The sequence below is a fragment of the Parasteatoda tepidariorum genome, chromosome 1, assembly GCF_982258835.1.
Source record: "Parasteatoda tepidariorum strain Cologne lab strain chromosome 1, Ptep-v5.0, whole genome shotgun sequence".
Classification (NCBI taxonomy): domain Eukaryota; kingdom Metazoa; phylum Arthropoda; class Arachnida; order Araneae; family Theridiidae; genus Parasteatoda; species Parasteatoda tepidariorum.
In genome coordinates, this window is record NC_141755.1 from 70,445,051 (window position 1) to 70,517,139 (window position 72,089).

Consider the following 72,089-nt stretch of genomic DNA (forward strand, 5'->3'; position numbering starts at 1 on the left):
ATACTGTTTTAATCCATTAAGGAGTCAAAGGAATGTTTGGTAGAAATAGGTATATGGTAGATATAGGAACGTGCTCACAATTTTAACTTTTACTGGCCTCCTATAAAAAATAGACAAGAACGATACAATTTCAGGCACTTGATTTCGAAAAACTATAACTAATGTTGCTACTATGTTCATTAGTTACTATGTTCATTAGTTACTATTAGTATGTATTAGCATGTTCATTACTTACGCTCGCAACAATAAACTGAATTATTTAAGTCGACGCTCCAGAACTGCTATTATACAAGTAAATCTATGTTCACAAGTTTTCCTGGCTTTAGCTAATCATATGTACATTTTTATATCAAGGATTAGCTGTAGGAAAATGAAATACTGAATAAATTAAAACACAGTTTTAAATTAACTTTGAAAGACGTCTTTCTGACAGAGATGACGGAAATGATGTTAAATTTCAGTTAAACTTAAAAATATAACTTTTCAGTTATTTACATTCAAATATATAACTTTTGTCTCATTTCGTGCAAAACAATATAAGAATTTTAAAATGGGAGAATGGTTGATATATGTAATTTATAAATTCTTTTGATTGGAACAGTTTGTTTTTATTTTTTGATAGTGTTTAAGAATTAGTTAAAAATTTTAAATATTTATCATAATTTGAAGAAGTTCCTTTTTATATATTTTAAGAGTTTAAATCTATAAAAAAAACTCTTCATTCTAATTTTTTCAACATACAGCTTTAAAATTTTGTATGCTTTAAAAATTGTGTGAGTTAATCTTAATCATGTTTTTTAAAATTTCAATGCAACATTTCCTTGCCTTTTAAGCATTGGAGAAATTAGATTCGACTTATTCAAAGATTTCGATAGCCTAGTTAAAGAAAGCTCCAATTAAATTTAATGACAAAATTGAGATGCATAAATGTCTCATTATTTAGATTAGAGCATTGATCACTTATCGAAACAATTCCTTACCAATGATTAAGGTAATTGTAATTTTAACCATTCATTGAGAGCTGCTATTGATTGCAAAGAAAATTAGAAATTATATGACATTAAGTTTCTCATTATTCAAACTAACTTAATGAGTAAAATGTAATGAAAGAGAAAAGTGATGTACAGGAAATTTCGTATTCTTAAGCTTTGATCAAATGGGAAAGCATAGTATTTGTATTTCTGTTAAAGAAGCTTATTTTTGTATTCCATGGAAGTAAAAAATGTATTTTGTTTTGAAGAAAAAAGTTTTCAAAAAAAATTTCGGGAATATCTATTAAGGATTATGTAGAAAATTTGTAAGGTAAGTAAAGTTATAAAATTTTTTGTTCTATTGAAAGGAACGCAATCTTCACCTAATTGATTTTTTTTCACTAAAAATTAAATGAATATAAAAGTGCTGAAAAATTATAAACAATTATAATTTTAAAGTTTATATGCTTAACTATTTATTTTAAATTTAAACTTATTTCTGTATTACACTTATAATTTTTATAAACTGTATCATTTTTTAATTTTTTTGAGGCGAACGAAGTAATTAATTTATCTACAATATTTCCTTTGAAATTTTTTAAAATTTTTGAAGCATTATTAACCGATATTAATCGGTTAAATTTGCTGCAACCATAATATGATATCAAGTTAAATCATATTATCGTACTTCTTTACCTAAAAAAATATGTGGTTACAACTACCAGAATATCGTTAAATTTACCGTATTTCTGACTCTATGGGAACACCAAAAAACTGGGTAATTTTTACCGAAGAGCTTTGGTAAAGATTTTGGTTGAATAAAGCATAAAATATAGTCTTATAATCTGTGATAAAATTTAGTAAATAAGGCAAAATTTTGTAATTTTAGAATGATACTTTAAAGCATGGCATAAAAGCCAGTTATTCTGTTAAACTTACCCTTCTGTTTTGTGTTTTTACTAAATGTGTAGTAATACGAACGATAATTGTGAAAACTAGAATTTTCGGTAAACTGTTACCATATAAATAGAAAAAAGTACCAAAATGAATCAGTTTATAAACAACATATATTTTGATTTTATTACCAGAATTACGTTTTTTTTTAAACTCTAAATGTAATTACCATACAATACCGGAATTTTACCAGAATTTCTTTTCTCCGTGTTGATAGCGTGATAGATTCAACTGGACCGGAAACCGTTTAATTTAACACCTTGTTAAGATTGCAGCACAATTTTCATTCTATAGATACATAAGTCATTTATAATAACAATAACAACAACAATAATAATAATAATAATAATTATTATTATTATTATTATTACATAGTCATACATAAGTTCTTTAGATACATTTAGTTACATGAGTCAATATTTAGATACATTTAGATACATACTTTACCAAAATTTCTTTTCTCCGTGTTGATAGCGCGATAGATTCAACTGGACCGGAAACCGTTTAATTTAACACCTTGTTAAGATTGCAGCACAATTTTCATTCTATAGATACATAAATCATTTATAATAACAATAACAACAACAACAATAATAATAATAATAATTATTATTATTATTATTACATAGTCATACATAAGTTCTTTAGATACATTTAGATACATGAGTCAATATTTAGATACATTTAGATACATACTTTACCAAAATTTCTTTTCTCCGTGTTGATAGCGCGATAGATTCAACTTGTCCGGAAACCGTTTAAGTTAACAGCTTATTAAGATAGCAGCAAAATTTTCATTCTATAGATACATAAAGATACATAAGTCATTTATAATAATAACAACAACAATAATAATAATAATAATTATTATTATTATTAGATAGTCATACATAAGTTCTTTGGATGCATTTAGATACATAAGTCAAATATGTTTTATGACCGCCTAAAGCAAGCTAAAAGCTTTCGTTATCCTTATAAATTAAATTTTCAATGTGTCACCCATAACGTTTTATTTTAACTGGAATCATATATAATAATAATTAACTGTTCATGACTTCTTATAAATATGTGTACTAAAGTCATACAATTTGGTTTAATTTTTTCTAAAACAATTAATTGTTCTAAAATATTTATAACTGTTTTTACTAAAAACATATAGAATAAAACGTGAAATTGAATAAAGCTGCTCAAATAATGACTCAAAAATGGACATTAATATTCAATTTTATGCAACTATTTGAATTTCATTCACGTTATTCCACATAGTCCTGTCTTCAGTCAGATTAAATCATGTAGGTTGGATCAATTTATTCCTTTAATTAAAGTTAAAAGACTCTAAATGAGAAAATCGTTACATTTTCTTTAACCTGCTGCAGAATCATGAATCGATAAATTCTAGTGCATTCAGAAATCAATCGATAATTCTCGTGCAAGCTATATAGATCCTTGTCGGCAGATTAAGTAAGTTACAAATACATAAATTCTTTTTTTATGCATCAATGTCTTTTACTATCATAGATGTCAATAAGCAGATGAACAACTGATAATTGCTTAAATTGACTTAATTGAAATATCCTATAAACAGTGCGACGTAAGTGCGTCTTTTTTGCGAATAGTTTTAAGCGTTTACTGCATTAAAAACAAAAATGAATTCAGTTTTTTCTTTATTTTAGAAAATTTCAATATGAATGGTAAGATTTATTGTGCTTAACATCTAATCTCTCTTCCCCCTCTCTCTTTTTCTTTTCTTTCTTTTTAATAGAGGAGAGTGGGGTCAATTGTAACATTTCTTACTTAACTATTTTTAACTACCAAAAAATCCAATGGATTATTAGTATTAATTGACAGACGAGTAAAGTAGACTATCCTCTACTAGAAAAAAAAAACCTTATTTTAAATGTTATTATATTAGTTATTAACAATTTTTGACAGTCGTGCACTTGTTACAATTGTCCCCACTTACGGGATCAATTGTAACAGTTCATAAATTCAACTGAAACATAGTTAATTATACATATTATCATAGTTGTGATATATTATTTTATTGATCAAAATAGTAGTGATATTTTAGGAGTAAAAATAATAATGAGCAGAGACCTAAAGGGTTAAGCTTTTAACTTTAAGAGGTTAAAAATTTGAATTTATGCTGTGAAAGGTGACAAATAAAATAATGCACATGCAACATAATATAAATGATATAGGAAACTATTGGTGGTTCTTAAAGAGTTGAGTAATGGTTTGTAAACATAAGATTATTTATTTTCAGCTGTTACAATCGTCCCTTTACTTATTGTTACAATCGTCCCCAAGACACCATTTCAGCTTCATTTGTTAAGAACAATGCTAGTTAATTAACGAAACTAATCATTTTTTTTGAAATGTTAATTTAGGTGTCCACTTACATATTCGGTTGATAATTTTTATTTGTTTAAACAAAATTACTTTGTTACAATATAATATTCTAATACCAAAAAATGTACTTACGTAGCGTGAAAATATCTTTTGTGATGTAACTCTTACAAAAGTACATAAAAATGGTTGCCAGCAGGGGTGTACATGTAGATTTGTTAAATACACCTTGTGCGCCACCTAGGAACCAAATCTAGAACCCGACACTCGAAATTTTTGCCCTGTTACAATCGACCCCACTCTCCCCTACTTTAAGCATCAAGTCAAACGCGAGCTTATAAAATAAAGACCTCGAGAAAGAAGAATGAATCTTTTTGTAAGATTGAATTAATACTCAATTATAGTCAATGTTTAAATAAATATTAAAATTGTAATGACATTTGAACAATTGGAAGAAAAAAAAATTATATTGAGTTCATAAATAGCTCTTTTAGCATATCAAATTGCACTTCAGTAGTTGCTTATTAGCGGGCTGCAGAGCAGCCGGCATTGTAGTTTTTACTGCAATTTCAACAGTTAATATTTCTTGGAGTAATTATTTAATGCTAATTTTTTTTATTCCATTGTACTCCCTGTTAATGATTTTGCACACCATCCTAATTTCAAATTCCTAAGTCTTACCGTTTTTGCGCTGTAAAATAAAATGTAACGCAAAGCTGAGTATTCAAAATAGTGGTGGGGGCAACGTCGCTTATAAGTTCTATAAATTAATTATTATTGAATGCTAATTTTTTTTTATTCCATTGTACTCCCTGTTTATGATTTTACTCACCTTCCCAATTTCAAATTTCTAAGTCTTACCGTTTTTTGCACTGTAAAATAAAGTGTAACATAAAGCTGAGTATTCAAAAGAGTGGTGGGGGCAACGTCGCTTATAAGTTCTATAAATTAATTATTATTGAATGCTAATTTTTTTTTAATTCCATTGTACTCCCTGTTAATGATTTTGCACACCATCCTAATTTCAAATTCCTAAGTCTTACCGTTTTTGCGCTGTAAAATAAAATGTAACGCAAAGCTGAGTATTCAAAATAGTGGTGGGGGCAACGTCGCTTATAAGTTCTATAAATTAATTATTATTGAATGCTAATTTTTTTTTATTCCATTGTACTCCCTGTTTATGATTTTACACACCTTCCCAATTTCAAATTTTTAAGTCTTACCGTTTTTGCGATGTAAAATAAAATGTAACGTAAAGCTGAATATTCAATATAGCGGTGGGGGCAGCGTCGCTTATAAATTCCATAAATTAATTCTTTTAATTCTAAAATAAGAGAAGTAAATAAGAAAAAGTAGCAAAGAAAAGAAAATCAAGCTACTTCTATCCCCTTAAAAAAAATTTTCAACGAGAGATTTAAAGATTTCACCGCATATTTATTTATGCGTATAAAGAAACGTCATATCATTATGCCATCAGAAACTATTAATTCAGAATCGTTAAACATTAAACTTAAAAATTTTAGATTTTTCTAAATTTTGAAGCCTTTTTAAGTGAAGTTTGATTTTCATGTAAATCAGAAATTTATTTCATTCACTTTTTTCCAATGCCCACTAGATTGAAACTGAAATACTAGATTGACATGATCTTAAATAATTAAGTCTGAGACTGACGTCATTCAGACACCAGTAGGGCAGATTTGTAGGTCACTCTTTCAGAGGTACCATATGAGGTGGGCCAGCGTTGCTCCCACAGTAAGGACAGATAGCACAGAGAATGAAAGAACATCAATGCCTTCTCCGGGGTTCCTATCCGGGAACTTTCCGGTGTAAGCTCAGCTTCCTAACTACAACTTAATTCATTCAACGAAAATAAAATTTCAATAATGGAATTGTCGTTAAGGAGTAATTTTGACAGTGTTCAGAGTTATTTAAGATAAATCGCTGTGCAGCATAATATTAACCCCTTCCTTTTCGCTCCCGTGAAAATGACGGGGTGAGGTTTTGCCATCTATTTCTCGCTCCCGTCATATTTCCGAACTGGAATGTTCAGTAGTTACGCGCCAATAAGAATAAAACTAATTCATTTCTTTTGCCCGGAAAACATTTTATTTCTCATTTTTCACACCAGATGGCAGTACTAGGATATTTTTAAGGTAATTGTAGATAGTTAGTTTATTTTAAACTAGATGTCAGCACTAATCAACTACGCATATTTGTGATATGATAAAAAAAATTCACTTTTATGACCGTTTTATTGAAAATTAACCGATCGTTAAGGGGTTAACAGTGCTCAGAGTTACTGAAGATAGTTCACTGCGTAACTTTAATAGCGTTCAGAGTTATTTAAGATAGTTGACTGAGCAATTTCAACCGTGTTCAGAGAAATTTAAGATAATTTACTGCATAATTTTCTGGTACGGATTCCGAATTAAGTCTACTCAGCTTTTTCTTCCACAGCACAGCAGTTAGAGGAAAAAACATTAATTTTTTTTGTTGGTAGTCAAGATCCAAGGTTAAGATTTAAACTTTATTACCTCAAAATGTCATGTTTTCTGAACCACAGTGAAAATCTTATTGTCAACTGATTTAAATAAGAATAATCTTGACAACCTAAATCCGTTACTCCAACGTTCCTTGTACAAAATAGTGTTTTTTTTTTATCTCTTTTCAGAAGGTCAGTAAAGATAATTTATTTCGGTTGGAATAAAATACAAATTGTGTTATTTTCCAAAAATATACATATATATTTTAAAGTCTTCGCCCGTGTTTTACATGAATTTTATAATTTATTCTTTTCTTTTGAATCTAATTTGGTTAAGGAATGTGTTGTCTAAATTGTTTCGATAGCTTTTGATTGTGCATATATTGCTGGCTTAAATCTATTAATTTTTAAAAGCAAATGTTTTTAACCATTTGAAAAGGCTCTCGGTATAAAGAATACGGTGAGTTCATATTATTACGCATATATCTCGTTGTTAATTAAACTTTGGGTGGTAAGACTACTTATTCTTCAATAGAATTGAAAAAATAGTATGCAAAGTTTTTTAGCGTTTCTTAGCTTTTGATTTCCTTTTAAGAATATAGAGTAAGAAAACTATCTTGTAAGAAAAATAACATGTTAGACAAGCAATTAAATTTAATTTTAAAATGTTTCAACCATTTAAATAATTTAAATAAAATAGTTTAAATTTTATATTAATTATAGATTGTTAACAGGTTCTGAAATTATTTTTAAAAAGGGATGCCCTCTGATCAGTATTATTTATTTTTCTAGTTGATTTAAATTGAATTTTTTCTTAGATTTTTTCTTTAAATCATCTTTCTTTCATGCTTGAATTATAAACCATTAGCAAAAATAAATTATTGTACTAAATCAAATTATTTTAAAAAACGTCAAAGTAACGACTTTTAAAAAAAATTGATCATTCAGAAACTATTATACCAATTACGTTCAAATTTTGCATTGCGTCATTGAATATTACAATCCTCAAAATGCTGTAAAAGATTGTATACCTTACAATTCACTTTTTCCGAATATTTTTAAATAAAGTAATAAAAATTAATTAATAGTTATTAAAAATTTTTTGTCAGGAATTATAATTATTTAAACGAATTCTATAATTTTGGGTAAAAAGGTTTCAATTAGCTGAAAAAGTAAGTATCAGTCAAAAGGTAAAATTGACATTAAAGGGCTAAAACTATTGGAACCATATTTTCCATATTGCGGTTTTTTCACTGAAGATTTTAAGTATATTCTATTTTGAGTGACAAAAGTTTAAAACCATCAAGAAAAATACAGATGTATGTTTTTTCAGAGAAAATACGTATTTGAGTCTGATTTTGTCACTTTTAAAGTATCTTCCGCACTGATTAATTAGCATATTAAAAATGAGGCCATCAAACTACTCAGATTAAGTCCTATTACGTAAAAATTATTAGATTAAAAGTTATTAAAGATGTTCACTTTTCTTATTTTGCTCACTGTAGACCATGTAAAAAATAAAATTATGGAATAATTATTTTGTAATTCTTTTTTCTCAGCACAGAGCATTTATGTGTCTTTGTTAAACATTGGTTAAATAAAAAGAATGGTGAAAGACGAAAAGCCAGACAGTGCCAGGTCATGGGCCATTTGCCTGGCCGCTTGTGTCATCAATACCATGCTGTCCGGCATCAGTAGGACAACAGGATTGTTCTATGTAGCCCTCATTGAGACTTACGGCATATCTAGACTTCAAGCTAATCTTCCCTTCACAATGCGGAATGTAGTGCGGAATCTTGGCGGTAAAAAGCTCTAAATATGATCGTTAAATTCTTAATCATTGTTTATGATATTATAAATTAACTGCAATTTATAACAGTATATTAATGTAATTTACACCCAAGAAAATAATTGTAAAACGGTTAATAAGTTTAGCACCGATTTATATAATTTTATTTTAAAATATAGCAACTATATTCAACAACAAGGTAACTTTATAGAATTACGTTATATTAAAGAAACAACTCTTTTAGTTTTAAACTCCTAATTTAGAAAATAATCAAAATCAAAAACTTAAAAATGGCAGAGAAAAATAAGATAAATATATATTGCAAGTAAATAGCTTTAAATTAGGAATGCAAAAATATTACATGCTTGACAATATCTTGCTGGCTTTTATTAGTTTAAAGCCAATGATAGCCAAAAGAGGACATGGAAATTAAAGTGGGTAAACTGGATCCTACCATGTGATTTTCCCAGCCAATAAAAATGCACCAACAACAATAGAAAATTGTGTTACACAATCATGTTTTCATGTTATTTCAAGATAATAAAAACTTCAAAGGCTATATTCTAAACTTTAATTCATAATTTTAAAGGAAACTTCAAGAAACGGGAGGAGTTGGTAGAAATTAAAAATTCCATAGCAATCCGCTTAAAGCATACATGACGGAGCCTGAATTCATAGAAAAATAAAAAAAACAATGATATATATATATATATATATATATATATATATATATATATATATATATATATATATATATATATATATATATATATTAAAAGATGCATATAAAAATTGAAAACAAAATGCTATTTTTTTGACATATAAATTCAATTTTCACTTTATTTTTACTGTATCACCATATAAAAATATAAAATAACAATATACAAGATAGGGACTAATTCAAGTCACTGTATTTACTCCAAAAAGCTTTCCAGCAGTCAAATTACAAAAATTTGAGCATTCAAAATTTGCATTACTTCTAAATTCTGTACATCAGTTAAAATTGGCAGACAGTTATATATTTACATTATTTCCAAGCAGCTGATGAACATGACATTTTCATGATTTCAGGACCATTAGTGGGAGCGATTGGACAGCGTTATGGACCTCGGGAAGTGACGATAGTTGGAGGAGTCTCAGCCTCTCTAGGAATTCTTTTATGCGCTTTCGTCTCCGACATCACATGGATTACTGTGTTATGGGGTGGCATGCATGGTATGCAATTTTCTATCACATTTGTGATGGCAAAAAATTAAACCTTTGTCATTACACAGAAGAGTCTTGTTGTAAAACGTGTAATGTATGGGTGTTCCGTAATGGTAACCCTTCGTATATATTTTTGCAATTTTCGTCAGAAATGAAGTAAAAAATATGCACATTATCAAATTACATTTGATTGAGAGAAAGAATTTTTGGATTCTGACTAATCATTATTAATTTCAATGAAGGAAAATAAAGGATTAAAATAATTAAAAACGCGTTTATCTGAGAATGAAGCTCAAAGTTGATAGATACCAGAAGATGAGCGTCAAACTGATAGGTAGACAAACAGATCAACTATGTAAACAAACTGATTTTTGATTATTTTAATCCTTGCTATCCTATTCGCGACTTTAATAATGATTAATCATTGCTAGTAAAAGGTTTTGTTTTTTACTCGTGTGGGTATTGATTTATCATCCGTGATTTGTGTGCAATTTTGACTTCATTTTTTACAAGGATGACAAAAGTGTATTTTGTCGGTGGGGAGAACGAGAAACAGCTAATGACTGCTTCAGAAAAAAATGTTAATGAAAAAATTTTCCTAAATCTGGGGAGTATATAGTGAAATTAATCAAGTACATAATTAAAATAAACAAACCTAATTTATTTTCTAAGTGAAACTTAATGATATTCTTCGTCTATTGGGAAGCACCTTTTGATAATAAAGTTTATTAATACTAGATTGCCTAAAAAATTCATTTTGACTGCTTTTTCATTTGCAAAAAATGTACAAATAATAATGCATAAATTATTTTTTTCCAAGTAAAGTAATTTTTTTTATTGTTAATATTTACTGATAACTTGTCATATAACTGTAAATAATGTAAAAAATATTAAAAATTAATTAAGCAAATTTCTTTACGCATTAGTTATTCTTTCACAATGCAGTCACACATAGTGATTTTGACTGCTTTTGGGCAATATAGGTATATACTAAGTTTCAGTCTTTCTAGTGTTAAGTAAAGTTTATTAAAACTGTAATAGTTTTTTGCTATTTAAGCGTATCATTATATTTACTATTATTTGATTAACTATTTTTATTACTTATTGTTATTTTTATATCAAATATAATTTTTTATTTATTTGTGTGCTTTTAAAATAAAATAAGACAGTGAGAAATAGCTACGAATTACGAACTCTAAAGTACAACACGAAGTAAAATGCTTTAAAACCTAATTTTAGAATCGGTGCATTATTCATATTCAATATTTAATATGAACATTTTTATATTTTCAATAAACTAAGCTTCTTAAGGTATCAGAAATCCATAGAAGTATGACTTTGGAAATATGATATTTATTCAGAAATATGTTTCATTTTTCCTTAATTTGGTAAGGCCTGTTTTTTAAAATAAAGCAAAAAAGACAGTGAACTTTGATCAAATTTAATAAGCTTTCTTAATTTCATTGTGTTGTTAAAATGCCTTTTGTTTAGGAGTGTAGAGAAGCTTAAAAAGAAATTTTATAAGCATAGATATAATTGTTACAAAGGTGTATTGAATTAAGAATGTTATTGAATTTTTGATCACCATTTGAAAAATCATTTGGAGTCTGTATGTTTATAAATAATGCTGTTCTTAAATTGAACTAATTCAATTATTTTTAACCCAGGTCTTGGTGTTGCACTTGGAAACACTTTATTCCAAGTTATAGTTACCCAATACTTTCTCAAATATCGAGCTACAGCCTCTGGACTGGCTATTTCAGGTGCCTGCATCGGATCCTTTGTATTTCCATTGATTATAGAATATTCTTTGATGGAGTCAGGCTTGTCTGGAACATTCTTAATCACTGGAGCAATGATGATGCATGTCATACCAGCAGGCATCATGATGCAAGAACCACCTTGGATTAAAAGAGAAATAAAAACTTCTGAGAAGGCAGATAAAACCAAGCGCCAGGGCAACCCTCCTTCGAAATCTCAAAAGATTTCCACGAGTAAAACCATGGACAGTATTCAAGAGGAAGGCAATGCTTCAATACCCGTTGCCAAAACTGTAGCTGAAATTGGTGCGAAGGAAATGTTGCCAATGGCGATTTCATCAGGTGCAAATGCAGCTGGTAAAAGTACTACCTATATTGGAAACACACGCAATGACAGCGGCATCGATAATCCCAGTTTTGAAATGAGTGAAATGAAAGTGGAAAACCGAAACAGTAAAATCGATGAAGTGGAAAACTTTTCCTCTAAGATAGATTTAATTCCCACAGGTACTGAACAGGTACTTTGATATCTTCTTAATTCGTAATTTATATTTATTATATCTTAATTCGTAGTTTAATTCATTAGTAGACATACACTCGGTATCCACTTAGGTACAAATTGAACGGAAAATAAGTAATTAATTTTGTGCATCTTTTAAATGTAAGTATATGCTAAATATGTAAGGCTATGCAATAAACTATTTTAACAGTATTCTTACTTTGTTTAGCATTATTTAATCCACGAAAACTTACAATTTAAATCGAAAAAAAAAATCACTTTTTAGTGAGTTTATTTTTTACAATAAAGCACGTTTCTATAAAAAATTGTATTCCTAAGACGAATAGAATCTTGTGTCTATGGCTGCCAAAGATTATTGTGCTTTCTCTTAAATTTAATCATTATGATACAAATATTGAGTTGGATTTTTTTTTGTTCTGTATTGTTTTTTCAACGTAAATCATATAATGGGATACAAAATAAATTTCATAATTTGAGATCAAGAATACTGAACGTTTAAAAAAAAAATTCTTTAACCTTTCTTTACTACCTTTTTTTCTACTATTGTCAGGGTAAAATATTTTTGGGACATATTGTTTGATTTATGAAAAGAAATTTGTTTAGTTTATTATCTACAATTACTTTCATTTCTTGGACCATTTTTTTAGAGGGAAGGCTTGTAAAATTTTTCAAAAATTTTTTAAATTTTATTTTAAATAATTTTTTAAAAACGTCAATTTTTGTTTAAATAATAAGCAACCAAATAAATAGTGTTTAAGTGATTAAAAAAATAACGCGAATAGATAACTAATTTATAAATTCTGTGTTTATAATTTCAAATAACTCAAGAGAATGATCAAATGAAATAACCTATAACGTACGAAAGAAAATAGCACCCCCAGTGCTGGCCTCTCTTCTTGACCCTACGCTAATCTTAACTGTTTCCCACTTTTATAAAAATAAAGCCCTTCATTCTTATTTTTTGTATTTTCTGAAGTTATCAGAAGATGGCAGCACAAATCATAGGTGAGAAAACAGCTTCCTTTGGCCTTTTAATGTTAATGAAGTAGTGCGGATGTATTCTTCCCAGAGCCATAAAATGTGAAAACAAGTCTTACTTTCAATGATACTATGCAGTCAAATGGTGATAGATTTGTCTGTGCTTCTGTACTTATTAAAAGAGTTTGGACAGCAGTAATAAAAAAAAATTTCGCTAAAATTTTAAGTCATTTTGTTTTTTTCTAATAACCTCAAATTTTGTAGTTGAAACAATGTATGATTATAAATTCTACGAAGATCAAGCAAAATAATTGTAACTGAAATGATTCTCTTTTAAAGGTGCTTGATGCAGAAGCAAAAAGACCTGTGGTACGCACACGCACCATATCAATTGGAAGAGTAAGTATCACTATACCCGTTGAACCAGTTGGAGCTGTTCAGGAAACATCCATTTACAGAGGAATGATCAAACTCTGTCGTGATCCAATGTTCCATATGATCAGCTTATCTCTTGCCGCCTTTGCCATGTGTTTCGATCCTGCTATAACAGTAATTGTTGACTATTTAATGGACAAAGGCATGAAGGAGGATCTCGCCAAATACTTCATTAGTATGCTGGCTCTTGGCGATTTGTTCGGGAGATTATGTTTTGGTTGGGTGACAGATAAGAAATACATGTCGATTCCGAAATTCATGATGCTCCTTCAAGTGGTACAGGGTGTCTGCTTCCTACTTACTCCCATTTTTTATAGTTTTGATATCCTGATGACACTGATGATTGTGTACGGACTTACATCAGGAGCTGCATTAGTTATGTTTCCAATTTTAGTCGGAAAGTACTTGCAATCAGTTCAATCTCTTGCGATTGGATCAATTCAGTTCTTCAGTGGGATACTCTCCTTTGCTGTACCCCCAGTTATAGGTAAAGTATTCGATCCATAACTAAATATTATTAATATGAATATACGCTTTTTATCACTGGAAACCATCATAGCAATTGTTTTTCGCCTTTAAGTACATGCAGATATAAAACAATTTAATATCTATGAAAGGCTTAATTGATTATCTAATTGAAGGTTGACCAATAAGTTTCTAATTCTCGATAAATAAACTGAATTTTGAAATAAGAAGGGGTATTTCGAATCTTTAGAAATCAATCAAACATTAATTTTTTTTGAAACCAATATTTTTTTTTTATGTAATGGTATTGAATCCATATAAATTCTTCCTTCGTTAAAATAAAGTAAAACAAACCTATCGAAATGAAAACAATTGTTGCGTCCCGAATAAATAATCACCTTGAAAAGAAATGCAATGAGAACCAAACATAGATATTATGAAGCTTATAAACACATATTTACAAGGTGTGACTTGCTTCCGCTCCATCTGGAGAAAAAAAAACATCAAGTAAGTAAAAAAAAAATTTGTTGTTGTTGTGGCTTATCCTCCAAATGCCTGACGAAGCCACGCAAGGTTCACCAGACCGTTGACTCAGAAAATGTCCCAAACAGTTCAGTATATGTCCTCTGAGGAAAGTCCCAAACAGTTCAGGGTGTGTTCGGGAGAAGCCTGCTCAGTTTGACATTTGGAGCAGACCTCGAAGATTCTCCTGGCTTCGAAAAACGAGAGACAGTAATTGTTGTGACCGCTTGCTAATCTGGAAATTGTAGTTTTAGAAGCTCTGTCACAATTGAGGGTGAATGAAAAACCTGGCTCTTTGACCGCATACCAGTAATGGCAGGGAGAAATCTTTCATCCCTTCGAAATTTCAGAATAAACTATGGATTGGTGTTCTAAAAAGGTAAGTGTTGAAGAGGAAGGATTAGCGTGGTAACAGCCCTCCTTGGCCAGTCCATCCACCTGCTTATTGCCGTATATGTCAACAAGAAAAAAATATGCGTCAGATGGAAATCAAGCCACTTCTTATTATAGTCAAACTATCCACCACATTTTTACCTAACATAATATGTTGCATACAATTTATTAATCATGGGAGGACAAAAACCTCAATATTACGTCAAGTTTCAATGATTGCAGTCTCGAATTCTACCACAGACTGAAACTGCTACTCATACTGCCTTCACCTTTTCATCTTCGGTACAGAAATTACGAGAAAGGACAGGTCATTCACGACATGCACTCTATTGCTCATAAATCCTCACTATGACGATTTTGCAGCGTAAATTAAGGAATTCTCTTGTTTAAAAAATCCGACTTGGGTTGACGATTCTCGATTCAAATTCCGGTTGATGAGCTTATAGCGTTTTTTGGTAATCGGTAACCTTTATTCGGCTTGGGAGAAAGGCCAAAGGCTCCGTTAAGTTTGCCACCATGGTCGAAGCCTTCCCACAGCATTTAAGAGCCTCCACATTGTTGTCTAATTTTAGAATATTTTCTCGTTTTTTCTGCTCTACTGTTTCGTTTTATATGTCCCACAAAGTATTTTCCATGTAAAAAAAAATAGAAGTAGTCTTTGTTGGAAGTTATCTACAAGCAAAGGAAACTAGAAAAATGAATTCCGATAGTCCATTCAGTTTTGTGCGTTATTACAATAGTATGAGAAAAGAGAAGGATTTCTTCTCCATTTTCCAGCAAGGTGGAATCTTATTAACTGTGTTGGAAGGCTTCAGATATAGTGGTAAGCATAAAACAACCGCCGGCTGTATGAGGCTACCGATAATCAAAATATTCTAGAAATACATTTATTGCCCTTTTCAAGGTAAATTGGAGCCCCAAGGTAGATTTTCCAGCAGTATAATTACCTCCTTTACGTTTAAGGATCTTCAGAGTCTTGGTGTTTGGATAATAAGGTGAATTCCATGAACAGCTTGCCCTTTTATTTCCTTATATCTCTAAGAAAACGTAAGTTCTATCCTTAGTAGGGAAAAAAGAAACAGTTTCAGTTTGTGGCAGAATTGAAGGTTGCCATCATTGGAACCTGGCATGATATTGATGCTAATGTCCTTCAAGGTTCGGTAAATGATACACAACATCATGTATTTCAAGTCATAAACATGACTGATGCTTTTATATGTGACTTGACAGAAGTGACTTTATTTCGTTGGAACTCACTGTATGCCGAAGTAAGCAGTTCTTAATTCTCACAACGCATCGCAGTTGCCTAATACATTTACATACGAGATGAGAATCAAAGCGTTGTTGAGCAGTAGGCAATATGTGATGCGCAAAGAGCCTTAACTATTTCGTTTTCAACAACCACAGTCCAGTGTTCATCCCAATCTCTGTAAACAAAATTGTTTAACCAGTTGCAAATCTTAAGAAGTTCTGCTGGTTTCTTTCTGATGAGGAAAGTAGCAGTGTCTATATAAGTGTGGAAGGCGGTTTTTCTAAGTTGAAATAAATATTTAAAAAAAACATATTAACGTTTTGTATGAAGTTCGTAAATAGTTAACCGACTTCTGTTCAAGTTGAAATAGTCACGCCTTCTATGAAAGTCATATACCTGTAATTTGTTGTTGCTCTGTTTTTATTCTTAAAACTATTGTTTTGTTTCAGGTTATTTTCGAGATGAGGTGGGTTCGTACGATGGCATGTTTTACATAACCGGAGGATTGTCAGTAATTGTTGGTTTCTGTTGGCTATTTGAGCCTATGCTAATGAGGCTAAAGTCTAAAATGAATCCAGATGACATTGGATGATGAAATAGACATAATAGGATGATTAAATACTCTTCACAATTTATAGACTGCGATAAACACAAGGTGCCTTGTAATGACTGCTCTTAATACGTATTTTTTGGAATCAGAAAACATTGCTCATGTGTCAAAAATTAATATTTAAGTGATGAAAAATAAGAACGTCATTAAATTTTGAGCTCCATTTGAGTGTGGACTGCAAGGCGAAAGCATTCTGATTATACTAGATCATTAAACTGGCTTTTAATGATTTTTTTCCAGCATTTGCTTTTGATTGCCTTCGATACTGATTCTTCAGAGTTTTATAACATTTATTTTTTCATAATTTTAAGTATTTTTAACGTGATTTTTATAAATATTTTAAAATTGTACTTTAAAGGAAGTCGTTACAAAACACTCTGTATACTAAATAATGTTTTTAATAAATATCAGGAATTGTATATTTTTGTGTATACTTTTGTTTATATTTGTGCAGAACGAGTATCTATTATTTAATAAGGGATCTACAATCCGCTGTTAACTGTTCACAATCTTTGGAGTAATACACTCGTACAGTGAACATAACAGAAGTAATACACTCGTGTATAGACCAAGATAGTCAGGCATTTCGGCAGTGCTCGAACATCAAGCTTATAAGTCCTAAGTTATTGTGAAAGGTAATTTATAAGCACATGTTAGAGTTAAAACCTTAAATATATATTTATTTCTCGTTTATGAAATATACTGAGCTTATCAAATAGACACAGTGATTCAAATTTTTAAATGGAATTGAATTATGTCTACTCTTAATTAGAAACTATATCATACTGATGTTTGCCTGTTGTAGCTGACGTATTACCATACGTATTTAGCATAATATGTCAAAATAAGAACAATTATGCTTGCTTGTCAATAAATAAATATAAAGTAACAATTATAAACATGCAAGTGACATCAGCGTGCATACCGATTCTGACTAACCGTTGAAACGTGGCACTTGTTTATGTTACCAATAGCTGTTTTTGATATTCTGTTTTGAGTAAACTTAGCAAGTATCATATGAATTCTCTTCCATCTTATATGAATTCGTATTATATCAATTCTGACACATTCTACATTTTTTCATAAAAAGATTTTGTTTATCCCTTACTTAGAGCAAAGACAGACGCAAAACCACGTGGGCATAAACAAACTACCTATGCAACGATACATAAGCAAATAATAAATCCAGTTAAAATAAAAATTGTAGAAAAAAAAAGAATTATAATTTTTAGAAAATTCGACATGCGATACGGCGTTGTATTTAATAGACTTCTCACTAATTACCGTTTTAACTTGTATAGAGAAACTTATCTGGACCTTGGCCTGCAATATCCAGAATGTTAGCACGCCATCTTGTTTATAATCAACCAGCTAGCACTGAGGATATATGGGTCAGGTGTCTGTGTATCAGTGATCCTCTTCTTGAGTTGCAACCAATTAATACCCAATTTGAGGCGTGACACTTATTACTTGCGCTTATACACCTTCGCGCAAACGTTATACATTGAGCTAGCAGAAAATTTCCTATTTAAAGTTGGTAAAGGCAATAATTTTCTGTTATGTTTGTCGATATATTTTTTAAGCTCAGGTACCCGATATATAAATTTAACAATGAGTATTACAAGTGATACGAAATTTACTTTTATTTATTTCTTTAAATACGCATATTTATATCACCTGTATTTACTCGGTTTGTTGTTATGAAAGAAAAATATTGCTATTGGGTACTTGCACTTCAAGAAGAAGATCACGAATACCCACACATGTGATTTATGATGCTAACGGCAGTTGATGGCTTATAAACAGTTTTTAAACGTCATATATGGAGTAAATAAGTTGTTGTTGTTGTCGTGGGCGGTAATGAGTAAATAAGTATCATCTGAATATGCCAAAAATTTAGTCATCATTATTTAATGAATCACTTGCTAAAATTAGAAGTTCATTTTTTATATGTTAACATGATTTAATAATGATAAAAAATTTATATTAACATAAGTAAAGTAAGAATATTTATTTTACGTAGTTAATCAATTAAAATTCATCACATATATTTTTTTTATTTCCAATCTTAGATCATGAACAGTTACAGCAGAAAATAAGTAAAAAGAAAGAACACAGAGTACAATAAAAAGTGATCAAACAGAGTTCATTAATCTAACATCCTAGCCTCCCAATAACGCTCTGCGAGAAAAGTCTTACCCAGAGCAGGACAGTGGAGTAGATGTGCGGAGTTCATGATCTCTCCAGAGCTGCGCAGACTGCATATCGGGGAAGGAACAATTTTGAGTTTATAAAGATGGTTTCTTAGGCAGACATGCCTGGTAGCTAGGCGGAATTAAGTCACTGCTCTTCGCCGCACTGTGGGCCAGAAGACCATAATCCTTCAAAATTAAATTTTCAACTAAAATATGCGTAGGCAGTTCTAATATAGCCCAAATTAAGTATTCATAATTATTCCAATTATAATTTACTTTTTGGACCGACGAGAGTACAATGCAATGAAAAATAGGTTAATTTTTTTTTAAATGTAACTTTTAAATTTTTATATCAGAAATATATATAGAAATTTCACCTTACTGTTACATTTTTATCAGAGTAATTAGTCTAAAATTATAGTACAATTTTTCCATTTGTTGGATTAGTTAATACTCTCGACAAACTTATAGCTTATCATTTGACATTTTACAATGACTTTCGAAAAGTTCCACAAGGTAATTTGCTAAACTTTTTTCTTGTTGTCTTCTTTGATGTTTCTTCTGTCGAAAAAAAACCTGCCCCATTTTGCCCGTATTGAGAAGGTGGACTAAATATACCGAAAAACAAAAATTATGTTTTTTTTTTTCATGCTTTCGCGTTATTTTGTAATTAATTCGCGTTATTTTTTAATATTACTTCGGAAATATAATTTGCTTTTCATTTTTAATATAAAATTGCGAAAATTATCATATTTTCATTGCTGTATTTAATTATTTAAACGTACTATATATTTTTTATTTTTGCTCGCCATATTTCAGCCGCCATTTTGTTTTTTTGGGTATTTTAGTGTATTTCAAAATTTCAACTATGAATTCAATTTACCTGCACATAAAAACCCCCAAATTTTGCAACAAATTTTATCGAAATACTAATTTTGGCCACGAAATCTTGGATGCTGGCCCACTGTGAGCCGCCTTGGGTCATTACACAAATTTGGGATGGCATTCTTTCAGGACTTTTAGGTAACACGGTTATAAAGGTCTTCCTGAGCACGGGCTTTAATTTATTATATTTTATGATTACATTTTCATCTAGATTTATTTTTTATTGATTAATTGTTGAAAAAAATTCGATCACTAATAGTACGACACACGAGTGTGCATTAATATACAATACATTGATAAATGATTTGGTTTACAGTAATAAAAATGCCTTTTTTAAAAATTTCAACACACTATTACATTAATAAAAATTTCACGAAAATTATTTGATTAAAATTTCATGTTTCCCATAATTGTTACATTTTACACTTACGTTTTTACAAATATGCATTTTGTTTTTTTGTTTGTATTTTGTTAAATTGATAATTTATCGGGTTGAACTAACAAATTAGATAGCTTGCTTGCAAAAGTAAAAGACATCATTTAGGAAATATTTACTTCATAATGCATAGTAAAATTACACTTTTGTAAAATTCAACACAGCTATAAAAGAAATTGTCTCAACACTTAGTGAATAAAAAATAGTTATTTACATTTGTATTTTTCACCTAATAATTTTGCATTAAATAAAAATTTCCCTTATTGGAAAATCAGTAACTGATAAACAATAACAAAAAGCTAAAAAAAATACTCATTCATTATTTTTTCTTCCTATAGATTATAAAAGAATTTGCATTTAGTTACAATGTTATTGAAATTTTCGAAACATTACTTATTTATTTATTCTTATTTACTGATCAATTGCTGGGAAATGTTCAATAATTCGTTTGCCGCTTCAGCTTATCATTGAGATCGCAGAGTTGTTGGAGAAAGCCTTTATTTGGAATGATAGCTCGCTTTTTTCGAATTATCTTCACCGCATCTTCCACACACATTTTATGCTTTATCATCAGGAATGCGCAAATCAATGTGGCTGATCTACTGATTCCAGCTTGGCAATGAACCAACACTTTACCTAAAACAATAAAAAAAACAATGATCAGGAGATTTACCAGAACGGAAATAAATTGTTTCGATAATTATTATGTTACTTTAAAAATGGGAGATCGAAATGTTGCATATACAGGGCGAATCCAAATGAATACCCCGATTTCATAGGTACACAACGCAAAATATAATAAATGTTGTCAGGGAACTGGGAGAGTGATTTCTTCATAGAGCGTTCGCCTTCCAATGAGGCGGACCGGGTTCGAATCCCAGTCGATACGAATTCCGCATTCGGCTTGCACCGCCCACAGTGTTAACATTAAATATCCTCAGTGGTAGACGGATCATGAGTTAGAGTCCCCTTGCCGTCAGGCTAACCGTGGGAGGTTCTCGTCGTCTTCCTCTCCATGTAAAGCAAATGCGGGTTAGCTCCATCAAAAAGTTCTCCACGAAGGCGAATTTCTTCCAATACTCGATCCAGGAGTTCCCTTATCTTCTGAATTGGGTTCAAAATTGCAAGGCTACGAAGTTGAACATTAGTAGCCGTAAACCCATAAGATTGGGTCGGCTGCTCAACGACGGTTATAATGTAAAATAAAATAAAATGTACTTCTCACAAATGTTTGATATTCGCGGCTGAAAAGTAATTTTTGCTATACCTTTTGCAGTATTTCTGTGTCTATGCTGGTGATAACAGCTGTGATAAAGGGTTTCAAATTAGTCAGGGTTTTTAGACCTACAATCACATGCACTCAATTTCTTACGAACCCCTACAGAAAAAAAAATAACATGGGATGAGATCTGGGGATCGTGGTGACCTGCAAGGCAAGAGTGCACGCTGCCAATTTATAGTTAGGGTAACGGTTTATTGAAAGCGTTGTTTTTCTGCCAGTTTTGTTTTCACTGAAACGCTGATGACCATTGGAACTCCAGCGCCATCCATTGACGACTATTCAAAACTTACTTATAAAACCTCTGCTTGTATGTGCATTTTTAATTAATATATTTATTGCATGTTGCGTAGTACACCCATTAATTTGGAACTTTATTTTGACTTAGAATAATGAGAGGATATTAGAATAATGAGCTAGTTTTTGATGATTTTAATCCCTTTTTTTGCTCAAAATGGTTTTGAAAATGTTTGGTCCAAGCTTGTTGCGTTTTGTTTACTTTCCTCTGTTAAATATTAGATTCCGGTCTCTATTGTGATTTTTTTTTTATTTATTACAAAAATATTTACAGTATACTATAGGGGAATCCCTTCGTAAAAACCTACACAAATCCTATTTCTTAATTGTCCATGCATGACGCATTGTACCATTTTTCATGGTCGGTAAGCCCTTACTATTCTCCCAAAAAATATATTACATGTCTGGGATGATAAAACAAACATATTATATGTCCGTGCTGTAATATAAATCCGTCGAACTAAATCTCCTATATGGCGAAAACACTTCTTGATTAGGTTCCTATTATATGAGTCTCACACCTTTCGAGCTGCTGTTGACAGTAAATTATTGTTCAAAGGTATTTAAAAGGTTCGATTAAGTTGTGGATGGCTCTGCCAAAGATCTGGTAATTTTTTATTGAATTTAATTGAATGTTCATCGGAAACTTTTGTGTTACAGGGACTTAACTTAATTTTCCATCAGGTTAATTCTGGTATCTTAAACGTTGGCGAAAATGACTGAAACAAAATTTCAAATGAAGTGTTTGATGGATATGCCTGAAAAAACAAATACTTTGTATATTGGCAAAGAAACAAATAAAATTTAACTTAAAATTCAGTTCCCATGAATAATTGTTTTTATTAAACAGGAGCTCCTGCAAAAATCTTTCAATGCGTACTAAAAAAAAGGCCAAAAGCGTTCTATTTGCATTTATTGTTCACGCAAATATCATATCTACCAAATACATTACCTAAAACACACCTGCACAGAAGTTTTAAATGGCAATTTATTTCCGACCAGAAAACCCCTTTCGCTAGCACAGTGTCATGATCATCATACCTAACCGTGTCAAAAAGCAACCTATCATGGGATTAAGGCTTTCGGTCCGATTCTCTATCCTACTCTATCTTCCTTAGTCTATGCATTAAATTGCAGCTCTATATTTGCCCCAACCAGAGAAGGCACATATTGCAATTTTGATCAAGGTTAGATGAGATGATCGACTTCTGATCTGCTCTGCCCATCTGACTTCAACATCAAACCATACTATAGTGCGGTCAGGGAGAACTCCTCCAGACATCCGTCTCGCGTCGTGACGGTTACTATGGTAACGAGGAAAAGTCAATTCGAATAGGGGTGTGGGGTGAATAGCTTTGTCTTAATCTTGACATAGGTCGGCGTGAGTAAACCAATTGTTACATTCTTTCGTTCATTTCATCCCCATTAGAGCTGTGCTCTCGCTTGTTACCATAGCAGAAGACAACCCCAGACTTTTAGTCTGGAGGAGTTCTCCTCAAAGCCGCACTATACGTACTTTCTATACAATCCGGATCTGTTGTTTATTTTCAGGATTGAAAACAAATATCCATTTCTCCAACCAGAAGTGTTGGCACTTTAACAGAGCGCATGTTGACATCGAACCAGTAAAAACATACAATATTTACACTTAAGACTCAAAATTTTCATATGAATCAGATGTTTGTCTGCTGTGATAAATTAAATATAAGGTCTATCACTTATACATGAAATTATTGCTGAAAAATATCACTGACAAAACAGAAATACTAACCTCCGTGTTTAAGAGCGTCACTTATAAAATCAGTCGCGTCCTCGAAGTGATGGTGTATTCTGTATGTTGTATTATCAACAGCTGGTACTCCAAGATACTGTATTCCCTGGGGTACATAGAAATCTTCAGAAGTGTTGACAGAGCCGCTACTCCGGCCATTCCCTTGGGCAGCATTCAAGATATGCGTTATTCTCAGTCGCTTCAACAAGGCTATGGACATGGCAGTCAAGCTAAAGAAATGAAGTAATCAATCTTCAAGAAAAACTTCATTTGAATTTAAATACACTGCAATTTCAAAAAATTATAATTTAGTATGCTTGTTGACTCGTTGTTTGCCTTAAGAAGGAAATAAAAGGACCCAACAACGCTGACTATGCAATCCGTATTACAGGTAAAAAGTTGATTTTGATATAATTTTTCGTTTTATAAAGTAGAATGTAAAATAAAATTCATTGTAATTTAAATACACCGGAATTGCAGAAAATAATTCAATATGCATGCAATAATAAGAAAGCGAAATTTAAATTACAAATATAAAGAACTTCATTTCACATGCAAGTAAACTAAAATATCTTGAATTTTGGACATTCATACCAAAAACAACTTTACTCTCAGATATTGTCGTAGGTATGGACTACCATAAATTTTTGAGCAAATGCTTTTCTTATGAACATAATAATACCAAATCATCGTTCTACACTGATACATACCTAAAGCATCTAATTTTGTAAGCATCTATAAGAATTTATCCTATTATAGACAACTTGATATCCAATTCCCCATTAAGTACTGTTTAATAATTATTTAAAATTAAGCGTTTTTAGCTATTCATGCTTATTTTATTCATAATCCAATTATTTGAATCCTTGAAATGTATATCAACAATAATACTAATAAAACTGAGATGTGCGTTATTGTTTTACTTATACAAATTTTAAATCTCCCTTATTCATATTTTATTCATAATCATATTGTTTTACTTATACAAATTTTTAAATCTCCGTTACTCAATCTTACATTGAAAAAAATGCTTCTTGGGGAAAATCTCATAATCAGCATTTGATTGACATTTTCCACATTTTAATGCTTTTTGAAAGTTTAAAATAGCATGAAATAATAGCGTGATTTTCATGTTTTCCTTTAGAAAATATCACGCTAACCAAAACGGTTAGCTACTTCTTCTTTATACTTTGGTCTTTCAAAACATTACCTTAATAGATTCGAAACATAAAAGTTTCCTATGACGGGAGCAAAAGTGCTGTTCTCATAGCTGATGCATGCAAACTTTTGTGACTCTTTTGTATGAGCATATCATTATGAATATGAGAAATTATTTTCGTTCATTCGTCTGTAACAATTGATGAGTTGAACACTGATGAATAAGCAATGATAAGTGGGTTAAGAGAAAATCTATTCACAGACACGTAACATATCTTATAAGTTCGTTGCTTAACAAGTCGGAGGAAAAAAAATTGGTATTAATGAGTAAAATCAAATAATTTTATTATCAATTAAACATCTTCCTCATTTAGCTATGGAGAGTAAGCGGATAAAATTTCTCTTGAAGAGTAAATTATTTAACCAAACTTTTTCCTATCATCGAAGATTATGGTCTTATGGTCACTTGGCTCCGACAACGCATCTATACCCTGTCCTCAAAAAACTAATGTCCAATCCAGCCTTATTCATTCTCTAAGTTTTTATCGATGTTAAAAAATTTTAATATAAAAAATTTGATAAATTTAGTACTCACGCATCTCCTAAATAAATGTTAGGGAAAACTTCGTTATACGCTTCGGTGGGCAACTGGAAATGTCCTTCTGGTTTTCGAATGATTTTTAGCAAATCGTCTGGGGTGCAAAGGGGTCTTCTGTATGTGTTTACGAACTTCGGCAAGTAAGAGTCTTCATCGTCAACAGAAAAAGTCCTTTTAGCCTCCGCAGCTTCCACTAGGCAAGGACACATGTAGAATGGTCTGGGTTTTTGATCATCCCGTAAAACTCCAATCGTTTGTGGAACAGGTCTCCTTCGTTCCTTTTAAGAAGAAAAAAGAATTGACAATACTCAAGATATTTGTTTTAAGACTAACACATATTTTGATGTAAACTACACCGGTCGTCCAATAGCAGAATCTATGCGCAATTTAGATTTTATGCATTATTTGAATGTCATCACACTTTTCAATTGTATTCAAGAATAATAGTAAACTGTGCGCATGCGTCGTCATTGCATGCGTTGCTATGGCGACCGAATATTAAAATGAGCAATAATCATACATATTCAATTAAATAGGTCCAAACTCTTAAATACCTGGGTATTTTACTTGACCAAGGTTTGACCTGGATACCTCATCTTAACCAGGTCAAGGAGAGAGTAGGAAACTTTAACAATCTTATTAAAAGGGTGGCCAGGGCGACCTGGGGACTTAAGCCAAAAATACTTAAAACCATCTACCTGCGGGCCGCAGAACGCATTATGTTATATGCCGCCAGTGTCTGGTAACGTAATACTAATAGGATCAATGAAAAATTAAATTCCATCCAAAGGTCCTCGCTAATACTCATAACTAAAGCTTATGCAACTACCAGCACAGAGGCCCTCCAGATACTGGCGGGGGTGGAGCCTATTCACCTTAAAGTAATTAATGATATTTGTGTCAAACGACTTAGGTGGCAGTGGCGACTGGAAGACTTTGACTAGGATATTAGGGCTGTTTTACAGGCTGCACGTCCTGACTGTCCTCCATCTAGGCTTCACCCATCCACTTTTCGTTCTGTGCCCTACGGTAAGTCTCTGCCAACCAATACGGGACTTGAAATTTTTACTGATGGTTCGAGGATGGAAGTCGCTAACCCCAATACTAACAATAAGGAATATAGAACAGGCTCTGGCATGATTGCGAAACTGGATGGTGAGACTATTGAGGAGGCCTCCATCAGACTCAGCAATAACTCTAGCATTTATGTTGCAGAGCTCGTGGCAATTAAAAAGGCAATTTCATGGCTTTCTGACATGGATTATCCCAGGGCAACCATCTACTCCGATTCGCTGTCCTCGTTGCAAGCACTGAACAATCTAAAGCCTATTTCAAAACTTGTGGAAGAGATAAAACTTCGTTGGCATGACAACATTGATTGCAATTGGGTCAAAGCCCATGTGGGTATTCAAGGCAACGAGGAGGCGGATCGGGCAGCAAAAGAAGCCACGAGTGACTGCAACATCTCAATTGAAGTCCCCAGTTCCAATGCCCAAATTAAAACCGTGGTCAAATCACACAATATGAGTCGCTGGAAGCGGGAGTGGCAGAGTTCTGGGAAGGGCAGGCAAACTTTTAAATTCTTCAAGGATCCAAAACTAAACAGACTGCAGGCAAATGTTTATTTTAACCAATTTTTAACGGGTCATGGAGTGTTCGGAGAACATCAAAATAGACTTTTTAATAAAAACATTCAATGCAATTACTGTGGGGAACAACAGACAATCGATCATTTAATTTTTAGTTGTTCCCAATTCCGGACACTTCGTGACAATAACTTTACCAATTTTAATCAACACCAATGTTTTGCCAATTTGGCCTGCAGAAAAATTATCATCTCCATTATTAAACAGACACTGGAAGATGTACTCGGAGACAGGCAATAAGACCCGGGCAGTCCATCGGCTTTTAACTTAATGTTTACTTTATTCCATTTTTAATGTTTTTTCTTTAATGATTTTATGTTACACATTATTTGTCATTCGTCTTTTCTACTGGGGCTTGATTTTACGCTTTCATGGGGGGTTTTTATCACTGTCAACTGTTTACAATTTCTTTATATCGGTTTTACCTGCATTTTTCCATTACGATGGTGTTTAACTTCTCAGTAATTTTAACTTTTTTGTGTTCGACTTTATTACATTGTGATTTTATTGTGTTTGATTTTATTACTATGGTCTTTTGACTGTCTGTTTGCCCCTTTGGGTACTTCTGTAACTTATATTTCTATTTATTGTACATTTTCTGCTTGACGTAAACCCTACACAAATAGGGTGGGTCGTGTCACTATTCAAATTCAAATATGGCGACCGCTGCTGTTCGATAATGTTTTCACAACTCTTTTTTTTTTTCACTTTCAATTTTTTTATGCATTAAGATGGTTAATTTATTTTTGAGATATGGGACCAGAGAGATCCCATAAATGCTTCTTGAGTTGTGAATAAACGAGAATTTCATCACTTGAACGATATTTTTGTTTTTATTAAAAAATTAGACAACCACCATTTTGCCAATGAGTAACCTGTGATCTCCTTTCAGCGATCACATTTTCTTCATTTAAAATTATTTATTTTTCTTTGCTATTTTAAAGTATACAAATCTCTCTAATACATAATATTGCCTATTTTCTTTTATTTTTTCATTTTTTAAGTAAAAATAAAGTTTGTAGAAAAACACAAAACAGAGCTTTATGTATTACTTGTATGTAACAGAGCCTAATATGACTGAGAATTAAACCTGTAACAGAAGTTATCTTCACCATTAATAACAGGACAAAAATTATTTATATATAAATGTAGCTAATGAATACCACACACTTCTTAAAAAAACTCTCACTTATGAATAAGCAGCAAATCCGTCATCTATATTTCCTCTTTTTTGATAATCATTTTGTCACGTGAATTCTCAAATGTATGACAAAAATGTTGAACCTCATCGTAGTGTATTGTGATAGATTGTTAATTAGATTGACGGAACTAGAATGAGGACTAGATGATCGAAACTAGAATGACAATATATTTCTTTACTTGTGACTAAATTCGTTTCCTCAAAGAAGTGAAGATAAGTAATTCGTCCTTTTAACGAAATTTTTGCTCGAAACCTATACCAGGATACTGTTTCATCAAAAACGAAGAAAGTTACAGATTTTTTGCAGTATAATTTACAGATGTTCCGCAATGATAACTTTAATATGCATTTTTTGGCTCGTTTTCAAAAACAAAGTTTAAAAAAAATATGCATGTTAATATATAGGAAAGAAATAAAATAAAAAATGCCATCAAAATTTAATAAATCACTACTGAAGACAGCGCGACTGAAAACAAAAATGGTGTTTGATTGCTGGAGGATACATATATAACGTTTTTGTCTCACTCTCGAATAAATATTAATTTGAGACTTCCAATGCAAATACTTAATTTAAATAGTTGACGATCCTAAAGATATATATTAAAAGTGATCAATATGAAACTCCCTGAATATCATATAATATTTAATGCAATATTGCATAACATTTTATTCATAAACCCATGAGCAATAAATACTAATTTAAAAAAAGATTAATTAAACAAGTGGAAGAAAAAATAAATATTTAAAAAAAAATTAAAATCACTAGAAAAAAATTATGTTAAGAAAAAGCTCAATATCAAATTTCAACTATTGTGTTGTTGTTGTTGACGTGTGCCTGTTTAGGCAGAGAGGGTGCGATTGTTCTTGTTTTCCAGTGGTGCCATCTATGGCCAAGAATTCGACTTCTGCCACACCATACGTCGCACCCGTTTATAGGGCGGACCCATTCATACATCCATTCATTCATCCACAGATCGTAATTTTAACCTGAATCAGAGAACGATCGATCTCCAATTCAGTACCCCCAGAGGTATTGATTTGTTATGGGAACATGGAGGACTTTTGCAACTCGACAGATTTAACGTGCATCAGTCACTTTACTACACGGGGAGTCTTCGACCGGCGGGTCTCGAACACACGAACTCACGAACATGGGCTCAGTGTCCTACCAACCAGGCTACCCCGGCCTTAATTTCAACTAATTAAAACCACTATAAAATTACAGCTCGTTGGTAGTGGAAAAGCCAGGAAATAAATACACATGGTCCTATGCAATGTCCACAATTAATATTTATTTTTAGAATCTCAACCAAAAAAATCACCGGGAGTCACAAATTAACATTTGAAGCGACGGACAGAATAGAAACGCTATCAAATTCTGACAAGTTACTGTAGAGTAAGGCAGATGTAATAAACATTAAAACTGGTTTAATTGGATGTTAAAATTTGAAGGTGTTTCTAATAATCGTCTTTCTACATTATTCTGTTTCCTCTTACAATCAAACCTGTCTTACTGTTTTTTACCTACGCCTTCCTGTTCTGAGATTTGTCAAATTTCAAAAGCGTTTCCGTTTTTTTCCTCAGTTAAATAGTATTTTGAGACCTCCCATGTACATACTTTTTGAGTTTCATTTTTGATTAGGATTCTAAAAATCACGTATCCTTCACGCATTGATGAATTTGGCTTTTCTGTTGCCTTCCACCAATAAAGTCATTTTTCTTCTATCAAAGACAATCGTCTTATAGTTTCATGCGTCCTCATTGGGTAAAAATAATTCATTTTATGATCATTAATAAGCAAAGAAGATTCTGCTATCTTTGGTTGTCATCAAGTTTGCCATAAAAGTTGTAACGGTATTTACCCTCATTTAGTGAAATTTATTAGTAATATTTATTTATCATCCCTTTTTAAATTCCGTGTAGTAAAGTGCACTTTAAATTTGTCAGGTCACAAAGTCTTCCATATGAGGCCATAATAAATTAGACCTCTGGGGGTACTGAATTGGAGATTGATAGTTCTCTTGTTCAGATCAAAATTACAATCTGTGGATGAATGAATGGATGTATGAATGGGTTCGCCCTATAAACGGGTATGACGTATGGGTGTTGGAAAAGTCGAATTCTTGGCCATAGATGGCGCCACTGGAAAACAGAAACAATCGCACCCCCTTGCCTTAATGGCCTACGACAACAACAAGAGCAAAAAATCCCTTTTTAATTTTTTCTCAATTATTATTACGTTTTCGATTTTCATAATTGAAAATATTATTTTATTTCGATTTTCATTACTTAAAATATTATTTTATTTCGATTTTCATTATTTAATTGTTGTTGTTGTTGTTGTTCATTTACGTCGCACTAGAGCTGCACAATGGGCTATTGGCGATGGTCTGGGAAACATACCTGAGGATGATCCGAAGACATGCCATCGCAATTTTGATCCTCTGCAGAGGGGATGGCACCCCCGCTTCGGTATCCCGACGACATGCACGCAAAATCGAGCACTTTACGGTAGAACAGTTTAACGAGGACCCATACCGCACACCCTCGGTCCCTACGCAGGCTGATCCAAGTGGTCACCCACCCGCACACTGACCGCAGCCAGCGATGCTTGACTTCGGTGATCTGCTGAGAACCGTGTCTTAACGATCAGTCCACTGCGGGACTCATTATTTAAAATTAAAGGCTTAAAGCTAAAAGTGTTTTCTCTTTATTGTATTTTTAAAAAATCGTGGGAAATTATGCAACATTTTATGCTAAACACATTAAATTAGCATATTGCATTTATTAAACAATAAATTTTTTATAACAAATTTTATCTAGATCAATATTTAGGCAATGTATGCAATTAAAATAATTAATACAAACCAATCATTGAAACTTCTAAATAATTAACTTTTCGCTCTGTTGCTAAATACTATTTTTGATGGAAAAATAATTAAAGCGCTTTTATAGTAACCAAAAATTAAATAGCAATTAAAAAACAAATTTGTAAATGATGAAGCTGCAAGGGAAACTGAGCAAAATAATTAGGTTAAAATTTTCGTAATAAGTAAGACTTGAATCGGTGGAATCAAACAGAGGATTATTCAATAAGACATTTTGGAATCTTTCAATCGATTACTTTTTAATTTAAATTTTACAATCTGTTTATCGTCGCGAAACGCTAGGAGCGTAGATCCCTTATTATTTTTTTAAGGAACACATGTCCTTTACATATGAATGATTTTTCATTATTTCATTAACCTGATGAAAAACAAACCAGTTTTGTCTCTTCTTTCGGCATACGGCGAAAATTGAAGTCAGTTTAAAAAGAAAATAAGAACAGAGCGTAATTGATAATAAGGCAATGGAAAATTATTGATATGTTTTACCCTTGTTTTAACAATATATTGTTCATTTCAGATGAAGAATAAATTTACACCAATAAAATGTTTTTATATTACCTATGAATTATAAAGTACCTATAAATTATATAGGTAATTACATATATCTTATTTTTGTTCCTATTAAAAGGATTCTGCAACTTTTTTCCACAATTCTGTTAACATCAAAGTTGTCCTGGTCAAATATTAAGTGATATTTTCTTAACTATTTGACATATTTTTTTCTGATATTCCAATTGCAGATAAAAATTAGTTTTGGTATTTTTAAATTGTAAAAAACAGTCTAAAAACTACTAAAAATATCTGTTAGATTATCAAAGAGATTTTGTACTAAAATATAAAATCCAAAAAAGTAGTTTGATTTTTTTTTCTCATTTTAAAAATTTATTAAAAATTATTTTGTAAATTAAATAAATTTCAATGATAAATAACCGTTTCTTTTTTATTTAAATAACTGCAAATGAGAGTAAATTAAAAACAATATTACCTGGAAATGAACCATTTTAGAAACTGTCTCATGTTTTTACATCATCTAATATATATAATTCTCTTACGTGGCTCCCAAGTTTTGGCTGTATTTCTTTTCCGCCGGTGGCAACGTTTGCTTTGCTTTGTTTACGTTACTATTTCTCTTACACGGCGAATCAACCAATGATTGTCGCTAAAAATGTCACATACCAAATCTAGCTGAGGTGGCTCAACATATAGTGCTTTTAAAAACGGAAACTGAAATAACCAGAGAGCATCAGCTGCGTCAATCTCATACTATTAAGCTAGGCAGAAGTGAGTAGTCTTTGTCGATAGATCTCTATTTTAGTATTTTGTCGAAAACGCTTTTTTTTCACGAATTTATGTATTACGAATTTATTTGACGATTTTTGATTTATATCACGAATTATACTATAGCACATTTCTAATAGGTTTAACGAATTACATGTCATTTATTTGAATTCAAATTTATTTTAATGACTTAGTATTTACTAAAAAGATGTAACTTTAAAAAAAAAAAAAGTTTTTATATGGATTTGAATGATTGCTTGAATTCTTAGAATTTTGTGCATTTGCAATGTACCTAAGTTAGTAGTGAGAGAAGCGAGCGAGAGCGAAGCTGCGCAATCTTATATGGTTTGCGAAGCAAACCATATAAGATTGCGCAGCAATTTTCGGGGGTTGGCGAGCGTTAGCGAGCAGGGGGCGCAGCCCACTAGTTACCATTAATTATTAAAATTCTAAATATATTTTTCACTTATTTTGACCCAAATGAATAAAAAATAATCCATAAATTATGAAAAATATATTTCATAAAAATTCTGCATCAAAAGGTTAAATTAAGTAAATATCTATTTTTATTTACATAATTTGGTTCTTTACAGTTTTCATAAGAATATTGTCTACTAAATTATATTTTCAGCAGTCATATATTTTCATGTAAACCGTTAAATGCAGTTAATGCTTTAGACTACCTTTTTATCTGTAAAGTTTTACGTGCAAAATGTAAACAGATACTCTTTAAAATGTCATAATACATATCAATATGCACTTGTAAATTTCGGAATTAATTACTAAAACAAATTTAAGGTACTGGAGATGGAAATCGAGTGCTTACTGAATGTCATTTAACACTTTATATCACTTGATTCTTGACTTATTCAACCAGGTAATTAGTTTAAGAATTTCTGGTAATATTGATGTTGATAAAGAAGAATTAAATTTTAGTTCAAGGCGAAAACCCGCTGATAGAAATGTGCTAAAATTTAAAAAAAAAGAATAAATAAATAAAAAACTTACTATGCTTGAGTCATCAAATATTCCATAAGTAAGATAATCTCGAGTTGGGCCCAAATAATGGTTATACCTATTTCGGTAACTACTCATAACGCTCAGTTGTTAGTTACCAGGAAAACTACAATAGTTTCAGTTCTACTGATAATTAAAAAACATGTGTTCTGATAAAGTATTAGACGCGAGAGAAAACAGCTGAGTCAAGGTTGGTTTCTGCTTGAAATAAACTATTTTTGTCATTTTCCCCAGTTGTGAGAATCACGTCAATTGCTTGGCTGGCATAACGCCCCCATTCTAAGAATACATTTATGAGTTAGAAAGTGGGTTTTCGGAAAGAAGAAAAAAGAACTGTTAAATCTAGAACTGTGTTTATGTGTCTTTCTTAATACAGCGCTTATGATTTGCGCGCCCTAGAATTTGCTTGACATCTAAAAAAAAATTCTTTCCTTCTTTTTAAGTATAAATAAACTATTTATATTGCGGAATGCAAGCAAGTTCAAGATCTTTTACACCCATAAAGAAGACCAATGTTTCCCAAATCTTTAATATGTTAAGTGATTTTTCAATAAAGATTCCAGTTTCTGTTGGGGTATTTCGTAAATTGAACAATATGGGTCAGCCACGCAAAGTTCTTATCCTCATGTTGAGATGTTACATACATATCTATATGATTAGTTTCTGTGATATGAATTAAAAAGTAACGGAGTTCAGTCAAAAAGGAAAATTTTTAGTTTAGACCAATGATCGCTAAACCATCGATCAGTAGCTAACGGGGAAATATTCGGTAGATGACTTTAACGTTTCGATTAACTAACCTTGATTCCTCTACTGTAATATATATTTCAATTTACAGAAATGGTAGAAGGATTTAGGTTAGTCACTTTTATCCTGCGATTAAAACTAATTTTACAAGATACAATAAACTACGCAATGAGTACTCATTCCTAATATTGAGATTTATATATTTAATGAATAATTCATACCGCACAAACGCGTAACTGTAGCAAGAGGGGAGATATAGATGCTGAAACTCCTATCTGCAATAAAGAGGATCACACATGCGTAATCCAAATTAAACCATATAACATCAAATGTTATATATAAATAGTATACGACTGTTTAATTATAGTAAGACATTAAAACACTGCTGTGTAATTTTTTTTTTTACATTTCAAACGAAAACTTTTATGGTGATCGCTTTCTTACCTGCATATTTGTAAGAGCTGGAGATCTGAGGAAACTACGGCGTACAATTCTACGGCCCTCTACACCACTACTAAGGTGGTGGTGCTGCAGGAACTAAGCCCCTCGTCAACTTGGACAATTGTGTGCCTAGCACTGTGTAGTGTACGAATGTGTTTGTCTTCCAGCATAGAGGGGCGTGGTATCCCATGGTTGCAGAATCGGAATCCAGTTCGGAGGGGCAGGAGTTCAATCCTCGATTTCACTACAACCCACTAAGAACATGCAAAATACTTGCTAGTATAATCTGTAAACTCAGAAGTCCTGTGGTGGGTTATTGAGCCGTAACATGGATACAGGAATCTTGAGAAAAGTTCTTTCCCCTTCGGATCTATGTCTAAATTAAGGAAGTGGCCCGATAAAATTGTGGTGGCATGTCTTTTTATTACCCGCAGGAATGTTTTCATGATTGTCGCCAATAGCCCTATGCGCAACTCATGCGCGACGAAATTAAAATACCTACCTACCTTTTAGTGTAGAAAAATACATCTAGAACAATGGTTCATTTGCCTGTTCTATATATATATATATATATATATATATATATATATATATATATATATATATATATATATATATATATATATATATATATATATATATATATATATATATATATATATATATATATATATATATATATATATATATACATATATATATATATATATATGTGTGTATATATTGTTAAGGTGGTGTAAGCATGATGGTGTGGGGTTGTTTCTCGTCGTTTGGCCTGGCTCCGTTAGTTCTTGTGGTTGAGAACATGAACTCTGAGATGTATGTGGATATTCTGGACATTGCTCCACTCCTAACTTTATGGCAATATTTTTTGGGAAGGGCCATTTCTCTTCCAGCAGGATAACTGTTCGATTCACGCCTCGAGGCTTGCACAGACGTGGTTTGATGAAATGGGTGTTCAAAAACTAGACTGGCCTTTTCAGAGCCCTGATCTAAATCCCATAGAACACCTTTGGGTTGAATTAGAGCGCAGATCGACCCTCCTCATTGCAAGAAATCACCTAATTTGTTGTTGTTGTAGTTGAAGTTCATTTACATCACACTAGAGCTGCACAATGGGCTATTGGCGAAGGTTTAGGAAGAGAATGATCCGAAGTCAGGCCATCACAATTTCGATCCTCTGCAGAGGGGATGCCCCCCTTCGGTAGCCCGACGACTTGCACGCGAAGTCGAGCACTTTACGGTAGAACAGTTTAACGAGGACTAATACCGCACACCCTCGGTTTCTACGCAGACTGATCCAAGTGGTAACCCACCCGCACACTGACCGCAGCCGGTGATGCTTGACTTCGATGATCTGCTGGGAACCGTGTCTCAACGATCAGTTAACTGCGGGACTCATTTGTGATGGAAGCCCAGAAGAGAGGATGAAGCCACCTATCAAAAACTGGCGAAGAGTCTTCCCTGACGTATGCAGGCTGTCATCGATGCAAAAGGGGGACCAGCATCATATTAATATGCGCCTCCGGACGCTCAAGGCTCATACCACTGGGTGTTCTCATACTTTTGACCAGATAGTGTGTGTGTCTGTGTTTGTTTGTTCAGGGAATGTAAGTCTTTGTATCTGATTTCGTAACTCAATTGATAGTTAGCAATAATTAATTAGCATATTTTAGGTAGCCCCTGAAATCATTAAGATCATCCCAGACAAAAAAAAATAGATAAGTATGAAAACGAAAACTATTTATTTTTATTACATAAAACCTGTGATAAATAATGTTTTAAAATTATTAAATATAAGCTTGAGATCAAACAAACAAATTGGTTACTGTACCAACTTATTAAGAAAAAAAGATAAAAACAAACGAACAATAAATAAACATTTAAAAAGTTCTACTGTTATCACTTTTTGTTCAATAAATTTCCATCTGCATTCGTACAATATAAAAATTCATATAATATCAAAAATGTAACAAACGTAATGAACACATGGTGGAGATCAATAGTTGAAAGTAAAAATTTTCAGTTTTTGTGAACTCAGAACATTACACAGTACAAAAGACACATGTATTAAGAAATTAAAGGCAATTGTATAAAAATTTTACAAGAGCAATATATAAAACATAATTTTTTTTTACTGTAATATGATCAAATAAGTGTTTATAATTTTGATACATGATTGATATTAAAAGAAATTGTGATAAATTGCAATAATTTTAAACCCTAACACTGATGTTTTACCATAGCGAAATCTAAACTAACTATATTTTTATATAATAGTTTTCTTTCACTTTAGAATATCTTAAGCACCTTAATTACTTTTGAATGTATTTTTATAGTGTAGAAAAAAACTTACATTTATTTGTTCATTACTCTGACTTGTTATTCAAAAATTAAAAATATTTCTAGTTCATTTTTCAACTGTAAAAATTTATGTTAAATTTTAACATTTGTTTTTATTGCTTAATTTAAGGAAATTTGAAATTGCTTAAGTTAGACTCTTCTATGTTAAAAAACAAAACTAGTTTTTTTTTTACTTTTAAAATGTTTTAATCTGATACAAATTTTAAAAAATTGTATGTCTAAAATTTTGTGATATTTATTATTTCAAATCTATGGGCTCTTTTGGGTCTCCTGAAACAAAATTACACCTTAAAGGTGCCCTTCAAACAAAACAAAAAAAGGATTCTATTTCCTCCATGTTAACCTACAAATGAATTCTGATATCCGAATTTTGATGTCCGAAATTTTTGAATAATTTTTGTTTCATTTCATTCATTGAATTGCGTTCTATTGAACTTAGTTACCGAATTTTAAATTCAAAAATTGTAAATATTTTTTAAAATTTCCTCAAACCTTAAAGCTTCTTAAAATCCAAGTTTTAAAAATATATATACAATCTTACAATTTAAAAAGCAGTAACTAAGTTCAATAGATAAATAAATAAAGTGAGAAAGAAATACTTCAAAAATATTAATTATTTACTTAATAAAAAAAGAAAGCTTCGGACATTTAGGAAGTAAAATTCTTTTTCTCTCAAAAGAACGTTTAAAAAGGCAAATGCATGCTTTCATAAAAACTAGACAGGTTCAAAATCCTCAAAATTACATTTTTTTAAAACAAAAGGCCTGATGATTGGATTTGTTTTGAAACCAAAGTGCTGGTTCAGATATTGGTAACTTACTTGCGTAGATATGAAGGGAATTTTATAATAACAGTTCTTAATATAAATTTTTAGAATCCTTATCAAATATAAAGTTAAAAAAGTATGCTAATTGTTATTTAAACGAAGAAAAGAAAACATTATGAAAATCTATCTTACATATTCCTTTCTCTCTTAAATAAAAAAAAGGAAATCTTTCTCATTAGTGATGCCACGAATTTTAATAGCGTTTATATTCCTTCCTCTCTTAAATAAAAAATACGTCTTTCTCATTAGTGAGATCACGAATTTCAACAGCGTTTATATTCCTTCCTCTCTAAAAAAGACGTCTTTCTCACTAGTGATACCACGACTTTTCATTTTTATATTTCTGCCTCTTTTAAATAAAAAAAGACGTCTTTCTCACTAGTGATATCACGAATTTCAATAGCGTTTATATTCCTTCCTCTCTAAAAAAGACGTCTTTCTCACTAGCGATACCACGACTTTTCACTTTTATATTTCTGCCTCTTTTAAATAAAAAAAGACGTCTTTCTCATTAGTGATACCACGACTTTTCACTTTTATATTTCTGCCTCTTTTAAATAAAAAAAGACGTCTTTCTCACTAGTGATACCACGACTTTTCACTTTTATATTTCTGCCTCTTTTAAATAAAAAAAGACGTCTTTCTCATTAGTGATACCACGAATTTCAATAGAGTTTATATTCCTTCGTTTCTTAAATATTAGTTTTCGATTCCTAATGAGCTTATTTCAGTTTTGAGAAGGATTCTTAAAAAATACATATTAAGGATGGTCCTTACGAAACACCCAGTATCTGCTATCGATAAAAGGAGAATATCCCCCCAAATGATATTTAATTTACAAAATGTCACACTGTTCATTTATAATTAATCCATTGGATTATATTTTCGATTGAGTTTATCATTGAGATCACAGAGTTGTTGTAAAAATCCATCATTGGGAATGATTGCTCGATTTTTGCGAACCGACTTTACAGCTTCTTGCACTGTCAGTCCACGTTTCAGCATCAAGAAAGAACAGATGAGTGTAGCAGATCTGCTGATACCAGCTTGGCAATGCACCAAAACTTTGCCTATAAGACATGATATGCATTGTTATTATACTATGCTTGTTGAACACTCCTTTTAAGAACGGTGTGGCGAAAAAACGTGAAAAATCAATAAATCAGTACTGAATAACACTACAAAATCATGCACAAGTCAAACACCGAAATAACTAACATAAGAAAAATAATTCAAATTTTTTATATTTTTTATTATTATTTGTCCTTCTCGGTAGCTTTGCGTTATAAGATTTAGCGAAACTCGGTTAGCAGTTTGTTTTCAGTAGTTATCATTTCGTATGATGATATTGCTCCAAGCCAACTCATTGTTGTCAAAAATTTACAGCAATTCAGAGATTTTTTCTGGTACTTCTTTCAAAGCCCTTAATCTTAAGATACGTCTTAGCCATTTCAAACGCTCGTAAAAACTATCTTTCCACAGTATTATAAAGTTTTAAAAATATCTGGCTAACACAAGCATGAATTTAAAAAAACGTATAACGAGATCGAGAAAAAAATAAAAGAACGAGACAATTTTGGAATTTGTTGATTAATTTGAAAAGTTTTTTTTTCTCTTTGTGGTGTGCTGATGTTGTGTGAAATAAATACGTTTTTTTTATAAAATAAACTTTTCTTCAATATAGCTTGATTCGTTACAGTATCAATATCATAACTGCATAGTATGGATGCAGTTTTAATAGACACTAAAAATACTTAATATATATTTGGTACCAATTAAAACTGCATAAATTACCGTAATACCAGTAGTGAGTGCTACCAAAATTAATTAAACATCATTAGCGTCAAAAATAGCATGGCGAGGTTTTACTTTTCTCCTAAACAAAAAAAAATGGATACCATTTGTCCATCAATTTTGCTTTATAGTAACAAGCTTATTTTTTAGCTTCAATTAGGAAGTATTACCAAAATTAATTAAGCAACAGTGGTATTATTCATTATTTGGCAATTTTCAGCATTTCTCCTTCATGAATTAGTATCATTTTTCCATTACACTTACTTTTTAGAGCGTAGTTTATTTTTTTATTTCAATCAGTACCTATTACCATAACAATCAAACATAATTGGTGACAATAATAGTTTGGGTGATTTTTATGCTTCTCCTAAATGAATTAGTATCATTGCTTCATTAATTTTGCTTTTTAGGTACATAGCTTATTTTGTGGCTCAGTGGATAGAGCGGTCGCCTTTCAATGAGGTGAACCGGGTTCAAACCCCAGCGATGGCTGGTCGAATCAAATTCCACACCTGGCTCACCGATCACAGTGCTGGCGTAAAATATCCTCAGTGGTAGATGGAGCATGGGTAAGAGTCCTCTTGTCATCAAGCTTACCGTGGGTGGTTTTTGCGGTTTTTCTCCCCATGTAACACAAAGTTATTTCCATCAAAAAGTCCACCACGAAGGCAAATTTCTCTTAATAATTGATCCAAGAATTCCCTTGTCTTCTGGATTGGTTCAAAATTACAAAGCTGCGGATTTAAACATTAGTGGACGTAAATCCAAAAAAAAAAAATGAGTCGGCTGTTCAACTACGGTTATAACATAATAATAAATGCATTTAAACCACCTCTTTAATTGAATAAGGAAACTGAAATGTGATTGTTAGAATCATTTTCAAATTTCAGGAAGCAAACAAACTGGTTTCGGTGTTTTTTCACTTCTTTCTTGTTATTAATTCGTCAGATTTTAATAACCTTTTTTTTACTGAAATATTAGTTTTCAAGGTCGTGGTGTAGATAGCATACAAACCTACTCATAGAATAAATATACGTTAAATTGCACACAATTATACCTTATCAATAATATCCAACAAGAAAGAGGGACTTATTAAAAATATTCATCGACCACTGTTATGAATTTTAAGAAAAATCTGGAATGGCCCTATATCCAAAATAAAACTTTCATGTATGTAGTACACACATTCTAAGTTGTATGCTTCCATTATATTAAAAGCACAAATATTGCAGCTATCTGCCGGTATTAATTCAAATTGATGAATAGTAAGATTATCTTGCAAGTAAGTAAAAAAAACCTCTAATCTATGATAGTTGTGCTTTAAAAGTAAATACCTCCTGATTGTAAGGCTTCATCAATGAAGTTGGCAGCATCTTCAAAGTATGGATGAATTTTGAAAACTATGTTGTCAAAAGCCGGTACTCCCAGAAACTGGATTCCTGAATGCGTGTAGAAACCAGGCCACGTGTTGACGAGTCCACAATGTTTCTCTTTTCCTTGAGCTGCATTCAGAACATGTGTAATTCCCATACGTCTCAGCAATGAAGTGCAGAGAGCAGTTGGTCTGGATAATGAATAAATATTGGCATTTTTCAGAAAATTTTGATTCACATTCAACATAATTATTAATTGTTGAACATTTTAAATTCAATGATTAAAATATGATTTTTCGTGTTCACATAACGTTTTTTGAAACTCCAAAAATTACCAACTGTTGCTATCCACCGAATTCCCGATTAGAAGATAAAAATATGAAATCTCTCTTGAAGAGGAATTAAATTTGTGAAACTCACGGCAGTTGTTAGATTTGAAAAAAAGTATAAAAAAATCATGATATTGGGATAGAACTATTTATTGCAGAATGGTTCGGTGTAGAATGATGCATTGAAAAATAGTGCGTGGAGTCCCTCCGCGCGTAAGAAGTGAAACTTCGTAATGTGGAAATGAAAATAGGAAGGGGTAGAAATTGATTTTTAGAGAAATCATATTGTTTAAGACAAACTTTATTAACAATGCTTACAATTCACAATTGATAGCATCTTCTAATTATCATTTTCGAGTGGAGAAATATCCAAATCTATAATATTTACAATGGGATTATGATAACTAAAGTAAGATACGAAATGTTTGAGTTCTATTTTTTCAATATTTCTTGCAAAAACTGCATCAATGGTAGTTACCCCTTTGGTTGTTGGATCATTCCTACCATTTATCATTTCCAATCCAAATTTGTCTTTAAGGAAGGTTAATAATGTTTCAGCTTCAGGTAACGAGAAATTCACATTAAAATATCCTGCAAGGATCACAGGCCTCTCACAATAATCAATTTCTTCACCAGTAACGCCTGCCAGAGCTTGTGAACCTGCAGTGGATAGTGGCAATAAAGATTTTGCAATAAATAATTTAATATCCCTCATGGCTGCATTTGGTGAAATATAAATGGCAATTAGAAAAGAGAAAACCTAACAATCAACTGATATTCACAAGAGACGTTCCTTGACATAACCTTAAATCCGTCGCATTGTCTGTGGGATTGTTTTCACTCATTTTTTACAATTGTTATCCACTAAGTTTGAAAATAAAAAATACTGCCCTATTAAATTATATGTGTATCAAATCAAACTAAAATATTTATAGAAAAACAATACTTTTATTATTTTTATGCTAGTGAGAACCAAAACAATGTGAATGAGGGAAAACTGGATCCTACCACGTGATTTCCCGGCCAATAAAAATGTAGCGTTAAACGTTTAACGCAGCCTTGTTGGAAGTCGCATCAGAAGTATCACTTCAATAAAAGAGGCACATTTAATAAGAATCCAATTTAATAATTGTAAACCGAGAAAAAAATTATATTTACTGGTGTGATATCTGTTAGGTTTTCCAATATACCTTCCATTTCAATTCGTTGCCTGCCACACAACTGATACAGAATCAGAATTACTGTGAATGATTACAGTACCATCTGTAAATTCGCATAATGTTTTTTACTAAATTTTCGTTATCTAAAACCTCAAATTATTTCAACCAATCAGTGAACACATTAGTAGATAGAATCAATCACTTTAAAAACTGTGATACAAAGAATCAAGCAGTTTATATATGTATATTATTACAATTAATTATTAACAGAAAATATTGTAACAATTTGTGAAATTAATATATTGTCATTTCTTTTATTTTGTTTTTCAATATCTGAAGAATCAAGTCAAACAATCAAACTTTAACGATACGGAAACTATTAATCGTACATAACCTAGGTAAATCTCAGAAAACTCTCGAATTCGCATTTTAACGGATTATACTATTACCCTAGTTGATCTGCATATTATCAAGATATTGTACAATATTTAACGGCTTTTGATCGTTAGCATGTATACAGTTAAGTTGGAGATTGTGGAAAGCAGCATAACTCAACCATTAGAGGGGTGTAAGCAGAAAAGGTAAATATGCATCTTTATTTTTATAATCACCATTTTTATAATTACCTTTATTATATTTTCACGAATATACTGATTTGCCAAAACCATGGTAACGAAATTGGAAAAATCGCAAAATCTTCATTCGCTTAATATGTTGACAAAGAGTTTAATTCAATCTTTCCTCTTCCCGATAACTGCTACCAGAGTACAGAAATATTTTCGTTTTTTCTCACGTAAACATTTATTTGTTTCTCGTGTAAACTGGTCCTAATGTACATAAATTTTTGACTTAATATTTTACAAAATTTTGAAAAACGTATATTACGAGGCTGTCGTTTCTGCTAGGATTGCAAATATGCCATTGCTTCAGTCATCACCGTAATTGATATTTTCAAAATCCATGACCAAAAAGAAGTGATAAAAATTTTCCCATTAGGTGGTGAAAATTAATATTTAAGGAAAGAAAAAAAAGTGCTGTCAATATCTGATGAATAATTATCGAGGGAGGCGGAATTAAAATTGCTAAAAATCGGTATGACTTCGGGAGAAAACTTGAAAGAGTTTCTAATAATCAACTTTCCTCTGTATAATTTTTCAGGTTCAATCAAATCACGTTCGTTTTGATCACATCTTTCTCTTTATAACTCACTAGGCTACACAACATATTTCTTTTTATTTTAAATATTAATTTGCGACCCTAAATACAAATATTTCTCTGCTTTCAAATTTGAGAAATATTTCAAACATATTGAGAAATATTAGGCTTATTATGGAAGGTGCATATTATAAAACATCCAATGAATAAAAGGGTTGTCCAAATAAAAAGTAAACACGCGTAATAGCGTCAGAAATACAGTAACGTTTTAAGTGCCTACTATACACGGATATTTCTTAAGTTTAGCATAATAAAACACTGACTGTGTATATTATGCTAACTGTATATTATGCTTATGTACTGTAACTGATTAACCACTTTGTCTGCCAGCAAAGTGAATAAAAATTCATGGACAAAATAAAGCTGTATAAATTAAGAGTTTAAAATTAAGCATAATATGAAGATTTATCCCAGATGATAAAATGGTTTTAATGACTTCAGACAACTATGCAGAAATTATTCTGATTAAAGGCACAGAGAAATCACCTAACACTAAAAATCATTCTACTTAATATTTATCGATTCTGGACACATCATTCTTAGCACAACTTTACATTCCCTTTAAATGCTCTCATGAGAACTGGTTGACAAACTACACACAGTCTACGAAGCATCTGCCTCAATAATGGTGCCGAAATCACTACCATATTTCAGGAGCTGTCACAAGTGTCCACTCAGAATTTGCACAACACTTTTAAATAAAAATCATAAACGAGTGTACAGGGTGATTTTTTTAAGTTGTGAAATAACAATTTTGTAACAAAAAAAACTGATCTAAAAAAACTAATTTTCAACAGCAATGGGAAATTTTTTGGCATAGTAAAGAAAAACTTAAAATCTCACCGATAGATGGCGATGTAAGCTAACAGAAACTAAGGATATCCTCAATGCATGATCCGTCAATAGTACAGTTATTGCAAGTATATCCTCCGAATAATTGAACACGAGGTGCGTAAGCTTCATGTTTTTATGACTACTGTGTGTATATCCTGCGCAAGCTCGTCTCCTGACTTTACTGCACATACAGTGCCATCTATCAGTGTGATTTTAAGTTTTATTAATTACTCTTAAAAAACTTATTGTTTTGAAAGCATACTGTCTAAATTTCTGTTCTTTTAGATCAGTGGTTCTTGGTTACAAGGTTTTAATTTGGCAACTTAAAATGAACACCCTGTACATAAGAGATATCAATGTAAGTGTATCCAACTTACGCATCACTCAAATATATATTGGGATAGACTTCGTTCCAGGGGTCGGTGGGCAGTTCATAGTAACCTGCAGGTTCTCGGATGATATCCAGAAGATCATTAATAGTGCAGAGAGGAATTTCTTTTCTGGTCAGATGAGAGTGGGCGTATGTGACAGGAAAATAATCTTCTCGGTCGATCGGCTTAGAACTCAAGAAAGACAAGGAGAGGGGTCGAGGTTGTCGTTCTTTTCGAAGAGTACTGAATCGTGGAAGAGGAGATCGTCTTCGGAGCAGCTGATGACAAAAATTTTTAAAATGTACAGTATATGTCACTGCGAAAGACCGAATTTGGTGATTGTCAACTTTCACAACAATCACATCGTCAATTCAGTACCTTAGCAACAAAATAACTTGGGCCCTCATTGGACCAATATTCACGAATATTGGACCAATAAGGGTTCAAAAGGCCGTTATTTTTTCGATATTGGTCCTATAAAGAATTGTCCGATTCATTAGATATTTTACAGCCACTTTACAACCAATATAGGCTCTATATTGGCCACATAAAGGCTGATATTGGCCCTATATAGGAACAATATTAAAAGTCTAGGCATCCCAATATTGGTCCCACGGTGCGTGTTCATACAGGACCCATATTGAGCCAAACTGGAGTCAAGATAAAATTGTTGCTAGGGTAGATATCCGAAATATATGCTAGATCAGACTTTATATTAATTTATTCATTAATATTTTAATATTTATTCGATGCTTTAATGTATGATTAAGATAGATTACGAAAAATCAGTCTTGGGAATACCGTGCAAGTCTGGGGATAATAACCGGTATTCTCTACCTTAATGTTTTTATATAAAGTTTAAAAATCTTTGTACTGTATACACCTGTCCTGTATGCCTTACACTGATTTTCTTAAGGTTAAGTGCCACTTCCCTGTATATATTTGCATTGTATTTCTAACAATGATGCTTTTCCTTATCTATTTTATTCGGGGAGTAAAGTATTAAATAAATATAAAAATATCAATGAATATATTAGTATCAAATCGGCTGTAATAAATATTTCGGATATTCACCAATCGACTATGTGATTGTTGACAATCACAGGTAAAAGTATACATTCACCAGATTTTGGTCATTTACACTGTAACATATAAAAATTTAATAACAAGACTTACAAGAGAACAGAATTCAAGCAAAATTGTATTTACAATTACAATTTAAATTAAATTGTATATGTTAGTTACCCTCTCTATATGAAATACAACATAGAATGCCAGTTATTTTATAACCGTCGTTGAACAGCCGACCCAATTTTATGGGTTTACGACTACTAATGTTCAACTCCGTAGCCTTGTAATTTTGAACCCAATTTAGAAGACAAGGGAACTCCTGGATCGAGCATTGGGAGAAATTTGCCTTCGTGGAGGACTTTTTGAGGGAGCTAACCTGCATTTGCGTTACATGGAGAGGAAGACCACGAGAACCTCCCACGGTTAGCCTGGCGGCAAGGGGACTCTAAGCCATGATCCGTCTACCACTGAGGACATTTCACGTCAGCACTGTGATCTGTGCAAGCCAGATACGGAATTCGTATCGACCAGCCATCGCCGGGATCGAACCCCGGTTCACCTCATTGGAAGGTGAACACTCTATCCCCTGAGCCATAGCGGCTGTAAAGCCAGTTAGTGTAAAAAATGCTGTTCTTTTCAAAATCAAAGCATGAGACATGGAAGCATAAGTTATACAAGAAGTCAAGAGTTATATAGAATGCCAAGGCATTGTATAGAATGAGGAAATGTTAAGAAAGAGAGAGACAATGTATTAAATATAACAATTATTCTATACTTTTTCCTAGTCATTGCATAGAATAGCTTTATGTTCAATTAGTCATTTTATTGAATGCCTTGGCAATGTGCGAAACATTAATTGTTTCATACTTTGCTAGTTTGTTATTAATCATTCTACAGAATGCAAATACATAATGTGAAATATTTATCATTTCATAAATTGATGGTTGATTTAAGGCATTCTATAAAATGCCAGATTTCATACATAAACTGTAACATATATGAGGTCAGCCTCTATGAATGCGTTAATGTGTATATTTTAGAGGAAAAGAAGTAAACATTTCGGATTAAATAATATTTACAAATACATTAAAATTAAAAATACTTATGAATTTTTTTAAATAAAAATCAAAAGCACCATCATCGTTGTTTCGGATGTTCAACTTTATGTTACAATTTGTTTCGGCGTGAGAACTTTAAAAATTTAAAAATACGGAGATGTGTAAAAAAATGTACGAAGTTTATGGTGGAATAAAAAAAATTAACTTTTGATAATTATTTTGAGAATAATTAACCGTTAAATTTGTGTTAAAAAGTACCATGAAAGCTACTCTGCAGACCACAATAATGCAAGTACGTAATTGAAATATGATGTGCTTAAAGGGTCATTTTTGTTTATGAACTTGTTCGAAATTTGTTTAAAAGCTGTTCAATTTGTTCAAAAACCATTTCAGTTTTAATATTTTTGTACGAATTTTCTCTCATTTATTTTGCTTAAAGCTACATTTTGTTTTGCTATACAGGAACTTTAAAATCCAGAAACGTGAAAATTTAAAAAATAAGAAGAGTAGAAAACTGTCCAAGGAGCATGTTTAGCTTAGGAGCAAGGATTCGATGTTTAGCTCAAGAATTATCATTTGTTAAACTTGTTATAAAAAAAAATAGGCAGAATGATTTACAGCTAGATGAAATGCAACAAACAGATTTGAAGTTTGACGTACTGAAAATAAAATAAGTGTCCTTCCTTTTTTTTTTCCTCCAAATTCCTATTTGTTCGAAAGTTGTTGCTATGTAAGGTTATTTTTCCGCCATTTTTTTTCTTTAACAATGCTTATTTATCAATTGTTTTTGAAAAATGTATTAGCCACTCTCGAGATCTTCATTTATAAGCTCGAGATAAAAAGCAACGAAAAATAATACATATACGTACCACTGGTGAACTACCACATCGCGATGATAAATAATCACTTTTTGGTACATATCTGTCTAAATACGCAGTCATTTTCACTAAAGAATTGTATCAAACCTTCGACTCAAATGCGATTGTGCGAGCAGCACTGAAGCTGCCGAGGTGGTTATGTCAAACGGCGACGGAAAACAGCAGTTGACATAAGGTGGTTTGGAATGATTCACCAATCCGATGTTCTTTCCATTTAAACCCTAAGAAAAAAGATTCAGTGCACTTTTCTATCTGGCATTTAGCCCCATTCTAAGAATATATATTACGGCGAGAAGTGTTACATAAAAACGCGGCATTAAAAAGAAGAAAAAGAAAGAAAAGAAAACGAATCATCGAGGTGTTTACTTGTTTCTCTTTTCTGTCTCCCTCGTGTTCCAAAGTTTTCCGACACGAATATTTTCTTTCTTGCTTAATCAAAACGAGTATGAGAGAGCCATCGTATTTTTAGAGAGAGTGGTTGAGCAATGTCGCCATTTATGCCAACAATTTCATCACTTAGAATCCGTAAAATGCTGAGCTTGGAAGTTAATCGCTTAAATGTAGTAATTAGAATTGTTGCATAATCTTAATAAAGCTCAAGTAATTGTTGGTGCATTCTGCAGCCCATTCGCTATCTGCTCTGTTATTCATTTTATTTATTTATTTATTAATTTATTTATTTTATGTATTTATTTTATTTATTTATTTTATTTATTTATTTTATTTATTTATTTTATTTATTTATTTTATTTATTTATTTTATTTATTTATTTTATTTATTTATTTTTTTTATTTATTTTATTTATTTATTTTACTTATTTATTTTATTTATACCATTTTATTTGTCATAAATTAAAATATGAAAATTTGATAGCAAGTTTCAAATCCATTACTCACCACTTAATTTTTTAGGGAGCAGCACATGCCTGAGTTAAAAACTTTAAATCAGATAAAGGTGCGCAATTTCGTAATACTTTATATATAATTACTTAACTTTAATTTAACATTAAATTACATTACTTTAAAATAACATCTACTTTAAAGTTACATTAACATTTCATTAACGTTTATATCAACATTATATTGACGCTAACATTACATCATTAACGTTGCAATAATATTACATAAATATGACATAAACATTGCGCTAACATTACATTAACATAATATTATCAGCAAAATCTTGTACGTATAAATTTTATAAAAGCCTGCGCTGCTTGCTTGCTTTTGTTCAAGGTATTCCAATAAGCTAACTCAACAAGAACTCAACAAGAAGGTAACTATGAATTGAATGGTTTTAAGAATAGACTAATCATTCATAGTTTTCCCAAATAGTCAACTCATCAAAGGGTTTATGTTAGCTTTTTATGCTATTTCCCCAATTTTAGTACACAACAGATTACACTGTTTCCTCAATTTAGTATAAAGAACATATAACAAATTGACCTTAAATAAGTTTATTCAAATAATTGTTTTTTCGTAAATATTTAAATAATAATAAATCATGGTTTCTTAGATTTCAATTTCTTTTTATTTAGCAGTGTGGCTGAGCTAAGCAAATAAAATTAAAAATATTTAATAAGAGTAAAGGTACTTATATCTTCCATTTATGGGAATTCGATAAATTCACATAAACAAAAAGCAATACACAGTTAAGTAAAAAAAAAAAAAGTAAAATACCAGTTTCCTTGCTTTTTTTTGAAAAAAATAATTGCCAAAATTTAAAGTATTGAATCATAATCAAGGATATTTAGAAAACGTATAATCGAGACAAATTACACTGCTCCAAACAGTTAAAGGATATTGTAAATCTTGTATAAAATAATAGTATAAGCAATTTTTTTTCATTTTTTTTCTGCATAAAATGGAAGAAGAGAGTCACAAATGCAAATTTTTCTTATTTTCAACTTTCGCAGTACGAAAATTTTGAGTTTGACGTCAAAGACGGCGCTTTGGAAGCAACGAATTTGATTTGGCTTTCAACTTAATGTAAGACAAAGCGGAAAAGAATGATCGACATTCAGTGATTGCGTTGTTTCGATGAGTGCGTTATCTCAGCAAAGTCATTATCAACCAAATCAGAAGCTTGGAGAGTTGTTCGCCGGTTAGGGGGAGGGGGCAAACATAAGCCGACGTAGCAGACGCCATTGGAGTTTCACAAAGTGTGATTTAGAGCAGTGGTGCGCAAACTTTTTTCGACTGCGACCCCTTTAGTAGAGAGAAAATTTTTGGCGACCCCTAGAGATAAATGTTCACAAATAAGATGTATATTTCGCGCATTTCTTTCGTTTCATCGAATAAAAACATCATATTTGACTCATATTAATTTTATTATAATTTTAAGAAAATACTTTTTGTATAACACAAAAATCAGTAAATTGCCCTTTAATGAGATGTATGTGGCTGCAAGTTTCTAATGATCTCATCCATGTTTGGATGTATGTTGCTAATTGCAATTCGCATATCATCTTCAGGGTTTAAACGCGAGCGGTATTTAGTTTTTATTGAAACTAGTTTGCTAAATCCAGTTTCACATAAATACGTTGATGCAAATTGTATTAACACTCCGATGGCATTCTTGCATAAAATGGGATATTGCTTTTCCACGGATAGCCAAAATTTTTGTCAAGGCTGAGTCTTAAATTGATTTCGAAGAGTATAATCACTAATTAGATCTATCAATTGCTCTTTCTCACTAATTTGAAGAGTTGAACTGCATATGTCAAAGGAAAATGGATCACGAATCCAACCAAGATCGTTTTCAGGAAAATCCTCGAATCTTCTCGAAAATTTTTTCTTTAACTTTTCAATGCGATTGGAAATGATGTTTTTAAATGTAAATATATCTATATTATTTTCCTTGATAAAATCGTTAAAGCAAGGGAACATGGTGTTGTTTTTATTCAGTTCAGTTTGCCAGAGACTAAGCTTATTCTTAAAAGCTTGAATTTTACTGGCTGCAGTTATGATAGTTGAATTCTCACCCTGCAAGCTCAAATTTAAGTCGTTAAGATTTTTCGAAAATATCAACTAAATAGCTCAGCTTCCCTAGCCAAACTTCATTGATGTAATAACTTGCCAATCTATGTTTCTTTTCGATTAAAAACATGTACACTTCATTTCTCAAATCAAATATCCGTCGTAGTATTTTCACACGTAAAAGCCATCTGACTTCGGTGTGTAACAGTAATCTCTCATACGTTGAGCCCATCTCATTGCAAAGTATTGAAAAGAGACGGCTGTTGTGGCTGTTGCATTTAATGTACACTCATGGACAAAAAAATTAGCGCACCAAGAAGGAGTCGTCAAAATGAAACAAAATTTTACATACGTAATGACTACTTTGATATAAGTAAATGATTAGAAAATCAAAGAAAAAGGATAATTTATTTCAGAGATAAAGGCAAAAGAACGGAGGAGTTAATACCCCGTTGGACACCCTCTAGCGCGAATGCATGATACGATACGATCGGACATTGAGGCATCTAAGTTCTGTATGATGTCTTGAGACATTTCGTTCCATATTTGCTGTAACCTTCCCTCTAGTTCGTTCAAACTTGTGGGATGCCCATCTCGCCATCCCAAATAATCCCAGATATTCCCGATGGGAGACAAATCTGGGGATCGGGCAGGTCAAGGAAGGGTAGTAACAGTACGGACACAGTCTTGTGACACCCTTGCCGTATGAGGCCGAACATTGTCTTGTTGAAAAATGGCTCCTGGGAGCCGTTACATGAGTGGCAACACATGCGGTTGCAGGATTTCATGGACATACCGCCGGGCTGTCATGGTGCCACCGAACAATACTAGGGGCCCCTGTGTCTTCTCGAACCATACGAAGGCGCCTGGCTGAAGGACAGTTGGTATCGCAGCGCCCATTGCGTGTGCTGCCCATGACGCCCGCCTATCGACACCTCCGTTTAGAGTTTGACCGCGCACGAGGAAACTGAATTGCAGCGGAATGGAACAAGGTCGTCTTTAGCGACGAATCCAGATTCAATCTCAGCAGTGATGACAATCGTGTTCGTGTGTGGAGACCCCGTGGTGAACGCCTCAATCCTGCCTTTGCTGTACAGCGACACATCGCTCCCACAGCTGGTTAGATTGCAGGGGGTGCCATTGCCTACAATACACGGTCACCCCTAGTATTATTCCGTGGCACCATGACAGCCCAGCGGTATGTCCATGAAATGCTACGGCTCCCAGGAACCATTTTTCAACAAGACAATGCTCGGCCTCATACGGCAAGGGTGTCACAAGACTGTCTCCGTACTGTTACCTGCCCGTTCCCCAGATTTGTCTCCAATCGAGCTAATCTGGGATCATTTGGGACGGCGAATTGGGCATCCCACGAGTTTGAACGAACTAGAGGCAAGGTTATAGCAAATATGGAGCGAAATGTCTCAAGACATCATATAGAACTTAGATGCCTCAATGCCTGATCGTATCACATCGTGCATTTGCGCTAGAGGGGGTCCAACGGGGTATTAACTCCTCCGTTCTTTTGCCTTTATCTCTGAAATAAATTATCCTTTTTCTTTGATTTTCTAATCATTTACTTATATCAAAGTAGTCATTACGTATGTAAAATTTTGTTTAATTTAGACGACTCCTTCTTGGTGCGCTTAATTTTTTTGTCCATGAGTGTAGTTAATTGAACTAACAGCGTCTTGTAATACGTTGTGCAACTCTTTATCCATATCTTTTGCAACAAGAGCTTGCCGATGAATCATACAGTGATTAAATACCATATGGGGCGCCACCTTCTGAATTAAGCCTCTGAGCCCTTTATTCGAACCTGTTAATGCTGCAGCACCATCAGAAAGAGTTGACAGCATGAAATTGCAATTAAACAGGGAGTGACGGCGCTTCACTCTTTATATGCACACTGTATGATATGCAGCATGCAGGGATAATGCATTTCATAAAAATTTGGTGACCCCCAAAAAACTTCTGGCGATCCCCACAGGGGTCGCGACCCCTAGTTTGCGCACTACTGATTTAGAGGATCTGGAATCGTTCTTTGGAGACTTGAAATGCAGGTCGAAGATCAGGGTAAGGGCGTAGACGATAAACAACGCCCAAATGAAGACCATTACTTAACTCTAACGGATCGGAGACATCGAAATATGAATGCCACTCTTCTCCAACAACACTTTCATTCAGCTACTGGCACCACAGTTTCGACCCAAACTGTCTAAAACTTACTTCACGCTGTAGGTCTGCATGTTCGCCGACTACAACGCATGTGTCATGTTAACAGCAAGGCATCGTCGCTTTCGCAGGGGGGGGGGGCAACCAGGGCCGGATTACCCATTAGGCCAAACTAGGCCATGGCCTGGGTCCCCAAATGATAAGGGGTTCCCTTAAAATGGATTTTTTGAAAATAAGTTTGAAAAAATTAGGAAAGGCAATGATTTTTCAAAATGTTATGATTATTTTTTAGTTCTAATTTAATAAAAGAAAGTAAAATTTAGTTTATTATTATTTATTTTAATTTTACATATACTTTCTTAAATGAAAAGAAATATAAATATTTTTATATTTGAATAAATAAAAAATATACGAGAAAAAAATTTAATCTAAGGGCCCCAAGAATATGAATGGCCTAGGGCCTCGCGTACGCTTAATCCTCCCCTGAGGGCAACAGAGCATGTGAACTGGAGGAGAAATGAATGGGGGCAATATTCTTTTCTCTGAAGAGTCCCGTTTTTCTGTTCATCCTGATAATAGGCATGTTTTCATCTGGAGTGAAAGTGGCACTCGAAACAATTCTGCGTTCGTCCACGAAAGTGTTAGATTTGGAGGTGGAAGAGTCTATGCTGATATCTCAACTTATGGGAGAACCTATCTCCATATCATTCGAAATTTGAGCTCTGACAGGTCGCAAATATAGGACTGAGATCTATAGTAGTCCAACGGCAAGGGGCTCTAACTCATGATCCGTCTACCAGTGAGGATATCTTGAGTCAGCACTGTGGTCGCTGCAAGCCAGATGGGGAATTCGTATCTACCAGCCATCGCTGGGATTCGAACCCAGTTAACCTCACTGGAAGGCAAATGCTCTATTCCCTGAGCCATCATGGCTCATGTTCAAGCAATTGAAACATTTTCAAATTGAAGCTAATAATAATACCTGTGGGTGAATATTTTTTATCAATCATATTATCAATTGCATGCGCATTTGATACCTCAGGGATGTTTGCCAGAGCGCCACCATTTTGCAGCTCTAGTGCGACGGACGTAAATAAAGTAGTGATATTTTATTATTTTGAACTAAATTTATGAAGTTATTATTTAACCACGACTAGATGACGGGTGGCGGGAAAGCTTAGCAGAAGAGTCTTTTTGTAAGAATTCTAAATTTGCATGCAATTTTGATTCTTCGATTCACTACGATTGAAAGCTCTTTAAAGAAGTTAAAATGTCGTTCATTTCTTTCCCAGAATACCCTAAATAAGGAGTCTATATTCACTTCACCCCGATACTCTTTCACCACGATTTTTTCTTCTTTCCCTGAATAACTGGAATGAAGTCTTTCTGACCGCTTAACTCTCATACGCCAACCCGTGATGGAAGACCTTTAGCTGCAATCGTTTGATTATTGTTTTTATTTTAGTTCCATAAAAGACTCAAATCTTTGTTCATTAAGAATGCCGTATATTAATGAAGACAGAGGTGCAATTTCGTAAAGTAAACTAAAATTTATTTTGAATATTTTCATTTCTCACCATTGAACTATTTTAATAATATAATTTATATATTTTTGAAATTTAATTAATTTTAATAATATATAATTAATTTATATAATTATTTATATATAATCTATATAATTGTTGAATAATTTTTTTTTATAAGTGCTAAATAAAATACACATTTATATAGATAGTGTCCCTCAGTGGACTGCTCGTTAAGACCGAAGATCACCGAAGTCAAGCATCACTAGCTGCAATCAGTGTGCGGGTGGGTGACCACTTGGGTCAGTCTGCATAGGGACCGAGGGTGTGCGGTATTGATCCTCGTTAAATTGTTCAACCGTAAAGCTCTCGTCTTCACGTGTAGGTCGTCGGGCTACCACCCCCTCTGCAGATGAACAAAATTGTGATGGCGTGTCTTTTCGAATCTTCCTCAGGGATGTTTCCCAGACCGTCGCCAATAGCCCTTTGTGCAGCCTTAGTGAGACGTAACTGAACTACAACTATATAGACAGTATTCACCATTAATCTTTTTAAACTAATAGAAGAATAAATGCGAAAAAGCGTTATTAATGTAGATTTTTTTTCCTCTGTTTATAGCGGAATTTGTCATATGATGGAATGAAATAAACAAGAGTAGATAGATATCTGAAGCATGTGTATAACAAAACACTTTTCTAAAATAGAATGTTTCGATTTCATTAGAAAATTTTATATTTCTACATAAATACACAATGTGTTAAAATTTAAAATACTTACATAAATTAATGCAATCCTATATTTATCCATAATCTTTAGTTTTCTATTATACTACAAATATAAATCTACAGGTGGAATTAGGAAAAAGTAACAATTTATTGTAAACCTTGTAGTCTCTACTATTCAAATTTACAGTACCAATTTTGAATTTCCTTTCACTGTTAAGGAAAGGTGCAGTGGCCCGTTGTGATAGAAAAAAAAACAAAAAAGCGTCGTTCTCAAAGCACTTACTCGGTAAACACGTGATATTTTGACGGCAGTTGTATTGCAGAAAGTCTGTAAACAGACATCAAGACTGCGTTGCATTGGCTTACACAGCTTTAGGTGCACCTTCCAGCAATATTTAAAAATGCGCCCTAGTTTAGACTAATCACAACTTTTTTTTAACAATTTTAATAGGAAACAACAACACAATGAAGAGACATTCGTTCATTCATAAATATTCATTTCATTTTAATTTATATATTTTAATTTTAATACTTTAATGCTAATTAACAAGAAATTAATAATTGCGATGGATATGTGGAATTTAGAAAAAGTACTAAATTGAAACACTTACCGACTTAACACATTAAAATGAAGTTAATATTAAAAATATTAGGAAATAGCTCACTATCTTACAATAGTTAGAGGGCGTTATTTACGCCATTGCTGCTATGCACTATTGCTAGACTTCAGTTGTAGCACTATTTGCAGGAAGTGGCTGAGTTTTCGCAGAATTTTCCTCATTTGAAAAATAAGTAAATAAAATTTTAGTTGAATCTAAAGTGTGCATAACGAATAGCGTGCATAAATGCTTTACAAAAATGCTAAATAAAAGTTAATTTTTTCAGAAGGTAAAAGAATTTTAAAGTTAATTGAAATCAAGACTACTAACCTAGAGATCTTGGATTCGATTTCCAGAGGTCATACGGAAACATTTAATTTGCAGTATCTTTTAAAGCATATTTTAATCTTATAATTCAAGTATTAACACTTTTTTTATATTTATAATATTTATTGCAAATTTCCTTACTTATATATTAGAAAAATAAATTTATTTACATTTTTATTAAAAAAGAATATAAAATATTTCTAAATCAAACATTTTATATAGCTATGTTATTTGGTACTTGTGATGTATTTTAACATTGCATCAATAACTGTTAGGTATTTCTATTTAAACTTAATAAAATTAAACATAATTTACTTAAAATAAATATAAATAAAATAAAATAATGACCCCAATCTAACAAAACAACCCCAATACCCAATGGTAATACTTAAAATAACTTCGAGAAAAGCATAATTACAATTGTTGTTGAAATATTTAAATATTTCAACAAAGGTTTTAAGTAGCTTTAGTTACGTTAACTGTTTGACGAAAAGATATGGTAGTTACTTTATATTTTTATTTATATATTTATTGTCCCGCAATGGACTGATCGTTAAGACACGGTTCCCAGCAGATCACCAAAGTCAAGCATCACTGGCTGCGGTCAGTGTGCGGGTGAGTGACCACTTGGATCAGTCTGCGTAGGGAGCGAGGGTGTGCGGTATTGGTCCTCGTTAAGTTTGATTGCAATTAATAAATAAAACTACCGAAAAGTGCTACCGTAAAGTGTTCGACTTCGCGAGCAGGTCGTCGGGCTACCGAAGCGGGGGTGTCATCCCCTCCGCAGAGGATCAAAATTGTGATGGCATGTCTTCGGATCATCCTCCGGGATGTTTCCCAGACCGTCTCCAATAGCCCATTGTGCTGCTCTAGTGCGACGTAAATTAACAACAACAACAATAATATATTTATTTGTGTATTTATTTATTTATTTTATAAAATTTAATGGAGAATAACTTTTCATCATAAATGGTTTAATTAATTCAATTTTATTTTTTAAATTTCCAATTTTTAAAAGTATTTGCTATTTTTAATACTCTGCTTCTTTTCTCTTTTTTTTAAAAAAAAGAGTAAACTTATTTTTATGACGAAGGAATTTTTTTTTTTTAAATCTATCGTATCGGCAGATCCGAATCTATTCATTCAATCTAGTTAGCTATCCGTAGAAACAAATTCGAAAAAATAATTTGCATTGAATTAGGTAAAACAAGTTATTTCTTTTTATTCTTATCGATTCATATAAAATATTACAATCAATTCTCAGGATTGATAGTTCTTTCTTAAAATTAGCGCTATTCGCGTTCGCAACGCTCGAGTACGCCATCTAGCGGGAGCCTGTAAATATCAGACATTAATTTATCACGTTTTCATTTAGTTCCATCAAAATCCTTGGCCATGACGGACGCCATTTTCTTAGCAGCAAATAAAAATCAAAATTTCCCTAAGGAAAAGCTGAAGAACTTGAAAAACTAAACAGAACATGCCAAACATTGAAGCAGAACACGCCAATCATTTGAAGAACAATTTCTCCATAATTTTTACCTTTCTATTACCAACAACATGACTTACAATTTGATGATCACTTGCTGTTACAGATGTGTATATTACGGTAAAATAATTTTTTCTGTCTTCAATTCATTACAAATTAAAATGAAGTCAATATTGCTTTCGTCATTCCAGTAAATAAATGCGAATTTAGAACGTCAAGAACTGCAGGCTTTCTATTACCAACAACATGACTTACAATTTGATGATCACTTGCTGTTACAGATGTGTATATTACGGTAAAATAATTTTTTCTGTCTTCAATTCATTACAAATTAAAATGAAGTCAATATTGCTTTCGTCATTCCAGTAAATAAATGCGAATTTAGAACGTCAAGAACTGCAATAGTTATAGTATATTCTTCTTTGTTATAGAACAGTATATATTTCTGTATCTATATAATTCGGAAAACAACAATAAAGAATCAACCAAATTACTTGAAATAGTGTCATTTGTGCTGATGATTAATAAATTTTTTTATCGTTTTCTTGGTAAGTATTTTTTAGTTTTGAAAGAATAGATAATTTCAACTAGAATTCAGCTGTTCTGTTTTTAAGCTACATATTCAAATTCATATCGAAATCTTACAATTATAAAATTATGATGTGTGGTACGTTGTCTAAAAGTATTAAAGGGATAATCTATGTACATATTATTTGAAAATACAACTTTCAAACGAAGAACATTTCACTTGGAACTCTGCGGATTTATAAAAAAGGTAAGTGTTATGATTCTTATAATAAAAAATTAGCTCGTAAAATTTTTCTTTCTTATTTGATGATAGTTCTCTACAGAATGGTTTTTTACGTCTGATTAAGAACTATAAGAATAATAAGAAAAGAAACAGTATGAAAGTTTTTATTTCAATGTAAAGAATTCTTAAAATCGTTTTTTATCCAAAGAATTCTTTATTTTTCGTTTTATAATTTTTGGATAAAAATAGTTGTCAAAGTACTTTTTTCGAAAACATAAATGGTATAACATTATGTGTTTATGTATACTTCTTGCATATTCTAATGTTTCAAATAATATGATTCAGAAAAGTATGAATAAAAATTCGGTACTTATGTATTAACGCCACAGCAGCTACAGATTTGGCGATTTTTAAGTGCCGCTTATCTACACCTAAAATTTTTGTGTCAAATCATAAAATTAAACACTTTATTTAAAATCAAAGTAGTTTATCGGATTTCGGTGGACAATGGGCAAAATATTTCGCTCCTGAAAAAATAAAATTGCATCTTGTTCTATTTTTGGCAAATCCCAAAGACGCATTTTCGTAACATCCCATAGACGTAGCACTAAAAAATGGTAACAAAAATCGAAGAACAAATCATTTTGGAATTCTTCTGACTTATAAAGCAGGTAAGTGCATGGGCGGATCGTGAATTTGTGGGGCCCTGGGCTGAAACTACTTTGGGGCCCTAATAGCCATTTTGTCAAGAAACTGTTTTCTATAGTGATGTAGATAAGTATATAGAAAAAAATAGGACAATAAAATAATTTTATTTACTTTTTTATTTATTTATTTTTATTTGTCTATACAAACAGCAACTGTACAACATTATTGCAAAAGAAATTGACAGGTAATGTGTAGTTATGTTATATAAATTATAAAGCAACTTTCTGCACTTTTGCGCTGCAAATTTCTTTATTTGCTCGTCACATTGCAAGTCCTTCGTTAAATCACAATTTATGGAAAGAACTGATAAATAATTTAGTCGATGGCTCGACATTGTTGTCCTATATTTGTTTTCTATATATGACATCCTGGAGAAAGAGCGCTCAGCTTCACAGGTAGTGATTAGCAAAGTTAAAAAAATCCTTAAGATAGTGTAGCAATTTGGGAAAACATCAACAAATTTCGTTTCATAAATTAGCATAAAAATTTCACTGCAAGAAATGTAAGACTCTGGCTTAGATTGAACTAAATAAGATTTTAACCGAATGCACACATTCACTAAATGCTCGTCTACGTCATCTGGATAATAATCAACAATATCACGTACACTTTCCAGATCAATGTTTTCCATATTTTTGTCTTGCAAATCCATTAAATATTTGAATTTCTTACTATACATCTCATAGACTTAGCTCCTTTTGTTTAAATCCATAGTCAGCTTATCCAACGCAACCTTTAGCGTGTCTCTTTTAAATTTTTCTGCGCCGTATACTGAGAATTTATCTGTAGACTTATCTGAAAATTTTGGAGTAATGCTTCTCTTGTTTATGTCATTGTAGTCTATTCCCACACTAGTACTTAATTTTTTGGCTTTCTCTTCGTATTCCTTTAGCTTCTGATCTGATTGGTGCCTTATGTTGTTCACGAAGTCTTTTAATGATACAATTAACTTGTTGCCTTCACGTGTCAACCACACTAACATTGATTTCTTACGTTCATTAGAATTTTCATGATTTTCTAAACAAGTTCCTATGTGTTTTCAATCAGAAAATCCGGTTGTGTATTGAGAAGGGAATTTAGAAAAAAGTTTGCAAGTCAAACAAAAAACAGTACCAACCCTGGTTGAATAACATAACCAAAATCTTTCCAGTGATTGACCATTTTTCATTTTCTTAATGAAATACCTATTTGAAAATGTTCTGTTTTGTTCCTTGTATTTCTTTATTGAAGCTGAATATATATTTTTCGGATCTTTATTTTAAAAGTCAGTCAGTTCATGTGAGAATAAAATCATTATTTAGCAATTCTGGCCACAAGCCCACGTCAACATATTTCTCAAACTCAAACTTAATATTCTCTAAATTTCTTTCCGCCTTGGTATTACCGTCCTCTTGCTGAACACCAATGTAGTTTCCAGTGGGATCAGAGGGTTTCTGGTAGTCAAGACAGTTATTAATAAACTAAACAAGTTTGTCACTTTGACGACGAGAACAGAAGTGCGGGAAAAAAAACTACAGCGGAAGCTAAGCGGCTCTGCGGAAGTCCCCCGTAATAGACGCGAAAAAATACACTGACCGAAAACAAGCGACGGGTAATTCCCCGTTCCATTCGATAGACGCGCACATGCATGGGATGATTGATCTCAAGGTTGCCAACCTTATATTATTATTTTTTTAATATTAGATATTTTTTTTAATTCAAAATATTACCTATTGTTTTCAGTGGGGACTGGGGCCCTTTGTTTCCACGGGGCCCTGGGCTGCAGCCCAAAAAGCCCTTAAGTAGATCCGCCCCTGGGTAAGTGTTAATTTTTATAAAATAAAAATTTTTACTTTTAAGTAGTTTTTATCTTATTTGATGATAGTTTTCTATAGAATGGTTTTCTGCGTCCGATTATGAATCAAAAAAGAAAAAACACGAAAGTTGTTTATTTTAATGTAAGGAATTTTTAGAATTGGTTTTTTCTTTCTTGCTTTGTATCGTAAGCATTCTTTATTTTACGTTTTTTAGTTTCTAAATAATGATTTTTATTGAAACTTGAAATTTTTTGATAAAAATTGTTGTCAAAAAACTTTTTTTGCTAAATTAAATTTCCTAAAATTATGAGGCTTATGTATACTTTTTGTTCATTTTAATTTTTGAAGTAATATGATTCTTAAAACTATGGAATGTAAAGTTTAAATAGGCCTTTCATGTTATATCATTAAATTTAGTAAAACTATTTCTCGGTTATTAGGTTTTAACTCTTATAAGAATATACATATTTTTTTCTGTTTATGTGCAAATATTTTCCCGATGTGTTTTGGATGTTCCTTCTCTAAAAAAAAGAGATACCATTTTGTTTGCATAAGAAAGGATATTAAACATTTTTCTTTTTTAAATTTAATTAGCCACGATAAAGAAGGAATGTTGCAATGCTACACGCTACATTAAAGACGTCTCTAGAGTAAATGAATGACTGTTCATATAGAAATCGCAGGTATTAGTCTCATACAACAACGCCCCCTATAGTTCGTTGCGATCGCGAATCCTGTGTTATTTATGTAAAGTGTCATCTATTTTAAATTGATGGTATTACAAAAACCTCTCGGCTAAAGACGATTTCAATCGATTCCTAATGACGATTCTGTCCGTAAGCAGAAATAGCCTTTGTATAACTTTAGAAGGGAAATTAATCCGTAAGTAATCTCTAATGTAATCATATACAATTGACAGATTTGATTATATTGCTGCCTCGATTGCTGAAATCAATACAATAACAAAGTGTCAATACTAAAAAATAAATAATTAAATAACCGTATACGGTGTTGTCGACAGTGTCTAATGATGTATAGTAACTTGCAAAGTATATAATAACATTCACATATTGAAGCCTGTTATTTAAATAAACAAATGTATTCGTGCTGTTTATAAGGAAAAATAAAGGGTTTAAGCATACATAATCCTCATCCTGTTTGGAATATGCCCGTATCATGCTGCTTTCCGTATGTTATAAGACCTTGAATGAAAAATCTCTTCAATAAACTCTTCTTCTTGCTGATGTTAACTATAACATTCACTTGGAAAAATAGTTTAAATGAGCACTATTTTATTTATGCAGTTCATGTAAAAAGCATTCACATGGAAATATAGCTTAAATAAACAATATTTTGTTTTTACTGTTGTAAAGTTTTATTTTTGCAAAATGAGGAAGAAATCTCTCACGTCTAAAAAATGTTTAAATGAACATTATGCTGTTAAAACTGAAGAGAAGCCTTACTCATCTAATGTAGATGATGAAAAATTCTCCGTAACAACTAATTTAAATGGACAATATAATGTACATACTGAGGAAAAACCTTATTTGTGTAGTTTGTGTAATAAACCTTTTATGAAGAGATACGATTTGACGCTACATCATCTTGTTCATACTGGAGAGAAACCTCATTCATGTAGTGTATGTGATAAGTCTTTTGCAAGAAAATCTAGTTTGATTAAACACTCCCGTGTTCATACGGGCGAAAAACCACATTCATGCAGTGTGTGTAATAGAACATTCTCACAGAAATCTGATTTAAATAAGCATTCTCTTGTTCATACTGGAGAGAAACCTCATTCATGTAGCTTATGTAATAAATCTTATACAAGAAAATCTGGTTTAAATGATCATGCTCGTGTTCATACCGGGGAGAAACCTTATTTATGCAGTGTGTGTGATAAAGCATACAGTAAAAAAGCTCACTTGAAGGAACATTATCTTTTTCATTCAGGAATAAAACCCTATGCATGTAAATTGTGTGATAAATCTTTCACGAGGAAATCTAGTTTAACCAGGCATTCTTATGTTCATAGCTCAAAAAAACTTCATTGATTCAACTAGTAATAAAACTTTCTCCCGGAAAACTGATAGACACTATTTTGTGCATATCATGACAAAACTTTTTCACAGCAAACTGATAGAGAGTATTTCATGCAATGAAAAATCTTATTCATCTGTATGTGTGTGTGATAAATTTTTTGCTTTGATATCTGTTTTAAATAAATAATATTTTGTTTATATTAAAAAGAAATCTTATGTGTATAAAAAACTTTCTCTATAAAAACTTTTTTTTAAGTGAAACCCTTTTTGTTCACATACTGGAGAAAAACTTTATTGATGTAGTGTATGTAATAAATCCTTATAATGGAAATCTGATTTAAATTATGACTCTTGTTCTTACTCAAGTTTAGCCGATCTCCAGCTAATGCCTTTTATACTTATTCTGAAACAGGCACAAAACATCAACATTAAGAACAGCCACATTTTTATGAAGATAAAAAGTGTTTGGCATCTATTATTTTAAATGTTACTTCAATGCTGCATTATGCAAAACTTATATAAAAATTTAAAAAACAGAGAATTATTCATTAATTTTCATTTAAATGTAAAAATTTTGTCAAATTGGCAATTTTGAAAAAATTTTATAATGTATAAAAAATTAAAATTCACTGTCCTCCAGTCTGAAGCCCAAGTAATTTATTTATAGTGAAATGGTAATTTTGTCTGAAGTGTAAGACATTTAAACCCTGTCTTTTTCATTTCCCTTGGTGAAAGAGCTTCGAAACACACTAAATTCATTTAGAACAATTTTCTTTGAAACTGTTTTCTTTATTCTTTTCTCTTTCTTTTTGAGGGCCCAGTAACAAAATTTTCAGAGTCACTCTGCGTCACTGTCTTAAATAATTCAAATTTGTTTGCGATTCTCAACACATTTAAACAGAGATTATTCTAAAAATTTAGCTTAATGTAACAAAATTTGCGAACATTTATTTGTTAACGTGTAGAAGTATATGTAATATAATTATACCCAAAAACTTTATGTTTAAATTTAATGCGAGTCTTATGCAATGATACTTGAGCTTTCTCAAGGAGAAAAAACAGATGCCCAATTAAGAAATCTTAAATAAAAAAATTAAAAAAAATTGTAATTGATATTAATAAAATGAAACCACTTAATTTTAAAGAAATAAATTATCAGAATTGAAATTTATGGTCTTTTGATTTGTGCTTATTTAAAGTTTATTCAAATCAATGTCTATACCATATTATCTGCTAGTATTTTACGAGCAGATAAAACAATTACCTGAAAAATTAATATTTTCAATTTTACGTACCATATTTTTAAAATAACGGAAAACTTTTCTTTATTTTTCATTAAGATAAAAAAATCTTTTTTTCATATTTTCTTGTCCTCAATTTTTTCACCCAGCAATTTTTCTCTGTCTGCAATAATCTGCAGCGCATGCTACTTTGCTGGAGCGTTTGTGCTACTAGGCTTGAGGCTTCAATTTAAAGCTTATTAAGCTTAATTTTTACTCAGAAATCTGTTATAAAAAAAAAAAATTTTTTTCATATATTTGAGAGAAATCTTATTGATGTAATGTGGGTTATAAGGCATTCTCACTAATGTATAAATGTAAACGTACTGTACTTGCTAAGCCTTTTTTAATTCAGTTTGTGATAAAACATTCAGACAAAAACTAGGTTTAACTAATCTTAAAAGCTTATCTGCATAATATAGGAGAAAAACTTATTTTTGTATTGTGTATAATCTTTAATACAGAAGTATGATTTATATAACCACTTTCTTGTTCATATTGCAGAGAAATATGATTCACATAGTGTGCGTTGCAAATATTTCGCATATGTCAAGCTTAGATACTTAAGTTTTTCACATCATTAGGTATTCAGCCTGTTTCTCACTGTCCCTCAGTTTGTGATTTTATACAATTCATTAAATTGTGCTTTATTAAAATTTACTTTAATTTGTTTTTGCCATTCATTTTAGTCCTTTTTAATTTTTTCTTGCTATCAGGGAAGTAAATTTCCCTCTTGACACTCTTCTCACATATCCTGCCTGTGTCCATAACCTCCTTTTGTTTATTTATTCTTCTATTCTATTGATGTTTACTCTTACCAAAATAAATTTCTTTCTTGTTTTCACAAGCCAAAAATTTTTTCTAAAAATATTAATTTCTTCATACAAGAAGAGATAATTTATTTATGCAATGTTTAATATAAATCTTTCTCACAAGTATAATTTAAGTATGTAAACTTGCTCAGTGGTCAGACACCTCACTTCAATGTCGCTAATAGTTAAAACTCCTTATTTATTTTCTTTGAGAAGACAAAAATCCTAAAAAAAGATGTTATGAGATACTGAAATTTTAAATAAACAAAATCATAGTAATCTCGCATTTTAGAATAATTGTCTGGTAAAGGTTATTAAAAATATGTCATTATCATTGAACTTTGTTTTGTTTTTAATATTAAGAGTAGAGCATCTTCCTCTATTCGTTCCTGTCACCAAACCCCAGGGTTGCTTGTCAGTCATCATTGTTTTTTATATATAGTCAATAAAAAGAAAGATAATTCTGTTTATAAGATTTATAATTTGCTGTAGACAGATTTTGATAACATTGAATTCGTAGCAAAATGAACGTATTCCTAGATTTGAAAAATAATCAACTATACTTGAAGAAAAAAAGTAAACTTAGGAATACAGAAATTAAGACACAAACACAAGCAATAAATGAAAATTATTTTTTCTTTGTTAACAATGAATAATAATTACCTTATTTAATATAACAGTTCTAATTGGAAACAGTTTATTTACATTGGTGCTTTAATACATTTTAAAAATTTGGATACAAATGTGAAGATTTATATCTCACAAAATCTAATATTCTTCTATTTTTTTATAATACAAATGCTTATTTTTGTTACTTTTGAAAGCAAGTCATAAACTAAAGATCTCAGAGAGAAATATTTCTGCAACAATGAATAGATGTTATTTAAGGCAAAACAAAAAAAAATTGGGAAAAAAAAGCATAGCAAAAGTACTTAAAAATTGCAGTAACTTTCAAACAAATTACATCGTAGAAAAAAAATTTGCGATCAGTTCATGTATGAAAGTGGCCTTTCCTGTAGATCACTAATATGGGTTTTTTTTTATTACAAGTTTAACAGTTGCTATTTCTCAAACTAATAATCTAATTTCAATTAGCTTTTTATTCTATCGTACTCCCTGAACATTTGTATATTCAAAAGATTTGTAGTGAGTTTTTATAGTTTTTGCACAGCAAAACAAAATGTGATGCACAGCGAGACAAGCAAGAAAAATTCACAATAAAAGCACTTAAAATTGCATAAACTTTTAAATAAAAATTTGAATATTGAGAAAAGCTCTAGTTAAGATTACAAATGAATGTGGCTTTTCCAGCATGTTAAATTTGAACCCCTTAATAGACAGCACACAAAAGGTGGAGCTTTGCGTAATTCACACAATGAAACCAAATGTTAACGAGCAAGGTAGTAAAAAAAGTCGTCGCCTTCAATCCAAATGCAACACTGAAATCCCACAGTAGATGTTTGATTGCTTACGATTTGCACTTTGATAGTATTTGTTTACTTTTTGAAATGGGAATTTAAGAAGAATTTTTTTTCTTCAGATTTTTGTGCTGTTATTACTCATATTTACTTCAATAAACAACGCAAGCGAAAATGGGTAATAACGTTCAAAAAATAACAACTTGCTAATTTCATTTATTAACCTCCGGCAACCAGCAACCATTTTAAATAAAAAAAATTTAAGTATTTTGAGATTTTAACATAGTTGGCTTTAGGAAAAAACCTGTAAATATTATTAGCCCTTTTTTATTTATTTACTGATATACTGGTTTGTCACTTATAATTGATAGGAATAAATATTTTCATACGTAGCTAATATTCAGAATTATTAGATTTAGCTTTCAGTGATCTGGAAAAAATTCTAACTTGTATTTTAGAAGCAAAACTATAACTGAATTTTCAATAATTTAACTATATTTGGAAATTGATTAAAATATCGCTTGACGATTTTTCTATTTCTCAATTTAAAAGAACTTTGTCAGGTAACGATTGAAATTCATATTGCCATCCAGCATTAAACTCCAATTAAATTTGAGCACACCAGCTAAATGGAATGTTGCAGAAATTTCAATTGATAAATTTCCTTTAGCAATAATGTAATAAATTCTGCTTCCTGCCCTCAGAAAATGATTGGAACCGCTTTTTATTAACCATCAGAACTGAAGTCTTCTTCAGATTTGGTAAGAAAGTGGTAAAAATTTTGATTGTCGATAAAATTCCTTGGACAATAATATATCGCGATTCAAGAAAATATTAAAATTCTTCAAATTTATCAGATTTAGCTAGAGAGTGGTCAAAATTTTGATTGACGATAAAATTTCTTGGACAACAAATTTGCGATTCAAGAATATGTCAAAATTTTGTATGTCATTAGGTATTGTCGGTAGATACTTGAATCCCCCTGCCAGTCTGAAAAAAGTCAAAATCTCGATTGTAATATTCAATTGATAGAAACGCGAAAGCGATTTATTGATTATAAAATTTACGTTTTTAAGTTATATTGAGTTTTCATATGTTTTTTGTTTTGTTTTGCTGAACCCTAATTGTTTTAGTATTCTCCATTATAATTCATTCAAGTTATATTAATTTCTTAACATCAATGTGGTCATATTATTTACATTTCATATTAATGCAAATGTAATCATCATATGTTTTAAAAAAGAACAAACTGAAAATATGAATTAAAAATTGGTATACTTTCTTTTTTTAGAAATTTGAATGAAAAAAAAAGCTTATCTTAAAAATCTTAATTTAAATTTTCATCGTCATTGTTCAAATGTTTAGGGCCTGGTTCATAAAATTAATATAATTTCGTCTTTTTTTTTATATTTACTATTATAGTATAATTTTTTACGGGTATTGATATAACTGAATAATGTAGTGCTACAGATCACCGAAGTCAAACATCATTGGCTGCAGTCAGTGTGCGGGTGGGTGACCACTTGGATCAGTCTGTGTAGGGACCGAGGGTGTGCGGTATTGGTACACGTTAATCTGTTCTACCGTAAAGTGCTCGACTTCGCGTGCAGGTCGTCGGGCTACCGAGGCGGGGGTGCCATCCCCACTGCAGAGGATCAAAATTCTGATGGCATGTCTTCGGATCATCCTCAGGGATGTTTCCCAGACCGTCGCCAATAGCCCATTGTGCAGCTCTAGTGCGACGTAAATGAACTACAACAACAACTATTGCTATTTTTATGATATGTTAAAAATAGTTATAATAATAATATTATCATGAAATTGATAGCTGAATCAATGCATTCAAATCAGCTTGTGATTTGTATCACATGATTCGAAAAACTTGCATTGAAATAAATACAGTTTGGATTACTGATTCGAATGGATTAATCTCGAAGATCGGTTTTACCCAACACCCATTGGTGGTTGTTTCTATGCTTTTTTTTTTATAGCGATTTCTGTGAACAGCTGTTGCAAATGCCCCCCGGCTAAAGACGCCTAAAGTAGAAATTTTTTATAGGTCTATTAGTGAGCAGAAATAGGCTATAAATAACTATTAGAATTTTCTTTAGAGTTTTATCATCAAAGTTATGTTCTATGTAAACAAAGATAATGTAATTTCATTGTTATGTTGAAAATCCGATTGCTGCAATGAATGCGACCACTAACTGTCCATGCTAAAAAATACATTAAAACTTGTCTGTGAAATTGCTGACTGTGTCTACTAATACTCTCACAGACTCCTTACAAAATAAATAATAAAACTAACATATTGAAGTATGTTATTTAATTAAGCAAGAACATTCATGCTTTTCTTAAGAAAGAAAAAAAGGGTTTAAGCATACATGATCATCTTTAAGCTTTGATGAAGCTTTATTCGTACTGTGTATGTAAAAAATATTGAACAAAAAATCCCATCTAATAAACACTCTCATCTTTACTGTAGGGAAGATTTTTTCTGTCAGTGCATTTTGTATAAATATGCACGGAAATAAAATTTGAACGAACAGTAGATTGTTTATGCTGGAGAGTTTATTCAAGAAGCAGATCTGACAAATCATTCACCCGGAAAAGTAGTTTAACTTAACTTTTATTCATACAGTATACCTTTCAGACATTCATATGGAAATATAGTTTATATAAACTCTTTGGTGTTTATACTGCTGGCAACTTTATACTTGCATTATGTGTGATAATTCTCTCACATCTAAAGAATTTTTAAATGAAGTTTATGATCCCCACTCTGAAGAGAAACCTTATTTATTCAATGAAAGTGATGAAAAATTTTTCTTTAAAAATTATTTGAATGAACAACCTTTTGTTCATACCGAAGAGAAACCTCTTGTTCATACCGAAGAAAAACCTTTTGTTCATACCGAAGAAAAACCTCTTGTTCATACGGAAGAGAAACCTCTTGTTCATACCGAAGAAAAACCTCTTGTTCATACTGGAGAGAAACCTCTTTCATGCGGTATATGTGGTAAATCCTTTGTGAGCACATCTAGTTTAAATAAACACTCTCGAGTTCATACTGGAGAAAAACCATATTCTTGCAGTGTGTGTGATAAAGCATTCTCACAGAGATTTGATTTAAAAAAGCACTATCTTTTACATACTGGGGAGAAGCCTTATTCGTGTAGTGTGTGTAATAAATCGTTTGTTCGGAAAACAGGTTTGAATAGACACTTTATTGTTCATACTGGTGAAAAACATTACATGTGTGGTGTGTGTGATAAGGCATTTGCAAGGAAAACTCATTTAAATAGACACTCTCTAGTTCATACTGGGGAGAAACCTTATATATGCAGTGTGTGTAATAAAACATTCAGTCAAAAAGTTCATCTAAACGCACATTTTCTTCTTCATTCGGGAGAGAAACTTTATCCATGTGGATTGTGTGATAAATCTTTTGTTCAGAAATCTGCTTTAAAGAAACACTCTAGTGTTCATACTGGGGAGAAGCCTTATATGTGCAGTGTGTGTAATAAAGCATTCGCAAGGAAAACTGGTTTAAATCAACATTATCTTGTGCACAATGGAGATAAACCTTATTTATGCAATGTGTGTGGTAAAGCGTTCAAACAAAGAGCTCATCTAAATTCACATTTTCTTCAGCATTCTGGAGAGAAACCATTTTCATGTAGTTTGTGTAATAAATCTTTTACAAGGAAATATGAATTAAATCAACACTCTCTTATTCATACTAGAGAAAATATTCTTTCATGCAGTTCGGGATTAAACATTCAGACAGAAAACCAATTAAACTAGAGACTATCTTATACATGGTGAAATCTTTCTTATGTAGTGTGTATGATAAATCTTTTGCTCAGAAATCTGTTTTAAAAACACTATCTCATTCATACTGGTTAGTAACCTTATTCATGCAGTGTATGATAACACCTACTCACTTAAAATTTGCTTAATTAAATCCTATCTTGCACATTCTGGAGAAATATCTTATTTAGGCAGCTTGTGTTAGAAAATATATCTTTTTCATATAGCAAAAATACCTTACATGTGTAATGTTTGTAATAAATTTTTTTAATGGAAATCCTATTGAAATGATTAATGATCACTCCTTTCTTCCTGTTGGAGAAAAACCTTATCCGTGTAATGTATGTGATAAATCTTTTGTACATTCGTACATATTCCTTGTCACTCAAAATCGGACTGCAGGCCTCTATCATTACTGTTTATGAACAGTTTGATTTGTCTCTTACCATGCCTTGCTGATTGTTTTAAGGCTGTGTTTTGAACGCTACATTGGCCTATGAAATAACACTTGTTTTGTTGATAATCTGTCCTTTTCCTAACTGCTGCATGTTTACAATAGTTACTTATGAATGTTAGGTCAAGTATAGCCAGCATCCAGTTACTCTAATTCTGGAAATGGCTCACCATTAAGAAAAGCCAACAGTTTTGGGTGATGGTAGGTCTTATCTCCATGATTTAGATTAGTTGTAAAGAAGATCTTTGAAACTGTACTAATGTTTCATTAAATTTGAGACAACCATTGACGTTTTTAGAAATAGGCCATATTTAGTAGGGGGTGGGGCACAATCTGCAGTCCGTGGGCCATATGCGACCCACTGACTCTGGATATGTGGCTTGCGGATGCTTCTGAACACGCCTTTTTTTTAATAATAAAAAAATGAGACATGGAAAATTTTGACTCAAATGATTGAGGTCATCACTTTTTTAAGCGCTCAACTCGCACTGGATCTATTGTAAATCCATGACGTTTATCATTCTTTTCAATGGTTATTTCTATGAAATTTCGCATAGTTTTAAAAATTTCAATATTTTTAATACGATATTATGATGCTCGAATTTAGTAATCATTTTTCGACTCTCTTTATTTTTGCCGATTTCATTGTAAATCCAAGTCACTTTTGATTGTTTTTTGGCATTTAAAACTACTAATTTCCTTGTGGTTTTTAAAATTCTGATTCATTTATTATGATATTACGACTTGTGAGTTGTAAATCACGCATTTAATTTATCTCTTTTTTAACATGGTTTATTTGTGACGATTTCATGGTATATCTAAATTATTTCTTTTCTTCTTTCAAAGTCAGATATTGTTATACTTGACCCTGTGATTTTGAAAATCTCGTATTTTTGTTACAATATATTATTACCACATGCGAGTTTCAAATTGCGCATTTGACACTTTTTGATACGCTTTGTTTTTCAAGATTTCATCTTAAATCCACTTATTTTTCAATAATTTTTTTTGGCGATGCATTCCAACATGCTTTTAAAAATTCTGATTTTTATTATGACGTGAAATTTTAAATCACACGTTTAAATAATTATTTATTGATGCACTTTATTCATACTGATTTCATTGTAAATATAAGTTGGTCTTTTTTGCACATGTGATGATTTATTCTACATGATTTTAATGATTTCCTTAATTTAACCACCATGTTATTAGATCATGAGAGTTTCTAATCGCATATTTAAATAATCACTTTTTGATTGTTATTTATTTGTGCATAAGTTTTTTTTTTTTTTTTTTTGTCGTGCATTTGTGCGTGATATTTAGAATCCTGATATTTTAATACAGTGTCATTGCAATCTGTAAAATTCAAAAACTTGAAGAAAATGCAAATTTTTAAATTGCT

At 31.7% G+C, this 72,089-nt stretch overlaps 4 protein-coding genes across 6 annotated transcripts; 2 read left to right on the forward strand and 2 right to left on the reverse strand.

The window, feature by feature from the left end:
* Positions 1 to 3,244: 3,244 nt before the first annotated feature.
* On the forward strand, positions 3,245 to 17,105 carry LOC107456215 (monocarboxylate transporter 12). Of its 3 annotated transcripts, none has more exons than XM_043045950.3 (6): positions 3,245 to 3,386; positions 8,316 to 8,558; positions 9,617 to 9,760; positions 11,419 to 12,029; positions 13,349 to 13,931; positions 16,526 to 17,105. In XM_043045950.3, the coding sequence occupies exons 2-6, from the start codon at positions 8,363 to 8,365 to the stop codon at positions 16,666 to 16,668; spliced, it is 1,677 nt and encodes a 558-aa protein (XP_042901884.2). In that variant the 5' UTR covers positions 3,245 to 3,386; positions 8,316 to 8,362; the 3' UTR covers positions 16,669 to 17,105. The 3 variants fall into 3 exon arrangements, with proteins under 3 accessions (XP_042901884.2, XP_042901882.2, XP_042901883.2); XM_043045948.2 differs by lacking the exon at positions 3,245 to 3,386 and adding an exon at positions 6,945 to 7,216; XM_043045949.3 differs by lacking the exon at positions 3,245 to 3,386 and adding an exon at positions 6,945 to 7,216 and having other exon boundaries at positions 8,321 to 8,558.
* A 1,571-nt stretch (positions 17,106 to 18,676) lies between these two features.
* On the reverse strand, positions 18,677 to 33,670 carry LOC107456273 (dual specificity protein phosphatase 3). Its single transcript, XM_043045947.3, has 4 exons — positions 33,327 to 33,670; positions 25,303 to 25,583; positions 23,550 to 23,779; positions 18,677 to 20,838 (listed from the first exon to the last, which is right to left on the reverse strand). The coding sequence occupies exons 1-4, from the start codon at positions 33,411 to 33,413 to the stop codon at positions 20,639 to 20,641; spliced, it is 798 nt and encodes a 265-aa protein (XP_042901881.2). The 5' UTR covers positions 33,414 to 33,670; the 3' UTR covers positions 18,677 to 20,638.
* Positions 33,671 to 36,253: 2,583 nt separating this feature from the next.
* On the reverse strand, positions 36,254 to 48,067 carry LOC107456263 (dual specificity protein phosphatase 3). Its single transcript, XM_043045945.3, has 4 exons — positions 47,788 to 48,067; positions 44,796 to 45,067; positions 40,842 to 41,071; positions 36,254 to 38,783 (listed from the first exon to the last, which is right to left on the reverse strand). Exons 1-4 carry the CDS (start codon positions 47,857 to 47,859, stop codon positions 38,578 to 38,580), a joined length of 780 nt encoding a protein of 259 aa, XP_042901879.2. The 5' UTR covers positions 47,860 to 48,067; the 3' UTR covers positions 36,254 to 38,577.
* A 20,433-nt stretch (positions 48,068 to 68,500) lies between these two features.
* Positions 68,501 to 70,510, forward strand: LOC107456225 (uncharacterized). The gene has a single exon (XM_043045933.3). It carries the CDS (start codon positions 69,145 to 69,147, stop codon positions 70,225 to 70,227), a length of 1,083 nt encoding a protein of 360 aa, XP_042901867.2. The 5' UTR covers positions 68,501 to 69,144; the 3' UTR covers positions 70,228 to 70,510.
* The last annotated feature ends 1,579 nt before the right edge of the window (positions 70,511 to 72,089 follow it).

Excerpts from the sequence above, each read along its gene's own strand:
- LOC107456273 (XM_043045947.3), bottom strand. The coding sequence starts at position 33,413 with ATGAGTAGTTACCGAAATAGGTATAACCATTATTTGGGCCCAACTCGA. Across the intron at positions 25,584-33,326 it reads TATTTGATGACTCAAGCATA|GAACGAAGGAGACCTGTTCC; the intron begins GTAAGTTTTTTA and ends TCTTCTTAAAAG. Across the intron at positions 20,839-23,549 it reads TGACGCTCTTAAACACGGAG|GTAAAGTGTTGGTTCATTGC; the intron begins GTTAGTATTTCT and ends TTATTGTTTTAG.
- LOC107456225 (XM_043045933.3), top strand. The coding sequence starts at position 69,145 with ATGTGTGATAATTCTCTCACATCTAAAGAATTTTTAAATGAAGTTTAT.
- LOC107456263 (XM_043045945.3), bottom strand. The coding sequence starts at position 47,859 with ATGACTGCGTATTTAGACAGATATGTACCAAAAAGTGATTATTTATCA. Across the intron at positions 45,068-47,787 it reads GATGTGGTAGTTCACCAGTG|CTGCTCCGAAGACGATCTCC; the intron begins GTACGTATATGT and ends TTTTGTCATCAG. Across the intron at positions 41,072-44,795 it reads AATATATATTTGAGTGATGC|ACCAACTGCTCTCTGCACTT; the intron begins GTAAGTTGGATA and ends TTCATTATCCAG.
- LOC107456215 (XM_043045950.3), top strand. The coding sequence starts at position 8,363 with ATGGTGAAAGACGAAAAGCCAGACAGTGCCAGGTCATGGGCCATTTGC. Across the intron at positions 9,761-11,418 it reads GTTATGGGGTGGCATGCATG|GTCTTGGTGTTGCACTTGGA; the intron begins GTATGCAATTTT and ends TTTTTAACCCAG. Across the intron at positions 12,030-13,348 it reads TTCCCACAGGTACTGAACAG|GTGCTTGATGCAGAAGCAAA; the intron begins GTACTTTGATAT and ends TCTCTTTTAAAG.